Below are 72,089 nucleotides of genomic sequence, written 5' to 3' on the forward strand. Positions count from 1 at the left end.
ATTACTTGTACCAGAAGGACCTGTATAAGCCCTTGAAGGAAAATCCAGAAGTCAAGGACATGGACGGAGCAAGTCAAGGAATGACAGGCAGAGCTCCAGAATCCACAAGAATTCCAACAAATCAAAGTCTGTTGAATGTTGGAACTGTGGTCAGGTCGGGCACTACAGAACGCAGTGTAAAGTACCTTCAAAGGGAAACGAGAAAAAGACCGAAGCCAATGTTGTGGCTGAAGGAGAAGGACGTGAGACATATTCCAGAGTTGAGGAATAACTTGATCTCCGTCAAGCAATTGTCGAGAGAAGGATGTGATACACACCTCTCAGGTGATTATTGGAAAATCACTAGGAGCGCAATGATTCTTGCACGTGGCAAGGATACTGGCAGCCTATATACAGCGATGAATGCGTGTGTGACAATTGCAGTTGCTGATAGCAAGAAGAATGCAAATTTGTGGCACCAAAGACTTGGGCACATGAGCCAGAAAGGGCTCAAGTATATGCATTCGAAAGGGAAACTACCAGAAGAGGGTGAGTTTCAACACAAGTGGTAGAACTCTGAAGCAAGTAAAGCTTGAGTTAGTCCACACAGATGTTTGGGGCCCAGCAGCAGTTTCATCCATTGGCGGAAAGTCTTACCTTTGTGACTTTCATCGATGACCACTAGTGAAAGGTGTGGTTTACTTCTTGAGACAAAAGTCAGAGGTGTTTGAGGCGTTCAAGAAGTGGAAGGCCATGGTGGAGAATGAAACTGGCTTACGGATAAAGAGATCCGATAATGGCGGAGAATACGAAGATATGGCGTTCAAGAAATTTTGTTACCAGAATGGCATCAAGTTGGAAATGCCAGGGACCCCACAACAAAATAGAGTCGCAGAATGCATGAACCGGACGTTGACAGAAAGAGCTAGGAGCATGAGGATACATGCAGGACTGCCAACACAATTTTGGGCAGAAGCTGTCAACACAACGGCATATCTCGTTAACCATGGGACATCTGTACCATTGGAGTACAGAATACCGGAGGAAGTTTTGAGTGGCAAAGAAATTAAACTTTCTCACTTAAAAGTATTTGGCTGTGTCGCGTATGTACACATTAGTGATATTGCCAGGAGTAAGCTCGACTCCAAATCACTAAAATGTATTTTCATTGGATAATGGTGGAGATGAGTTCGGGTACCGTTTTTGAGATGACAAAAACAGGAAGGTCATCCGAAGCAGGGACGTAATATTCAATGAAAATGTGCTGTAAAAGGACAGGAATGCAGTGCAGTTCACCGACACAACAGACGGAGGAGCCCAACTCTGAGGCTGATCCACCACAGTCTCCAGTTCCAGCTCTAACTCCTATTCCTAAGAGGTCATCTCGACCTCAGGTTCCTTGTATCGAAAGTCTTCCTGATAGTGTGGTCAGGCAGCGAGTCCCGTTGAGTGGTAACGGCGGTGCAAGATATACGAAGGTGTACCCCCAGTGAACTCACGATTGAATCCGGTGGTTCCTTGTATCGAAAGTCTTCCTGATACTGTGGTCAGGCAGCGAGTCCCGTTGAGTGGTAACGGCGGTGCAAGATGTACGAATTGTCGTTCGAGGGAGGACATGATGTGGTCCTTGGTTTGAGGGGAGGATTTAGGAGAAGCAAAGCGAATTCTCGGGATGAGAATTTACAGAGACAAGCAAAAAGGTGTTTTGCAGTTGTCTCAGGCCAAATACGTTGATCGAATCTTGCAAAGATTCAATATGAGCAGTGCTAAGCCGGTTAGCTCAGCGTTAGCTAACCATTTCCGCCTATGCAAAGAGCACTTTCAAAAGACAAAGGAGGAAAGAGACTTCATGGCTAAATTCCTTACGCCTCAGCCGTTGGAAGTCTGATGTATGCCATGGTCTGTACTAGACCAGATATCGCTCATGCAGTGGGAGTTGTGAGCAGAATTATGGCAAATCCTGGAAAGCAGCATTGGGAAGCAGTAAAGTGGATATTGAGATATCTACGTGGATCTACTGATAGATGCTTGTGCTTTCGACGAGGTGATGTAGCACTACAAGGTTTTGTAGATGCAGATTTTGCCGGTGAGGTAGATCGCAGGAGAAGCACTACCGGTTATGTCTTTACTGTTGGCACGACTGCTGTTAGTTGGATCTCGCAGATACAAAAGATTGTTGCTTTATCCACTACAGAAGCAGAGTACGTGGCAATCACCGAGGCTAGCAAAGAAATGATCTGGTTACAAGGGTTGTTGGCAGAATTGGGTTTTGATCAGACGAAGAATGTCTTGCACAGCGATAGTCAGAGTGCGATACATCTGGCAAAGAATTCAGCATTTCATTCTAGAACGAAACATTTTGGACTTCGTTATCATTTCATCATATCTCTGTTGGAGGATGAGGTGTTAATACTTGAAAAGATCCAAGGAGTTCAAAATCCAGCCGACATGCTTACAAAGGCAGTAACCATTGATAAATTGAAGTTGTGCTCAGCTTCAATTGGTTTGCTAGAATAACAAAGACAGAAAGGCTGCTGCGTTGATCAAGGTGTGAAGACAGATTGAAATCAGTCTTCAAGTGGGAGATTGTTGGTCAAAAGTTCAAAAGTTGCGGCTGCAACATTCAATAATGGCAAGCAATGTTTTTCAACAAAATACTGCCACCTACCACCTCTCATCCCCTATAAAATCCTTCCTCGCAGCAGCATCACAACAACAGCTCTGATACCAGTTGTTGGGAATTATAGACGCCAATAATTCCGCCCGGGATCTAGTGTGACGCAATATTTTGGATATCGACCGATATGAAACGAGAAGAAAAATGACACCGATATTTTTAACGTGGTTCGGCCAAACTGCCTACGTCCACAGCATCACAACACCACCCCCAGAACAACACCAGAGAAGGGTGTGATATTAGAGAGAGAGAAATCTTGTGTGAGGATAGCTTCTGAGTGGAAGTTATACACGAGTGATAAAAGTGAGTTGAGAGATAGCCTCTGTGTAGGCAGATACAAAATACAGTGTGGTATTTTTGTTGTACTCCTCCTTTTGAGATTCTCTAATATATTGGTGTGGGTCCGTGGACGTAGGCAGTTTGGCCGAACCACGTTAAAAATATCGGTGTCATTTTTCTTCTCGTTTCATATCGGTCGATATCCAAAATATTGCGTCACACTAGATCCGGGGCGGAATTATTGGCGTCTATAATTCCCAACACTCGAGGCATACTCGAGTCTTCGAGTATGCTCGAAGGGGGGAAGGGATGGCGCGTGCAATGCACGCGCCCAATTAAAAAAAAAAGGAAAAATTTGAAAATTCGAATTTTGACTGCACCTCCTCGATTTGTGCACTTTTGACCGACCGTTTTTAATTTTAAATTTTATGTTTAATGGCGTATTTAACTATTATAAAAATATGCTATTTAAATTATGCAATAAAATTTAAATGAAAAACATAAAATCAAAACTAATATTATCAAGTAGGCTATCAAGGAACCCCAATGCAACACTACTTACTTAATAACACAACCACTATCAAGTAGGCTATCAAGGAACCCCATTACGGATGCTCTAAGATTGTATTAAATACCATACTACTTGTGTTGAAATCTAAGTTTGATATAATATGGTTGAATAGCTAGCACAAAATTTGTATTTGATTAATTCAAATGATACTTATATTCGAATTTATGTTTCATATCTGGAGGCATCGGATCTCCAACACTCTGACATAAGACTTGAAATAATAATTCAAAGAGAACCCAATAGCTGCTTATTGAGGTGTACTAAAAATAGGGTCTTCTATTTTTAGCTTAATTTGCCTTTTGCTTTTACTTTACTTTAGATTTTCTATTAATCTCTATACCCATGGCTCGCCACGAATCTAATGAATATTATGTTTTAAATTCAATTTTAAAAAAATCTAACTTGATATTTATCCAAGATAAAAATATCAGCAAAATATGTTTAAAACTTTTCCTGCATTTAGAAAGACTGACAACTGGTTGACATGCATGATTTCAAGTTGATCTGCACTCTTTTTGAGTTTTTTGCCAGATGTTAACACTCAACCATTACAACTAGCTAGGGTTTCTGAGCATCAACCTAAAACAGTTGGAAAGGCCACAATCCATTATTAAACATGCATGATTCGGTACACGTCATCACATATAGAATTAACATGGAATCAGGATTTTAAAAAGTATTATATTTATGTATTTATGATAATAGTAAAGAAAATTGTCTAGACGAATCGTTAGCGACGCTAGGTGCCTCCTTGCTTGGCATCAATCAACAATATAAATAAACACAAATTAAAATCAATGTGCGTAGTTCAGCTTTGGATATGGAATTTTTATTCTGAATTAGTGTTACATTTTAAAATTTCATGACAAAAGGATGCTAAACTTCTCATTTTACCCTATTTCCAGAACATATTTTTGTATTTTTCTTTTTGTTTCTCTTCACTCGGTGTAAGGGTGAAAAGAGTAAAATTGTACACTTTCTTGATATTCGAACTTTGACGATCGATAATATTTATCGAGAGATGCTATAAAAAGTGTATGACATACACAGATCAAGTGTAGCATTTACAAAACTCGATTTATTTTTATCTTTTTCCCGTAAAATCACTAACTCTATGGGTAATTTTGCCCTAAAAAACTGTAGGAGCAATTGAAGTGGACCAGATCCCATGATTAGGTCGAAGCACAGAATATTGGAACAATTATAGGCTACCTTTAGCAAGCAAGGCAAGAAATCCAATTGTTATTGATCAATATCATTTTCAAAATCTCACAAAATCTAATGATGCATATATATTCCATGGGACAAGAGATAGAGGGATAAAATGCCTTTTTCCTTTTAGATAATTGATTCAGTGAGGGCTGAAATTGTGAGGCCATTCATCTTCCAAGTGGATGGGGAATTCACCCACTTTTCGCAAACAGGTGATGTGCATCTATTCCATCACAAGATAAGACACCGCACTAATCATATGAATGTAGATATTTTGCTTTCTCTTTTTGTAGGTTTTTTAATCTTTTCTTTTTCCATGAAAAAAGAATCAACCCTTCTGGTTGATTCCACTGATCATGGAGACAATTGGCAGATAATCAAGTTCAAATAGTGACAAAGTTCATTAGTAGTATTTTTTTCCATTTTTTCAGTGTACTATTTTTTACGGTAGATGATGTCATTAGATTTTTCATCAAATCTTGATATATTTAGTTCCATCAAAAATATCTAGATGGCGATAAGAAGAAAAAAAATTACTCCCTCGGCCACGAAAAATATAATATTTTTACCATTTTGGGTGTCCATAAAAAGATATCATTCCACTACTTTTTCTTATCTTTTATCCTTACAATTTACAAAAATCCTTTATTTACAAAAAAAAAAAAAAATCTTTAATTCAATCTCAACCACTCATTTCAAATTTGATGAAATATTTCTCCATTACATAAAAATCACCATCAATTTTCTTAAAACCTGTGCCCACCAAAAATATCATATTTTTGGTGGACGATTAGCCACCTAAATATCATGATACACATCCCAAAAACTGGCGTCTGGATTTTGACAGATGGAATCTTCTAAAGTACTTCCTCCGTTCCAATTCAATGAGTCACAAGATTTGGACATGAATGTTAAGAAACGAATAATTTATAATAAAATAGAAGATATAAAATAATTTTGTTTGATGATATATATATATATATATATATATATATATATATATATATATAAAGTAGCAAAGAGAAATGAAGATATTATTTTTTAAATGAGAAATAAGATAATTATGTGTAGAACACAATGACATATGTTGTAAATAATGTGTTATATAAGGTTATTTGTTATGTATTGATTTTTCATTTTAAGAAATAACCTACGTCCAAATAAGAAAATGTGGCCTATTGAATAACTGGGACAGGGTGAATATATCAATTAAAAAAGGCGATTAAATTTTGTTAGAAGTGACCTAGAAGGCTAGAATGTGAGTTTTTTTTTTTTTTTTGTTAATAAATTGGGGTGTAATAAATTTTAAAAAATAAATTGTTAGAAGTCTTGAAATTACACCTAAATATGATGTGCATCAATAAAGTTAGCCATATAAAACAAAGAATAGATAACAAATATATGTTGATTTTAGGCTAAGCTATAGATTAGATCCTCTGTCCCATAATTTATTATGTATCTCCCATTTTTTATTTGTTATAAATTTTAATTATTTTTACTTCAATATTAATATATTATGTTTTAATATGATTTAAAGATAATTAACAAGGGTTCACTCATCCAATTAGGGTTTATAATTAATTTTTTATATTTATTTGAATTAATAAGGGCAAATTGCACGAAAATACCCCACTTTATACAAAATTCCGATTTTTTGACAAACCTTTTAATTGTAGCAAGAAATTGAACGACCTTTCAATTTATTGCAATTGGCATCTCCGGTGTTTTTTCGGCCAAGTGAATGCTAAGTTGGCAACCGGAATGCCAACGTGGCATCAGAAATGCCAAATCACCCCCTTCCCCTCCCACGTCACTCTCTCTCTCTCTCTCCCCTCTTCCCCTCCAAATACCCCCGCTTCCCTTCCCAAATGTTGTGCGCCAACCGCCGCCCTCTGCTTCGATTTACAGCGACGAAGCCGCCGCCTACAACCTCCCCCATCTCTTTCTCATTTACCGTCGCCGTCACCTAAAATTTTGGCTGCGAATCCAGACGAGGTGTTTGGTATAATTGGAGAAGACTTCCAGCCCTAGCGGCTCGATCTCTGCCGCGAATGCTCGAGGAAGAACTCGGCCGCTCAAAATTTCTTTCGACCGCTTAAATAATTACTCTGCCGTGGAGGAAACTCGGCGGCTGAAAGTTGATTTTGGCTGCTGGATCTTTACTTCGCCCGATCGAATGTAGACCTCGGCCGCTCAAAATGGAGCTCGACCACTCTAATTCGGCCGTTTGGAGTTGAGTTCGAGAATTTGAACTCGGCCGCTATAGTTGAAGAACTCGGCGTTGAAGACGTCGCCCGCTGAATTGAATTCTCGAACTCGGCCGATGGGCAATTTGCTCGGCCGCTTTAGTTGAATTCGGCCGCTGGAAAAGGTTCTCGGCCGCTGGAGAAGATGCTCGGCCGCTGGAGGTTTGTACTTGGTGCTGAATTGAAGATTTCGGCCGATTAGAAGAGAAATCGACGCTGGAAATTAAAACTCGACTGCTTGAGGAAGAACTCGGTGGCTGGAATATTATTCTCGGCTGCTGGATTGAAGACTTTGGCCGATTGAGATAACTCGGCTGCTCGGGGAGGACGAAGCTGATGGTGCTGTTGGCGGGGCTGGAGGACAGCCGACGGCCGTTCATCTGGCCGGTCAGGCGGTCGTTCATTTGGGAGGGGAAGAGAGAGAGAGAGAGAGAGAGAGAGAGAGAGAGAGAGAGAGAGAGAGAGAGAGAGAGAGAGGGTGACGTGGAAGGGGAATGGGGGTGATTTGGCATTTCTGATGCCACGTTGGCATTCCGGTTGCCAACTTAGCATTTACTTGGCCGAGAAAACACCGGAGATGTCAATTGCAATAAATTGAAAGGTCGTTCAATTTCTTGCTACAATTAAGAGGTTTGTCAAAAAATCGGAATTTGGTATAAAGTGGGGTATTTTCGTGCAATTTGCCCAATTAATAATGAATTATATGGGTTAATTAATTCAAAATTAAGATAAACTCCCTCTGTCCGTGATACTTTTTTTAGTAATCAATATTAGAGTTTATTACTACTATATAATAATTTTTGTTTTTACAACAAATAATTATAAAATAAAAAGATTTAAAGTGGGACACGATGATACACAGTAAATTGTGGGACAGAGGAGAGGATCTCGTCTGGCTAAGCTATGTGTTTTTACATTAGCATTATAGAGTCCACAAGATGAGCTTACTTTTTTTTAGCGTGCGTTTACTTTGATGGAAAATGAGAGAACAAATATATTTTCATTCATTTTTCACAACATGTTTATTATGATGAAAATTTTTCTTCGAATATGGTGGAATATTTTCTCGGTCGGATAGCTCATTTGTACTCATTTTTTTTCTCCAATATTGAATATATAATATCTTAGGGTAGGGGTGTGAAAAAAAAAATTCAACATTTTTTCATCTTTTCATCTCTATTAAACATATGATAAAAAAAGATATTATTTTCTCATTTTTTATTCATTATTTTTCAATAAAAAATTTACAACTACATTTGATAGTAATTTTTTTTATTATTTTCTCATTTTTTTTATTCATTATCTTATAGATAGTAATTTTTTTTGGATATATTTGATCAAAACTAGGAAAGAGAAATTATTTTTAAAATGAAAAATGAGATAATTATATATGGGCCACAATGATATTTGGTGTAAATAATGAATTATGTGAGGATATTTTTAGGGGTTATGGCAAAAAAATACACGAACTTTGAAAAAAGTTGCAATTTTCACGTGAACTTTTAATTAAGCCCCAAAATATATGAATTTATATTTTTGTTGCAATTTTCACCTAAGTTTGACTTTCAACGAAATTAGAGATTAATTGACAGTCGGAAATTCACTTGAAGTTGGTCTAACTTCTGATGATGATGAGTATTTAGAAGCTCGGGGGTCTACGAAAGCAAAAATCAATATATCTAACTTAATTTTGAATATCAATTAAGCTCTAATTTCGTTGAAAGTCAAACTTAGGTGAAAATTGCAACAAAAATATAAATTCATGTATTTTGAGGCTTAATTGAAAGTTCAGGTCAAAATTGCAACTTTTTTCAAAGTTCATGTATTTTTTGGCATTAACCCTTATTTGTTATATATTGATTTTTCATTTATGGAAATAACATGCTATTGAATTAATGGACATCCAAATAAAGAAACATGACTAATTTTCTTTTTTGAACATCATCACATTTTCTCTTTTTAATTATAATCATTCATTTTTACATGATATCCACACTCAATTCGAGCACAACCACTCATTACTACATGGTGGCACTCTCTATCTCTTCTATATATATACCAATCATTTTATTAAAATTCTTATAAAAGTCAAAATAGTTTACTTTTGATGGATGAAAAGGTAGTAGTACGTAATTAATTAACCTGCACCTCAAAGAAAAAAGAGAAAGAAAGAAAAAAAGAAAGAAAAAACCTATTTATAGCCCCTCTAACAAGGGTAAAAAAGAAAAAAGAAAGGGTAGCCAAAATACAGGCTATACAGGTGAGAAGGAAATAATCAAAGTTATTCAAATTAATCTTAATTCTCACCTAATAAAAGAATACTTGACTTCCCTAAACATCGAAGTGATTAATAATTAATGTATTGATTGTCAAAATATATTATTAATAAAATTCTCACCTAATAAAAGAATACTTGACTTCCCTAAACATCGAAGTGATTAATTAATGTATTGATTGTCAAAATATATATATTATTAATAAAATTCTAAGCTCCCCTCTTGATTAGGGATGTCAATCGGGCCAGCCCACCGAGTTTTCGGGCTAGCCCTATCGGGTTCCGGGTTAGTCGAGTGCGGGCTAATCGGGTTGAAGATTTTTTCGGGTTGTAAATCTTCAACCCTAACCCTAAACTTTCGGGTTTCGGGCTAGCCCATCGGGCTAATCATGTTAAAGGCGTAAAAATAAAATTATCATTTATATTCTATTATTCCTAATGATCTAATGTATAATATATAAAATATACATAGATATTAAAGATATAAATTATATAGCAAAGCATGAAATGCAAAAATATAAGATATTCAAGATTACATAAACAAAATTATATTAAAATGAGATAGTAAAATTTAACATGTATCAATGCACTAGAACAATCTAGATTATTACTGAATAATTAGTGGATTTGCCATGCACGTCTCATTGACAGAAAAAAAAAAATCGTATAACTTTAAAATGAGATACTAATAATTAATTTCTAACTAATGAGATACTAATAATCAATTTCTACAAAAATTCCGTAATTAATTTCACTTTTTTCAATGAGATTGCACACACACACACACACATATATTCTAACTAATTAATTTCACTTTTTTTAATGAGGCTACATATATATATTTAAGCAAATACCATAGATCTAAACATAGCAGAAGTTGTAACTGGATGCATCAGTCACAATTCCGTCAGCCCACCGGACCAGCCCATCGGATTTTCGGGCTAGCCCTATCGGGTTCCGGGTTAGTCGGGAGCGGGCTAATCGGGCTGGAGGTTTTTTCGGGTTGCGATTTTTCAACCCTAACCCTCTAATTTTGTCGGGTTATTCGGGTCGGCCCACGAGTTTCGGGTTGCATTGACATCCCTACTCTTGATTGTGACTGGATCTGCTGAGTTTCTTCGTTGACCTCCCAACAGAATTAATCAATGCAAACCGAACTATTTATTCCGAAAACGTACGTCAAAGTCCAAACACTTAGCTAGTAAAAAATAAATAAAATATATTTATATATATTTCGTAACTTATCGAGTTTAGATACATACATTTAACTTGAGCAGGTTTCATGAATTCTAAGAAATAAAAAAATCGCAATTACTGGACTGCACGTTTTGATGGAGATAACACCCCTCCAACGTGCAAACGATGCACATTTTCATTCCTATAAATAGTCCAGAAATGGCAAATCCAAATATCAACCACTCCTTCCAATAATACATAAAATAGTATAAATCTTTAATTTCTAATTTTAAAAATGTCAAGTTCGAGCTTAAGCTTGATGGTAACAACAGTCTTAGTCTTGGCCGCCTTGTGCGGCCAGAGCCAGGGCGCCGCCGCCCCTCTTCAAGTAGGGTTCTATAAAGGAAAATGCGGCTCCGCCGACGTCGAGGCCGTCGTATACGGCGTCGTTAGAGCGTGGTTCGCCACCAAGGATAACACCATCGCAGCTGCTCTTCTACGCATGCAGTTTCATGACTGCTTTGTCAATGTGAGCTAATATAATTAAACATCTTCATTTCTCTCTTACATTTTAATTTCATGTCGTTATATGTCATGTCTCATTTCAATATAATAATGTAATTGGACGTCACGAAATATAATTAACACCAAAGTATAAGATGAGATCGCATATTTATCACTTGGCAATATATATAGTAAAAAAGTGGAGTGATAAAATAGCTATATATTAGGTATTAATATAAAAAAAGATAAAAAAGTAAATTGCATTATAGTCTAATTTCATACAAATTTGTTGTTTGAAGGGGTGCGATGCATCAATTCTATTGGATGGGGGAAATAATACAGAGAAAGCAGCAATCCCCAATCTGAGCGTCCGAGGCTATGAACTCATCGATGCCGTAAAAGCTGTGGTGGAGGCCGCCTGCCCCGGCGTCGTCTCATGTGCTGACATCATCGTCATGGCAACACGAGATGCCGTCGCCCTAGTACGTTTTTTTCTTTTATTAATTATATATATTTTCAAGTTATGTTTCATAGATAAAAATAGTAAGACTCTTGTTTAATTACTTAAATGAATTGAAACTTTGGGATATATTAAAAAGGTGAGACTAAAATAACCATAGTATAAAAGATAAAAATACTCAATTATTAATCATGCAAAATAATGTATATTAGATGACATCATAAATACATATATATATACAGAGCGAAGGAGGACGATACATGGTGCAGACGGGGCGGAGGGACGGGACAATATCCCTAGCTAAGAATGTGGATCTCCCAATTCCTTCAGTTTCAGTCTCCGATTCCATCCAAGCATTTGCAAAGAAAGGACTCACTGCCACAGACATGATCTATCTTCTAGGTACTTAATTACATCTGACGAAGATCATTACGTAATTTGTGGAGGGATAATATTAGAAAAAATGATGAACTTTTCTTTTGTATAAAATGCGAGAAAAGAAAGGAGGTATTTAAAGACATAAATTTTTGTTTATCCCTCATTTTCACATGATAAATTTATCCATGCATCAAAGTAAACGCACCCTTAAGCTCTTAAAATGGCGACGATTGTAGGCGGCCACACTGTGGGGGTGACTCATTGCTCCCTCATCCAGAGCCGGCTCTACAACTTCGGAGGCACCGGGCAGGCGGATCCAAACATGGACGCGGCGCTGGTGGCGGCACTGAGAGCGCGATGCCCTCAGAATGCTACTAAGGTAGACAACACGGTGAACCTGGACCAGAACCCCTTGAGCTCAATGGTTGTTGACAACTCGTACTACAAGCAAATAGTTAAGAAGAGAGGGATTCTGCAGATCGATCAAGACTTGGCCCTTGATCCACTTTCAAGATCAACCGTTGCAGCCATTGCTAGTGGATTCGACTTCAACGCCAGATTTGGGGAAGCCATGATCAAATTGGGCGCCGTTCAAGTCCTCACCGGCAAACAGGGCCAGATCAGGCGCTCCTGCCGCGCAATCAACAAGCCCTAGCTACACCACGCTTCTTAATTCCTTTTCATCACTTTCACTTATGACATTTCGCTTCCATTAATTCTTACCTCATTCTTTGAGATTTCTACTTTGTGTGTTTCTTTTACTATGTATGATCATGATTGGCTTCTATATATACAAACTTGTTTTGATATTGAAGATGTACGGAATAATATCTATATACTAATATAAAAAGTGTCTTGAGCTTAATTATTACATTATTTAATTTTAAAAATAATTATGTAAATTGCATATTGTATATTTAAAAAAAATATTAATTTATATAAAAATATTGAACTTCACCTATGAATATCAGCATATGTGTATTTCTCGAAACAGAATATTAGACATAAAAAATACATGAGAGAGTAATATTTAGATTAAATAAATACATATATCTACTACTCCAATTAATTGTGGTTGATATAGATAACCTAATCATGATCAAGCTAAAGATGATTCAAAAATAGATTCATATTTTAATATGTTACTATAGTATTCATAATTGTAATTTTTTAATTTATAATATTAATGGTGCCTATATATTTAGAAAAGATCCTCTAAATAACTTATTTTATAATTTATTAAAATTGATGATTTTTTAAACTGACTCAAGTCCAATTGTAATTTTTTAATTTATAATATTAATGGTACGACCTATATATTTATAAAAGATCCTTTAAATAACTTATTTTATAATTTATTAAAATTGATGATTTTTTAAATTGACTCAAGTCCGACCAGAGAAATATATTAGTTTATAAAGTTTATTAATTTATTGAGTATTTGATGAGGACTGAAATATGCACCAGCGCTGTGCACTATATAATGGGAACATCTCTATTTATGCTTATGATTAGTGTTATTATTATTAAGCTAACTAGTGCAGGTTTAATTGAAGACTTGGGATAATAAATGGAATAATAGAGCTTCTGGCGTAGTCAAGCAAGCATAGGCGACTCAGACCAAGGTCAATGTATTAAAGGGGGCTTAAGCCCAATTATCTTAGTAAATGGGCTTGAGGCCCTAGAGCTTATTTACATGCTTATAAATATAGACTTAGTAGTGGGTTAGAGGGGGATTATGATCTCATTATTCATTCTTCTCTTGTAAACTGTAAAACACTCTCTCGATTATAGTGGAAAAACCCCAAAAACCCCGTGGACGTAGGTCTTCTCGACCGAACCACGTAAATCCGATGTCGTTTACTGCTTTCTAACCCCGTGGACGTAGGTCTTCTCGACCGAACCACGTAAATCCGATGTCGTTTACTGCTTTCTAGTTTAGGTGTTGGTTTCTCGTTTCACCAACTGGCGCCGTCTGTGGGAAAATCGAGCTAAGGCGTGAGATTCATTGTTTTTCCAGTCACTGTTCATCACTGTTCAGTCACTGTTCATCACTGTTCATTAAGAGGATTACTGTTCATAAAAAATTTTGGGAAATGGGAAATTTGGTTACTGTTCATCCGAAAAAATTGGAGCAAACTTTCTCACTTTTCTGGGCAAAAACTTTCCGGCGAAGAGATTCCCGATTTGGAGTTTCCAGTTTTCAGATCGGGATCCCTCTTTTTTGGATCACGCTCATCCTCAATGCCTTCGTTTCGTGCTTCAGCCGGAGACTCATAGCGGAAACCCTCCATCACCGCTGCACCGATCTCTCTCTAGAGCTGACATCCGCGACCCCTTCTTCACCGCCGCCGCACAGCTCGTTGGCGGTTTCGCTGCCGCGAGCCACCACGACGTCTTCAAGCTTTTGATCTAAAAACCTCTACCACTGCCGCATCGGAATCGCTCCGTCGTCTTATCCTCTTCAAATCGGCGATAGCCGTCGCGCCCGGACTCTGGAAAACTCCTGCCGCCGGTCAAAGACCGGATTCACTGGAAAGCGAGAATTATCGCCATTGCTGACTTCGAAGACTCAAAGGAATGAGCATGGCGAAGCTAAGTTTTTCATCTCCTTTGGCTTTGTTGATTTTTTGTGAATCAATCACGTTTATCTTGCAATTATCTTAACCGATGTTGATTTAAACACTTGGGGTTATGGAAGTTAGACTACAATTTGCACTCTACTTCTCTTATTGATGCGTGCTTAATTGCAGAGTATGCTTCATGCTTTGGGAAAAGAATAATGCGCCCAGATCTGAAAATCAATAGCCGATTTGCTATGGTGTTCGAAGCTCTCATATATATCACTGCCGTCTCAATCCTCCTTCAACGACGGCAACAATAGTTGCCATTATCAGGGCCACCGTTTGGTTCACGGCAAGGGTCGGCCAGTCTCACCGCCTCGTGGTCATAGCAGCCGACGCTGCTTCTTCCTTTACACTCAATTGTTATTTCCAATTTCTTAAATATGTTGGGGATTTTTATTTTTCCCTCTTTGGTTCGTTTTAGCTTGACTTTCCAAAGGGATGACGACAATATGGGTTCCAGTTCAGCAGCAGAGCATAGTCCTAGCGGCGTCGAAAGCCATCGACATGGCCATCGCCCCAAGTCCTTGATACAGGCTGCACCACCGGTGGCCGCGTCATCGGTTGGGTTGGATGGGATTTCTGGCAATTGGAGAACTCTATCTGCGTTCCACTGGAGAGATTAGCTATACTCGCTGCACCATCAAAACCTTCACGGGGACAGGAGTTCAACCTCCAAAGGGATGAAGAGTAAGAAAACCCGATTTGAATGGATAAAGCACAGAGTCTTGGTATGACATCAGAGCTTCTATTTGGGAACCGTGTCTTTATGATTGATCATTAATGTTGATTAAGGGCCTTGTTGAGTTACGAAAAAAGTAACCAGGGGGCTTAGCCCACTGGCCACCGGGTCCTCACTTAAGTGAAGTGACCCGGGTTCGATCCCTCTTGGGAACGAATTGGTGATTGGAGATATAAGGTGGAGTTTGGTGAAGGGAGAGATAAGGTGGTTCTTGGAGTGGATGGGGAACTAACTACTAACATCTAACATGACTTTGACCGATCAAAAAAAAAAAAAAAAAAAAAAAAAAAAAGAGTTACGATGGGTTCTAATGTCTTGACTAAATATTGAGGATATTGTGATTATTGGGTCTTGTTTGGTATTTTAACATTATTAATTAGACCCATTGATGTTTTGTATTCATGAAACTGAACAGTATAACTGTTGGGAGGAGATTGGGGAGATTAAATTATTCGAATAATAAATGATTGTTGGGCATTTAAATTAACATTTCTGGAGCTAGCAGCTGTAACCTTGCATGAAGATTGAGATTATTCCTTGAGCCTTGTTTTAGAATTTTGATGATTGAATTCGGCTGAAATTTGGTGGATGGGGTTGATTTTTGCGTATAATCTTTCATTATACCAGTTGGGATCTTTTCCATGTGACATCTGTATTATAAATCGACATAGAGTTGCTGCTTGGTGTTATCATTAGTTGATATTATCATTTAATTAGATTAATATGTGTACTGATCCCTGTTTTAAATAGTAGCACTTGAGATCCTTATGCCATTGATTACACAACACCTAATGTTAGTCGCATTGCATGAGAAACCTGTTTTGGTAGCATTTTCATAGAGGTCTCTTTGACCCTATAAGCACAAACATTTCTGGCTTATGGTGATGTAGTTTATATGTGCCCCGGCATTTGATCAAATGCATGAATATATCATACGTTCAAGGGTCCCTAATCCTTTACTAAGTTGATTTACCGCCCTATCTCTAAGGGCTCTCATATTTTACTAATATATATGTGCTTAAGAATTTTTGTAGCACAAGATAAATAAATTTGGGGAATGATTTGAACAATTATGGTAAATACCATAATGTAAAACAGAGAAACCCACTAGTAAGTGGTAATTCAGGTATTTCGCTGAACTCTATCAATGGGAGGAGCATGATTGGGATATGTGATATTTTATCACTTGGGCAAAATCATGATGTATATGATCTTTGATGGAATTTGAAAATTTGAATGAATTCAGCGGGATATAAATATGGGAATCAAGTTGTGGCAATGGATTATATAATCTAGTGTTCGAATTCTCTTTGCAGCCCTGTCTCAAGGGGCTCTCATATTTTACTAATATTCTCGTTCAAGAGTTCTTACAGCACATGATAAACAGCCTTGGGAAAAAACTTGAACATGGTAATCACCATAGCACGAAAAGCTAATCCACTTATAAGTGGTAATTCAGGTACTTCGCTGAATTTTATCTCGTGGAAGCATGTGAGCATGATGGGGGAGTATTATGCTTTATCACAAATTATGATCTTAGGGTATTTTATGGGAGCATGTAAGCATGATAGGGGTTTGGAAAATATTCTTTTTCTTTACTTGGGCAAAACCATGACTTATATGATCTGTGCTGGGATTTATACAACAATAATTATGTCTTGGAAGTTGCACACCTTCTGCATATGTGCTAGGGCTTGAAATGCAACTTGAATTATGTTACTTGGGAACTGTAGTTATGCTAACTCTCTCACAATCATCACAAGCATGAGCACCAAACACACACACACTTAACATGTTCATAACAGAGTATTGCACATGTCACCAGAGGGGGGAGTAGGGTGTATACCCGTAGTCCCCAATTTTCAAATTCAAAAATTGCTTCTCAGCAAATCAAAGGAAAAACAGAGGGATCATGCTCCAGCAGAGCAGGGGGATCATGCTCCACCAGAACAGAGGGAAGCGCTCGTAAGCCGCGAAAGTTGGTTGTGCCATCCGGGCCTTCCATGCTCCGCGCAGAGGGAGGGAAGCGCTCGTAAGCCGCGAAAGTTGGTTGCGCCACCCGGGCCCTCCATGCTCCGCGCAGAAATCATCGTGTAGTCGTAAGCCGCGAAAGTTGGTTGCGCCACTCGGGCCCTCCATGCTCCGCGCAGATATCACCGTTTAGTCGTAAGCCGCGAAAGTTGGTTGCGCCACCCGGGCCCTCCATGCTCCGCGCAGAAATCATCGTGTAGTCGTAAGCCGCGAAAGTTGGTTGCGCCACCCGGGCCCTCCATGCTCCGCGCAAATATCACCGTTTAGTCGTAAGCCGCGAAAGTTGGTTGCGCCACCCGGGCCCTCCATGCTCCGCGCAGATATCACCGTTTAGCCGTAAGCCACGAAAGTTGGTTGCGCCATCCGGGCCCTCCATGCTCCGTGCAGGGTGTTCTCTTTACCGTAAGCCACGAAAGTTGGTTGCGCCATCCGGGCCCTCCATGTTCCGTGCAGGGTGTTCTCTTTACCGTAAGCCACGAAAGATGGTTGCGCCATCCGGGCCCTCCATGCTCCTTGCAGGGTGTTCTCTTTACCGTAAGCCACGAAAGTTGGTTGCGCCATCCGGGCCCTCCATGCTCCGTGCAGGGTGTTCTCTTTACCGTAAGCCACGAAAGTTGGTTGCGCCATCCGGGCCCTCCATGCTCCGTGCAGGGTGTTCTCTTTACCGTAAGCCACGAAAGTTGGTTGCGCCATCCGGGCCCTCCATGCTCCGTGCAGGGTGTTCTCTTTACCGTAAGCCACGAAAGTTGGTTGCGCCATCCGGGCCCTCCATGCTCCGCGCAGATATCACCGTTTAGCCGTAAGCCACGAAAGTTGGTTGCGCCATCCGGGCCCTCCATGCTCCGTGCAGGGTGTTCTCTTTACCGTAAGCCACGAAAATTGGTTGCGCTATCCGGGCCCTCCATACTCCGTGCAGGGTGTTCTCTTTACCGTAAGCCACGAAAGTTGGTTGCGCCATCCGGGCCCTCCATGCTCCGTGCAGGGTGTTCTCTTTACCGTAAGCCATGAAAGTTGGTTGCGCCATCCGGGCCCTCCATGCTCCGTGCAGGGTGTTCTCTTTACCGTAAGCCACGAAAGTTGGTTGCGCCATCCGGGCCCTCCATGCTCCGTGCAGGGTGTTCTCTTTACCGTAAGCCACGAAAGTTGGTTGCGCCATCCGGGCCCTCCATGCTCCGTGCAGGTTGTTCTCTTTACCGTAAGCCACGAAAGTTGGTTGCGCCATCCGGGCCCTCCATGCTCCGTGCAGGGTGTTCTCTTTACCGTAAGCCACGAAAGTTGGTTGCGCCATCCGGGCCCTCCATGCTCCGTGCAGGGTGTTCTCTTTACCGTAAGCCACGAAAGTTGGTTGCGCCATCCGGGCCCTCCATGCTCCGTGCAGGGTGTTCTCTTTACCGTAAGCCACGAAAGTTGGTTGCACCCCCCCGGGTCTTCCATGCTCCGCGCAGAGTGCTCAAGCTTGGATGGGAAGCAGCAAAGGAATGCACACAAAGAAGGGAAGCAGCCGAGGAATGCTCCACCATGATTTCATTGCTCTGCCGTGATTTCACTGCTCTGCCATGATTTCACTGCCCTACCGTGATTTCACTGCTCTGCAGTGATCCCAATGCTCTGCCGCCGTCCGTGATCCCAATGCTCTGCCGCCGTCCGTGACCTCAATGCTCTGCCGCCGTCCGTGATCCCAATGCTCTGCCGCCGTCCGTGATCCCAATGCTCTGCCGCCGTCCGTGACCTCAATGCTCTGCCGCCGTCCGTGATTCCAATGCTCTGCCGGGATTTCAATCCTCTATCGGGATTTCAATGCCCTGCCGGGATTTCAATCATCCGTCGGGATTTCAATGCCCTGCCGAGATTTCAATCCTCTGTCGGGATTTCAATACTCTGCCGCATTTCTCTGCTCTGAAAGGGCATTTCTCTGCCCTGACCGGGCTGCTCTAAAAGGGCATTTCTCTGCTCTGACCGGGTTGCTCTGAGGGACATTTCTCTGCTCTGAAAGGGCATTTCTCTGCTCTGACCGGGCTGCTCTGAGGGACATTTCTCTGCTCTGAAAGGGCATTTCTCTGCTCTGACCGGGCTGCTCTGAGGGACATTTCTCTGCTCTGAAAGGGCATTTCTCTGCTCTGACCGGGCTGCTCTGAGGGACATTTCTCTGCTCTGAAAGGGCATTTCTCTGCTCTGATCGGGCTGCCCTGACGAGCATTTCTCTGATCTGATAGGAATTTCTCTGCTCTGACCGGATATTTCTCTGCTCTACTCTACGGGCTACACTGTTTTGCGCCTTTGCTTTATGGGCTGCTTTGATCTATTTTAATCGCTGCTCAGCGAGAAATAAGCCGCCTTTTGGCGTGCTATTGTCATCTATGGGTCTTCTCACGCGTTGGATTTCGTACGCGCTCAACAAGGTATATTGTTCAGACTCGACAAATATTTATGACGGGTTTTCTCACATGATCAGAGTATCATATTTCTCAACTTCGACATGGGTCTTCCTATGTTATTCGGGTATTCTTGCAGCGGTCTTCTGATTCATCCAACACAAAGCATTTATATTGCTTATCTATGCAAAGTATTCAATATGGGGTATTCTCAGCGCTGGTCTTCTTGTGCGCCCAAAGAAATGGAAATTATTTATCTGTGTCAACATTCAACAAACAAGAAGGAAATCTAACTTGGAACTACAATTCCAAAGTCAAGGGGAAAATGCTTATCTTTGCTTTCTTATAATATTAAAACTCTTATGTCTTCATGATTTGCAGGGATTAAGGAAAACAGCACAGCGCTGGCTTTAACAATACTTCGCTGGCTGAACACGAAGAATACCCGGTTCAACCAGACCAGGGGGGAGTAGCTGATGAGGACTGAAATATGCACCAGCGCTGTGCACTATATAATGGGAACATCTCTATTTATGCTTATGATTAGTGTTATTATTATTAAGCTAACTAGTGCAGGTTTAATTGAAGACTTGGGATAATAAATGGAATAATAGAGCTTCTGGCGTAGTCAAGCAAGCATAGGCGACTCAGACCAAGGTCAATGTATTAAAGGGGGCTTAAGCCCAATTATCTTAGTAAATGGGCTTGAGGCCCTAGAGCTTATTTACATGCTTATAAATATAGACTTAGTAGTGGGTTAGAGGGGGATTATGATCTCATTATTCATTCTTCTCTTGTAAACTGTAAAACACTCTCTCGATTATAGTGGAAAAACCCCCAAAACCCCGTGGACGTAGGTCTTCTCGACCGAACCACGTAAATCCGGTGTCGTTTACTGCTTTCTAGTTTAGGTGTTGGTTTCTCGTTTCACCAGTATTATTTTAAAATATTTTAATATAGCTGTAAAATTAAATAGACTAAATTGGTAATACAAATATTGAATATAATTAATATTATATTTATATTTTTTTTATCAAATAAAATAACATTAGTTAGATTTACAATGTACGCTTTTTTTTGCGGATCTCATTCCTTTTTGTGCTAGTTATCCTAAATATCTTGCTTGAAAATCTTTGGGACTACGTAATGATCTACGGGTTAAGTCATGTCAAAACAAACCGTTAGGACGACAACAACAAATCAAAAACTAACAAATTCAAGAATAATTTAAAAGCATATGCCAAAATTAATCTCTTAGAAACACAATAAATTAACCGGCCTTGAGGCAATGACATTCACATTGTAATAATCTCAAAACTAAGGTTTGTCACATTCATCTTCCCGGCGGATACCTCAAAGTTTCCACCCCTCAACCATTAGATGTATAAAATCTCGTGTTTCGTTTCACCAATACACATTAGAATCAAAAATCTCGAAAGGCAAAACAAATAAACAAACAAACAATGAAGAAACAGCTACTCCTCGTGGTAGCCGCCCTCGCCCTCGCCCTCGCCCTCATCCAGACCACCCGGGCCGGGGACCCGGACATCCTGACCGACTACGTCATCCCGGCCAACACCCCGGCCCCGGTGGATGGGGGGTTCTTCACCTTCACCGGGATGCGGGCCCTCGTCTCGTCCCCGTTCCCTTCAACATTCAAGGTGTTCAAGGCCGGCATGGAGCAGTTCCCCGCCCTGAACGGGCAGAGCGTCTCCTACGCCGTCCTGATGTACCCCTCGGGCACGGTGAACCCGGTCCACACGCACCCGCGGTCGGCCGAGCTCCTCTTCCTCGTGCAGGGGACCCTCGAGGTTGGGTTCGTCGACACCACCAACAAGCTCTTCACCCAGAGCCTCCAGCAAGGCGACGTTTTCGTGTTTCCCAAAGGGCTGGTGCACTTCCAGTACAACGCCGACGCCAAGAATCCGGCCGTCGCCATGTCCGCCTTCGGGAGCGCCAATGCGGGGACTGTTTCGTTGCCCAACACGCTGTTTAACTCCACCATTGATGACACTGTTTTGGCTCTGTCGTTCAAGACTGATGTTGGCACCATTCAGAAGCTCAAAGCTGGCTTGAAGGGATAGAGATAGTGTGTGTGTTGTGTGTGTGTTTCTTCATTTCTTTGTCGAATAATTGGATTGCAGATCTGTTGCATTATCTCTGTTGTATACATTTGATGATTTCTTATAAAAGCCCTATTGGTATACGGAGACCATATGAATGAAATAAGATACGAGATTTAATAATAGATGCGAGAAATTTTGCATTCATGGACAGAGGTAGAATATTCAAACGGATGGGTGAAATTATATTCTTATGATCTTTAAGAATAAATTTAAACGGACGAAATTATTTTACATATAACACTAAAATAATACAAAATACAATCCAAATATAGTAATTAAAAAGCGATCCCCGAGTCGTAACCGGGGCTTAGCTTTGACCCTGTTCGTATTCAACTCTCCTCTACTAGAATTCAGTAACTGTTGACAGCCCTTACTATATGGAATTAGTCATTTTGGCATAGAGGGATTCTGCAAATTGACCAAGAAATTCATTGCCTCTTGATCTTGTGCCATGTCTGGGCTTTTGTTTGACTTGTTTTGTTTGATATTGTGTAATTGGCTTTTGTTTAACCTATTAGAGCTAGAAGGTTAATGTTTAAGACCTGAGGTCCTGGGTTCAAGTCATTCGACGCACTATTTTTGAATTTTTTTATTTACTTATATAATTTATAAAAAGAATTATCATTTTTAACCTTAGCGTTGACATTTAGGACAAAAGTCCTAGGTTCTGATCATCACAAAACATTCTCAAGTCTCAACTGCTATATCCCTATCTGATTAATGTAGTCTCCTTCCAAATGAGGGAATTTGAGACAATAACCCACAATTCCTATTTTTATTTTTCACTTCTTGTTTGTTTCTCAAATCTTGAATACGTAATCTACATTCATATCTCTCTGTTATAAAGTTTGTATTCTTTTAAATTTTAATATACTTAGGGGCATTTACATCTCATAATTGATAAAATCCATGATTGAGTATCTTTATCCTCATTAATTATTAGAATATTTTTAATTTCATAATTTTAATGGGATATGAATTAAGCAAAAATTAGTTCAAATAATAGAAGTTATCAAAATTATCTAAGGTCTTGAAATTAATTATCAAAATTAATTCCAAAGTTCCAATTCATCTTAGTGAACAATGAATTAGTCTTATTATTTTTATAATCTAAGTCAATTCTTAAAAGTAAACGTAACTTATAGTATTATTACTCGTTTTAATTTCTAACTAAGAATAATTTAGTAACTCCATACTTAAATTGCATGCTCTTTTGAGAATGATACGAGTTTTAATAAAATAGTTGAGTGTGTTGTGAGTGGAATAAAAATTTCACCTTTTTTTTAGGTAAAAAATTCAACCTTTATTAGAGTGTTAAAGTGATTAAAATAGAGTAATAGAGTCCTACTCTTTTTTGAAGTTTGGGGTAATTTTTTTAAAAATGAAAAATGATATGAAATTGGGGAACACACTGAAATAGCAAAACAAGCATGAAATTCGAGGATGGAGGGAATATAAGATAAGAATTATTTTCTATTTTATAAAATGTTTCAAAATTGTGACCAAACTTGTAGTATATTTTTTTAGTGGTATTATATAGAACTATTCACCTTTCTGAAACTATCTAAGTATTATATACTCAATTTTTCAAAATCCTACGTTCTATATCCATTTGTATTTTTAAACAATATTCTTGAATAGAATCCATTTATATTTTTAAACAATATTCTTGAAAGTGCATAGAAGAGTGCATCGTCTGTACAAAGAAGTGTAATGTAAATTGCTTTTAACTAAATTTATTCATCCTCAATCTGATTTCTTGAAGTCATCAATTGAAAACATAATTAATATTGTATGTGTTATTGAGTTTTGTGCACCTAAGCCCCATCTTAATACCAGCGTAATCTTCAAACAAATTTAGTCTTGGAGAAGTGCATCTCTTTGCACATATTCCTCGAAATAAAGCGGGGTTGCTCGAGCACTCTCTGTCGAGTCATTGCGCGCTAGACGTCCCGTGTCCTGCGTCGTCATCTCTTCAATGGGTAGCTCATTCACCTTCGTTCTCCACAATCATGTTGTGGAGAACGATGCAACACATCATGATATCCTTGAGATGCTCGACGTACCAACTCCGCACCGGACTTCGAATAATTCCCCATCGAGCTTGAAGCACTCCAAAGGCACGTTCGACATCCTTCCGTGCCGATTCTTGCATCTTCTTGAACCTCGCCTTCTTTGGATTGGTCGCCATCGGTGGACTCTTGACGAAGCAACATTACTCCGGATATATGTCATTGCACAAGTAGTAGCCCATCTGATAGTATCAGCGGTTGGCCTCAAAGATCACCGGTGCCGACATTCCTTCCAAGACGTCGGAGAACAGAGGCGACTGGTTGAGAACGTCGTTGTTCGAACCGGTGACACGGAAGAAAGCATGCCAAATCCACAAATCGTGGGATGCAACGGCCTCCAAGATCAAGGTAGGCTCCCCTTGATCACCGCGTGTGTATGCGCCATGCCACGCATTTGGGCAATTCTTCCACGCCTAATGCATACAATCAAGACTCTCGAGCATCCCGGAAAATTCGTGTCGCACCTCATGCATCTGAAAAAGGCGTTGGACGTCCGCCACCGTAGGACGTCAAAGATACTCGGCACCGTATGCCCAAATGACAGCTTTGCAAAATTTCTTTAGGCATATACGCCCCGTCGTGTCGGCGATCTTGAGATACTCGTCGAAAGTATCCACATTGACGTCGGTGGCTAATTGGCGGATAGCCGCCGTGCATTTCTGCAAAGGCGTGAGAGAGTCCCGGCCCACAACATCATGGCTCATCCGGAAGTAACCATCTTCACCTTGCACAGCATCGACGATGCGCAAAAACAACTCCTTATGTATTCGAAAACGCCGTCGGAAAAATGTAGGCCCGTACGTCGGATTGTCGTTGAAGTAGTCTTGCATAAGACGTAAATGGGCAGCCTCACGATCACGGTAGACGTAAGACAGATGGTAAATAACACGTTCTGGCTCCGGTTGGGAGAACATCTAAGCAATCAATTGCTTCTGCTTATTGATCTCATCGATGATTTCTTGCGCAACCCCGTCGGACGAAGACGATGAAGTATCATTGAACCATTCGACCATTTTTGGAGGAAGATAATATAAAAATTTAGTAGAGAAAGAGAGAAAGATTGCAGGAGAAGATTTTTTGGATGTGTGAATGAATGAGAAATGTGAGGTATTTATAGAAAGGATTTTTTTTTTTTTGAAGAAAACGGCTAAGAGCCGTTGGAAACAAACAAAAAAAAAGTTAAACAAAATCGGCTATATAGCTGTTGAGTTTGAAATTTAAAATTTAATTTTTTTTAATGGGCGCGTGTGTGCACGCGTTGGGATTACATGAGATCAGGCCCTATCCGAAAAATCGGGCAGGCCTCGAGTAAGCAACGGCTACAGTGGGCTACTCGATCCCTAGCTTACTCGAGTGAGTGGGATAAGTATCCCACTATGCATACTCTAAAGCTCCCTATTTTTTAGGTATCCATATTATTTAAATTACATTAACATTTACATAAATTACAAGTACCATTTAACTAATAGAGCAAACGATTGTGACAACGTACTATACATTCAATCAGAAGTCTGCAAATCTTGTTTTGTAGCTCGTGAGATAGAAAGAACATACGAAATCAAACAAGACAAAGAATAGGAATAACATCAAATATGCCTAATTCTCTTACAAGCATAACTGGCCGAGGTGCATCATCTCCACAATCTACTCTCAAAATCAAGGTTGTCATTATTTATGTTCTCGAGAATATTGATGATCATTGAGATTATTTGACAATTTTTCGGGATATAAATCATGACAGAAATTTACAATCGTTTTAAATAAAAATGTCGATTATTATAAGTGTATATGATAAGAAAAATTACGGTCATAATGTATATATTAGATATAAGAGCATCTATATTGGTTGATTCAGTTATTGACTCATCCATGCTTCGGGATCACTTATGAATCAAGGTCTGATTTGACTCATTATGTTGGTTCATGTATTCATTTGTTTTGATTTTGATTTTTTTTATTTAATTTAAATGACATCAATTTAAACGAAAATTTTAAATAGCATAATTGTTAAACTTAAAATTTTATTAATTTAAAATACTGAAAATTAAAATTACATAAAATTAAAAATACCTAAATTAAAAGACATAATTTAAAATAACATAAACTTAAAACTAGCTTAAAATTACATAAGCTTAATTCTCATCGTCCAAATTATCCACCGAAAGGTCGGGATAGTAGTATGGACCGAAAAGATCACCGATCCAATTAGGCGAAAAATAGTCGAGATATTGGGGTCATTGGGATCCATTTGAAATTTAGAGAGAAATTGAGAGAGATAGGAGATAAGAAGAGTAGTGTACGTGGAATGAATTTGATTGAGGTTAGATGGGGTATTTATAGAAGAAGAAAATAAATAAAAAATAAACAAAGGAAAAAAGGCAATAATGCCCTTGGGTAAAGTTTTTTTTTTAAAAAAAAAGTTGACCGTTGTGAAGGAAAAAGGAAAAACAAAAATACAAAAAAAGTTTGAAATTCGGCAATAGCCGTTGCAATTCAAAATTCAATGTTTTTTTAAATTCGCGCGTGTAATATACACGCTATAAAAAATTGAAGATGAGCAAGGACTCAAACCTCCACCGTTTGCATCGGTCGACTCATCTCAAAATCTACTCGAGCTGAGCGATGAGCCAGACCAATGTGAATGCTCTAAATGTTACAAAATTACAAGGTGGATGTGCTTTAGTATCCTAGTTTGTAAGAATATATATTCAAAATTACAAGGGGGATTCCTCCGTGGAGAGCTCCTTCTGATGGAGACTTTTTTTTCCATAAGCTTTCAACTGAGAGGTCTCTTCTGATCTAGACTTTTTTCGATATGAGAAGTTTACAAGTGACTATTGTGCTTATTTATAATTAATAAAAGAGTGGTGCTAAACAATTACATATATGACTAACCACAAATTAGTTAAATTGAGAAAATTTTGATTTATTTAATTTAATTTTTCAAATAAAAAATTAGTTATTTTATTGTATTGTTCATATTGAAGTAATTTTTTATGATTTTTTTATTTTGAAAAGCCAAAACTAAAAAATTTTCAAAAAAAAGAAGTTACAATGTAGACAATATAACTAAATTCTAAATTATTTTTTTATTTTAAAAATAAATTAATATTTTTTATTTAATTAAGGGTTAAGGTACAAATGCCCCCTTAAACAAGACACCCCTAGAGCGTATCCCTCCACATTCTCGATGTTGGCTCAAATAAACCCCGAGAGTCAATAAAAGGGGTACATTTAAACCCAGCAAGTTAACGACCGTCTAATGCCGTTAAGTTGCTGGGTTTAAATGCACTTTTTTATGGACTCTGGGGGTGTATATGGGCCAAGGTCGAGAATGGGGGGTATACCCTTCACCCTCTCCGCAAAAACCTCCGGCACCGCCCTTCCCTTCTCTTCTCTGCGATGACCTCACTTATGCCAATGGACTTCCCTGCGGTGGATTTCAGCACAGGGAGCTGTGAAAGCGCCAAGAAAGAAGTGAGCCGCAGCTTATCCGCGCAGAGCATCGCGGCCAGGCAGAGGAGGTGGAAGATTACAGTGAAGACGCAGGAGCTCGGGAAGCTGGTTCCTGGCAGGCAGAGGATGAAATTGGAAATCTGATTTTGAAATTGGTTGTTGTTCTTGCTGGGTTGCGTTGAACCTTCTTCGTGGAGTTCGGCGTGGGAGGACAGATGATTCTCGTGTTTTTGGTGGTGGGCTTGGATGCCGAAGTGTCATTTGTCTCGTCCCACCGCACCGACGTTGGGAGACGGAGTGTCCGTGAACGGAAAACGACTGACGAGGAAGCGTGATGTCTGGAAACGTCACAATCATTCTCTGGCGTGGCACCGAACGCTGCGGCGACGGGAATCGGAAGAAGGCAGCGACTGCTGCTTAAAAGGTGGGCTCCACGAGAAAATTAAAAAAAAAATTAAGTTAACGGCGTTAGACGGTCGTTAACTTGCTAGGTTTAAGTGTACCCTTTTTATTGACTCTGGGGTTTTATTTGGGCCAACATCGAGAATGATGAGAAATACGTTCTAGGGGTGTCTTGTTTAGAGATGCATTTGTACCTTAACCCTTTAATTAATTTATGAATAGCACAATATGACTGCATAAATTGATTGTTAATAAAATATGAAAAAAAAAGAATATGTAGCATAATAATTTTAGAATGTGAATACTTTGAGTACCTTAATTTACAAAGCAAGTTAGTTTAACATAATTCCACAAATTACAATGTGACATTATTCATCAAACGAAAAGAAAAAGGAAAAACTTCACCAAATATAGCTCATAGAATTATTCATTTCCTTGACTTTACCCGGCCTGCCGGCCAATAAATACCGCCCGTACGGAACATTCTCGTGAGCTCTGACACACCAGATTCCTCCCTCACGGGAGCATAATTACACTTGCCTGCCCCCCACTCCCGCACAAATTACCCAATTCCCCAACCGCTGCAATGGAGCAAATTGGCGGCGCCGCGGCCGCCACACGTTTCCGCCGCCAGCACCACCACAAGCCCGCTGAGAGATTCCTCGGGGTGCTGCAGCCTCAATCCCCCTCCGCCGCACCGCCTATCGAGCTCTCCGAAGACGACATCTTCAGCACTCCGTCGGGCTGTTCCTCGCCTCCTCCGCCAACTCACCGGAATCTCAATTCCACCGCCTCCGCCGTCCGTAGCGACCACCGCAATCACTACGGCATCCTGGCGGCTCTGAACGGCAGCATCGGGAGCCGATCCGGATCCGAACACGGCATCCAGCCCGTGTTCAACCACAAGGCCTCAATCGCAGCGTCAATCTCCTCCTCCTCGTCGGCCTCGGCCTCTCCCGCCACGCCTCTCTCGTCGTCTCGGATGCTGATTCCGCGGCCGCCGCGGCCGCGAGCAGATAGGGTGCGGGTTTACCATCAATCGGCGCCGGTGAACATTCCGGTGATGCCGCGGGCGCTGCGGAGGAGGGCGATGGAGCAGGACGACGCCGTTTCTGAAGGAGAGCAGGAGGAGGATGATGGAGTGAGGTTGCCGCCGCACGAGGTGGTGGATTCTAGGCAGTCGCCGTTGCTTGCGTGCTCGGTGCTGGAGGGGGCTGGACGGACCTTGAAAGGGAGGGATCTCCGGCAGGTGCGCAACGCTATTTGGCGAAAGACTGGTTTCATTGATTGATTGGTTCATGCGTTTACATACAGATAGGTCTTTAGTTGAGACTGGATGACCACATAATGTGATTCCATTTTATATAATTAGGGCTTAATTGTACATAACCATCATAGAACTGATAGCCAATTAGTCGGCTATCCACATATCGTTTTAGGTTTATATATCCGTTCTTGTGGGGAAATGATGTTTTTGTTAATTTAATGCTTGCAGGGTGTTCTTGTTTTTCTTGTTCGAAACAGATAATGCTTAGGATGAAATCTGCAGTCAGCTATATGTTTACTTATTGAATCGCTGCATGTTTTGCTTGAAACAGAATTAATTCATTTGAAACTTCTTTATTTGATCAAGAGATAAGGTTGTTTCAATTGATTATTAGATTAAATTTTCCCAGTTCTGTTCTGCTGTTATGTGCCTATAGGAGAAGTTGATTTTGCCTGAGATTAGTAAGTGACTGGCCATGCATTACTCGGCCTTGCAAAGGTTCAAGGCGTTCTACAATCTTGATTATCTGTCAAACTAAAAGAGAAAAATTCTGATGGTGTCGGTATTTTTTAAGGGCACCCACCCTGTTCATGTGTCTAGTTTGGATGCCAAATGGCTGAACAATGTATTTATGTCAGAGCATGGGCTTTCTGTTGGACTGATTGTGCTTTGAAACAGTTTGTCATTCTTATCGAGCTGCAGGTGCAACTCTAGTCATGCTTGCTTGAGCAGAAACTCTGCAGAAGTGGTGTTTTGCCATCATGAACTCTTCTACCATATTTCATTATCTATTTGTTCTAATGCATGCCTTGGAACATGTTTTTTAACCATTTCTGGTAATAATTAATAACACCTTTCTTCTCTATACAATTAGGAGAAGAAGTGCAACAGATCTGGTTGTCTAATCTGTAAACACTGTAGTCTGTAGAGATAATGCCAATTCATTGATGATTTATTAGGTAGGCAACCAGAATAATAGACCTGTCTTAATTTGCGTTAAGAAGTTGGTGATATCAGTAGCCACTTTGTGGACTAGTTGCGGTTAGTTATATCCGGGTTATATATGCGTTTTTGTTTTGTTTTTTAATACAAGGCAACTTGTCCACTAGTACCCACAGGCGACAGCATCAAGGAAAGGATAAGATTTTTGCTACTGATGATGCCTATACTTTTGCCTTGAGCTTAAAAATACCAAATTGGCCTGATCAGCAATCTTTTTCTTTTTTTTTTCATTAAAAAGTAAGAAACCATACCTGACATGCTGCTGTCTTGGCTTTTATTGGATATCAATGAGACAGATTTATCAGATCTCTCAACAGTCTTAAAAGGATAATCTGTATAAAGTTAGCAGAACAACACTGACTTCTTAGAACTTGCTGATTGTTATCAGATACTCCCTCCGTCCGCCAAGATTATGTAAAAATTACTATATTTGGCGTCCGCCAAGATTATGTCACTTTCCTTTTATGGCAATGGTCCCACCATCTTCTTTAATATTTTATCCTTACTAACACTCTTTATTTACAAAAAACCCACTCAAAACTCAATCTCAACCACACATCTCATAAAGTGGTGGGACCCTTTCTCCACTACATCAAAATCATCACCAATTTTATTAAATCCCGTGCCCAAGCAATTTTACATAATTTTGGCGGACGGAGGGAGTATCTCATATCTTGGAAGACTAGTTCCTGTTGGTATATTATCAATCCAATAACTAAGTGTGCCAATAACTAAGTGTGCGTGTGTTGACCAAACGGTAAGGGGTTAATGCCTAAGGTCAAAGGTCTTGGGTTCGAGTCCCCTTTGGCACGACCTTTTAATTTTAAAAAAAAAAATCAATCCAATAACTAAAACTTGAGATATATTGGTTAAGTGGTAAGTCTTTTGCTTGACAAATGTTCTTGAATGGTACAATATGACAGATCTTTGACTCTTCGTACTTAACTGACAAGTCTTTCTCATTGTTAGGCTGGGAATTGTATCTTTGCTTGCTACTCCCTGTACGATTTACCTGTTAACATCTAGTATTAAAGGAGCCATAATCTTTGGTTTGAGTTTAAATCGCAATAAATGTATTGCAAGATCTTGTCCAAATCAGGGTTTTCAATGTGGCTTGGTATGTTTGATTTGATCACTGTTAAGATCTTATCCAAATCAGGGTTTTCAATGTGGCTTGGTATGTTTGATTTGAATCACTGTCTTAGCAGGAGGCGGCCCTAATCTTGATTTTTACTGCTCACTTACAAATTACAATCATGATTTCTTTCTTTTCTTTTCTTTTTCGATAAATTAACATAATTAAATAAAAAAATGTCTTAGCAGGAGGCGGCCCTAATCTTGATATACTGCTCACTTACAAATTACAATCATGATTTCTTTCTTTTCTTTTCTTTTTCGATAAATTAACATAATTAAATAAAAAAATTTAAAGGCCGCGCCACAGAGAACTCGAACTTAAGACCTTTAGCCTTAGGCATTACCCCTTTACCGCTTGGCCAACACACGCACACCCTATCATGCTTTCTTTCATAATAAGTAGAGGTAGTGTTGGTTTGTTTAAAAATGGTCATCTACAACTCTTACCTGATTGAAGCTGAAAATTTGACTGGTGCTGGAACTTCACTATTTCAGGTTGCCCCTTCACTCAACAGAGCACAATAGGTCTATTTTTAACACACTAGACTTTTTTTTTTTTTTTTTTTTTAACTGAACGTAAAATTAACTTTCATTCTGTTGATCCCATTTACTTTAAAGATGTAGTATTAGAAAAAGCTAATTTTGGTGAGTTTGGAAGCACCAATTATCAAGATAGAAGTTTCAGCTATAAAAACTGGCCCTTAAATTTAGTTTGCAAGCTTGAAGTTGAAGGCAACATATATCAAAGATTATTGGCATTTAAATTGCTCCAGTATGAACTAGAGACATCCTTTCTGGACGTGACGTGACGTGACGCTTTCCCTCCGTCAGAAAATGCAGGTAAGTATTGAACTTTGTATCAATATCACTTTTCTCCTCATTGCTGATCAGGTTCGTGTCGTTTGAAAATGGACCGTGTGGAATGCACCCCACACTAAGTTTCCGAGACAGTGAGTGTATTGTACAATAGGAGGTTTAATACATAGAATTATTATGAGACAAATAATGACACCCTTCCTGTTTTGAGATGATGCAAGTACTATGTTGCAAACATTCATGTGTAGGAAATGACATTCATTTCTCACACGGATTTAATTTCTATATCGAATTATGTTGTACTGTTACTTGCCCTTTTTTTCCCCCTTCTCGTGGCTAAGACAATAAGATGAAATGAATGTTGTATTTGAAGATAAAATAGGTTGGCCAACTACCACAAAATTTAATGCCATACTGGATTTTGAAGGATCTCTGATGAAACATTTACTCTTGAACCATCTAGGTTGTTGGAAATCTCATGGTCCATATTTTTTACACATTATATGTTTTACCAGATACTCTCTTTAATGCCATCAAGTGGATTCGAAGAGATAAATTTCTAAAATTAAGACTTTTGATCTCAATATTAATCACTTTTATCATTAGACTAACACACGTACACACTATTAAACGAGTCTTCTGCAAGGTAGTTACGTGAACGAATCGAATCTAATATGCCAAGGTTGATCGCGAGAATTATTATCGAGTTAAAAAAGTATTTATTCTAGTTTGTAGTGAGTAATTTGATGCTGATCTATATTAATATTTTGAAATTGAAGAAGCTTATATTGTTAGGGGACGTTTAATTTGAAGGATTAACTTTGATAGATAAAAAATAATAAGGCTAATTCATTGTTTAATTAGATGAATTGAAATTTGGATATCTCAAGACTTTTGATTATTTATATCATTTAAGCTAGTTTTGCTTGATTCATATTTAATTGAAATGATGAGATTGAAGAAATTCTAATATTGAGGATAAAAATACTCAATCGTGAATTTTATCAATCATGTAAAGTAATCGCATCTTATAGATAAAGGCATCCACATTGGTTGAGTAAGTTACCGACTCATTCATGCCATTGGATCACTTATGAGTCAAGGGTCTGACTCATATGAATTAGTTTTAATTTTAGACATTTTATTTAATTTAAATGGCACAAATTGAAATAACACAATTACTTGAATTTAAATTGCATTAATTTAAATTATTAAAATTAAAGTAATTAAGAAAATTGAAAATTAAATGAATTATTTTAAAGTTTAGCAAAAACCCAAACTAATTTTTAAAAGCCTAAATTGATTTTTTTTGAATTTGCCTATATTGAAAATTAAATCAATAAAAGCCCATTAGTTTCTCTTTCTTCAAAGTCCTAATTTATCTCTCTTCAAAAGCCGTTCCACCATCTTCTCCATCTTTTAGGTATGTATTTTCCTTTAAAACAATAAAAATTAAAAAAAATTAGCGTGTGTGTTACACGGACACGCCTTAAACACGCGATGGGCCGTGAGCCGAGTCCCCCAGTTTGCACCGGGTGGCTCATCACCCAAATCGATTCGAGTCGGCGATAAGTCACCACCGATGTGAATACTTTAAAGGCCAAATTAAAAAGTGTGCCGCAGGGGCTTTGGAGTTTTTTTTTTTTTTTTAATTCTAATAAAATCATTAGTATTTTGTGTTACGTGTTGTGAAAGCTCCATTACCAAATTGAAATGTAAGGAAATTGTCTTATCAAAATCTCAAATTTGATATTTTAAAAATGTTGATCCAATCAAGAATTTTTTTTGCATCTAGCTTCGAATAATCTATACCTATTATAAAAGAGTCTTTTTTTTTATAAAAATTGATTTGCCTATTATCTCCCTCATATGTACTTAATTTAAGGTCAATTGTGTAATTCAATACATATAATAAATCTAAAAATAGTATAATTTATGCTTTATATTTTAATATTTATTTAAGTAGTAGTATCTATTAGGACTCTTCATCCACATAAGTTATTATTCTTTTTTTATGTAAATTTAATAATTTAGAATTAAAAAAAAGGATTACTAAACATTTTTATTAATTTTTTATACTAAATTTAGATCATTTTTTTTTTCAATTTTATGAGTTTTATAACATTACACTTTAAAAAAATTATCAAATAACTAATTAAAAAAATATTAAAATGATAGATGTTACTCATCAAATGAACCATAATTTTATACTTATCAAAAATTATTTATTAAAATAAATTTTTTTTACGTGCGAATACAAGCCCTTTGTACTAGTTAAAAAAAAGGTTACGAAGACAAAGGCAAAAAAAAAAGGCGCCAAATTGTAGAAAAACTAATAATGTGGCGTAATGGATAGGGTGTGGGCGTTGGGTTTATTAGGTTGACTTTAATTTTCATCGATTGATGCTACTTTCTTCTTACTTTTGATAATTTGAAATTGTAGAAATCAATGAGGTACGGAATTTAGGTGACGGTCTAAAACTTGGAATAGTGCATTACTCGTTCCGTTCTATGAATCTTGACATATTTGGTTTTGACACAAGAATTAAGGAGTTGTTGATTAGTGTTTTAAATGTGTAATTAATAAAGTATAAAAGTGATAAAATAGGAGAGAGAAGGTAACAAAAGTGATAAAGTAGGAGATAGATGGTATAATTATTACTTTATTTTGACATGTGTCAAAATTCGTGGGACGATCCAAAAAAAATACATATCAAGATTCGTGGGACGGAGGGAGTACTATGTTTTGGTGTCTCTCATCCACTTTTAGATCAATAATCACTAAATTAAATAATTTTTAATCCCGACTCTTACCGTTCGAGGTATTATGTTTCAATTTTAGTTTGTAATTTAATTTTTGCTCTCGACTCTTACTTTTCGATGTAATATGTGTCAATTTCAATTTCAATCGATCGCTCACCTTCTTTTGACTTGTGTTGAAGCACTATTGGTATGGACGAAGATATGTAACTGGCTTGATTGTCAATTAATTTATGCAGTAGATTTAAATATTTTGAAGAAATCTTGAATTGTTACCACAATTAAAGAAAAAAGAAAATCTATGGTCTCATTTGTCAATGTACACTATAGAGGATTTGGCAGCGAGAGACGACATAATCTTCAGGAATATAAAATCAGTTATCAAAAGGATTATATATGAAAAGTATCAAGTATTGCCCATAAAAATAAATGAAATGATATTATTCGTTTTCTTTTTATGTTTCTCTTTTCACAATTAGAACTTTAATTCCTGCAAATCTTTAATTTCTTTCTATTTTGTTATTTTTTAAGCTTGAAAATTCATCTAAACTGTATTGTCACTTATTTTTAAATACCACCGACACTTTTTGTAATCGATCATCGATCAATGGGAACCTCGAAGCTGTCTGGGGCAGGAGGAGGAGAACCCGAACCCCTGCATCTCTCTAGAAGACACCGTGGTAGAAGGAAGAACGATTCAAGAAATGAGAATTTCATTTTACTTAAAAAAAAAAAGTTTTGGATCATCATATTAATTGATCAATTTAACCAAATAGACTACAATTCTTACGCGAAAATTTTATATCCTTTTTCTTGTTTTTGGTTGCTATATTGAGTTACTGCTAATTTCGGCACATTAAGTACGCCTAATAAAATAGGTAACTATGTTGCATTTTATATGTTTAATTTAGTGAAGCATCGAAAATGACTGAAGACGAATCAGATTTGAATTTAATATGGAAAAGATTTGGTTTTTGCTTGATATATTGTGATTTGTCGACTTGTGTGGGTCCATGTGTGGTTTCACTTTTCAGTTTTCACCATCCGCTAGAGGCTCTGTCCCACTATTTTGTGTATATCATCGTGTACCATTATTAATTTATTTATTTTATAATTATTTTTTATAAAAATAAAATATATTATTATATTATAAATTCTAATTAATATTTATCACTAAAAATTGAATTTTTTATAAAATTATATACCCTAACTTTGAATTAATGAACCCAAATAATTAATTATTAATTCAAATAAATGTAAAAAATAGGGTTATTAGCCTGTAAATACACGAACTTTTTATATTTTCTCAAATTTAACATGACTTTTATTTTTAGTCTACAAATACACGAACTTAGCATTTTTTCTGATTTTTGACATCGACAAGAAAAAATTCTAATTTACTATTAACGTGAAGGCTGATATACCATGTAATTCACTCTCTAATCAAAATAATGAATCAAATTACTCTATTCAAGTGCATATTTGGTAGTTCACGTCATGTATTTCGGCCTCCACCTCAACAATAAATAGAATTTTTTCATGTCGACGTCAAAAATCAGAAAAAATTCTAAGTTCGTATATTTGTAGGCTAAAAACAAAGGTCATGTTAAATTTCAAAATGGACCCCTATTATTGGTTTGATATTTTTCATGTCGACGTCACCCGTGGATGCAAATAGTTGAGATTCGCGGAGAACACGCAACACCCCGAATTATTTAAATGGACCCCTATTATTGGTTTGATATTTTTCCTGAGAAGGAACGACCGCTACTTCATCTTCTTGAATGTCGTTTAAGTTGATATCTCAAGATCCGCCGCGTTGAAGGAGTTGGATTCTTGAGAGAATGACGAAATGCCCATCAGAGAAAAAATTGGGATTCTCGACGAATTTGGTTGGTTGTTCCATCAATTTACAAATCACTATCCATTTTTTCAACAGGTAAATGAAATAAAGAAGTTGCAGAATAATGAAAAAGAAGAAGAAATGAAGGGAATGTATATTGTAATATAATTTTTTTTAAAAAAAGAAACTAATGGAAAAAACAGTATAATAGCAGTTGTAGCATTAAAATCCAAATTTTCTATTTTTTTTAAAGGGTTAATTGCATCAAAATACCTGACCTTTTTCCAAAATTTAGTTTTTTGACAAACTTTTTAATTGTAGCAAAAATTTTAGCTACGTTTCAATTTATTGTAATGTCCGTCCCGCGTATATTTTCGGCCAAATCCATGCTGAGGTAGATCTCCGTAAAGCTTAGGTGGCATGTCGTGCCGGGTAATGAAACATTGTCGTCTCAAATCCATTGCAATAAATTGAAACGTAGCTAAAATAAATTGGCCGGAAATGAATGGATTTGGCCGGAAATATTCGCGGGACGAACATTGCAATAAATTGAAACGTAGCTAAATTTTTTGCTACGATTAAAAAGTTTGTCAAAAAACCAAATTTTGGAAAAAGGTCAGGTATTTTGATGCAATTAACTCTTTTTTAAAATATAGGACGCGCCATGTATAAAAACTTAACACGAAGGAAAGAATTGGGCCTCAAGCCCTTGCCCTTGGGTCCGGCAACGGCAGCCAGCTCGCTGGAAGCCAAGCGAACCGTGTGCGCTGCGCATGCACTTACAACTACAAGTAGTTACGGTTGGTAATAAATACAAATAGGACAATACTGCAAAATAAATTTTTTGTTGTTCAAACAGTACTGCAAATAATAAAAATTGAGATAAATATTCATTAAAACCCAATAAAAGTGAGTAATCAAATAACGTTTTCTTGTTCCATGGCTTTATAACCTGTTGGATTCAAATAACGTCATGTTGGAATAGTGCAATATGAATTAAAACTCATCAAAAACCAGCCAATATTAGATAAGATCACATAATAATGTCATATATGTACACATTACCAGCTCACATATGTTAAATAAACTTTACAATACGAAACATTGAAGGCTTACGATCCGATTCCGCCAAATGTTAAATCAAGCTGTTTAGAACATGCGTATAAATATCGACGAAAATACACATATTTTTTCGAACAAGTAACCTCATAAAATATACATATGAAATTATTAATAATGATTGATTGGAGGCAAGCAATTTTAATTTTTTAAAGATCAAACCGGCTGGCTTCAATCATATTAAGATTCAATTCGAGATTAGAGATAAAATTCGAATTTCACCTTGTATGAGTATGAAAAAATAAGTGTAATTGAAGACAAATTGAAGGCGTTGGTTGTGAGAAAGAAAAGGCAACAGCAACACATGATATGCACAGGAAACTTGAAAATTGTGATGCTACAATAAATTGGAGAAAAGGGTATGACTCATTGTATTGTACACATCTTTATTGATACCAACAACCTACTCATGCACTTGGGCCCTTCATTTACTGTGCTTTCAATAATCTCTTGCAATATTTATATCAACCCATTTGCTCTCATGTTTTCTCATTATACAAAACTTGTTCACTTATTCAAATGGCGATCATAACTCAAGTTTTTCTACTGGCATCCGTCCTCGTTTTGGCTCTCGTGAACGCTGAACATGAGCTCTACTCGAGCCAAGTCCTCGAGGGATCGGTCAATTGCCTCGACTGCCCTCGAGGCTCTGATCTCTCAGGTTTATTTTAATATTTTTTCTATTTTACTTAGTTTATATGCTTGACTTGTGAATGGATTGCCTTTTTTTTTTTTTTTTTTCTTTTTTTTTAGAGAAGTGGTAAAGTTGAGAGTGGTTGAAAATTCATTATAAGCATAAGTCTCGATCATGAGGCATATTAGTCGTAATTCCTATCATTATCCAAAAAAGTGCATATACAAAGACGGCCTTTAAAACGTTAACATATATCATAAACACACACACACACACACACCAAATTGTGTTAACTAACGTTGTTAATTTCCCTTTTCTTAATTAGGACTTCAAGTTTTGGTGAAATGTGACAAAGTGAAGAAGCTGGCCATGGCCTACACCGAAGAAGACGGCAGCTTCACGACGGCGCTTCCATCAGACGGCGACGCGGCGGCGGCGGCGGCTCCCTCCAACTGCATGGCGAAGATCATGGGCGGGCCCCAGCAGTTATACATCTCGGGAAAGGATTCCGTCGTCAAAATTGCTAATGCCAAGGAAAAGGGTGCAGGCCATTTCACTACCTCCACACCTCTCACCTTCTACAAATCATGCCCTGCAAAGGGGAGGTGTGGTGGCAAAGACATGGGATTTGCTTCTTCCAAGACTGTCGATGTGCCTTTGCCAAGAGAGTGGGGCCTAGCACCATCTAGCTATTACGTCCCATTTATCCCCATAATCGGGATTCCTTAATTAATTATATTACTGTTTGTGATAATTAACAGGATAAACAAAGAAAAACATGTTTGTTTGTTGTTTTTATATGTTTGATTAAGTGTTTGAGTCGGAGAAAGAAGAGTAAGACGAGTGTGTGTGTGTGTGTGTGTGTGTCATAGATATGAATAAGTTTGTTTCTTTGTATGTACGATGTTTGTAGCTACTTTTGTAAAGTGGTTTGCCCTAGTCTTCAATTTGTCTTCTCGAATTCTTTGTTGTGCAATCTTTCATGTTGTTTCTCGATATTGTTTTGTGACAACCTTAGTTGTAAAATGTGGCTGAATCACAAGTTTTTTAGAAATTAGTAAAATAAAATTTATATAGAAAAGAAATCATAAAATGTGAGTGCTATTTAAAATTTATTTAGTTAAAAGCATGCACACTGGGGTTCGACTGGCCGGCGTGAGGCCCCATGCACTGTCGCGTGAGGGGGGAGCTCGAAATAAATAAAATTAAAAGTGGGACACAAAGTGGGACATAAAGTGTGGTACACTGAATCTCATTCCGGGTGCGGAGACTGAGAGGAGAGAGAAGGTGCGTTGGCCCCATGCGTGCACCAATTAAAAAAAAATCTAAAATTCAATTAACAATTCTTAATTTGATGCTTTTTTCCATTTTTTTAATTTAATATAATTTGATATATAAGAGTCGTTAGCTCATCAAACGGTCATCTTGAACATTTATTTTTTAATTTTCTTTATTTTCAATTTTTCTATATACACCTTATTCATTATACACTATAATTCTATTATTTCTCTCTTCATCTTCTATTATTCTTTATATTTTTATACCATTCTTCATATTTTTTACATCTAAAACAATGGACCGTAAATGGAAACCAACCAAATCAAGCGCTGTCGCCGGGGATCTCAAATTATTCTCCTGGTGCATTTTCGCCATTTCTCAAGAATCCAACGCTTTAGGATATCAATTTGAACAAAAATCAATTTGTTCAAGATGATGAAGTGGCCGAAATACCTGCCCTTCCAAAGACGATCAAGCAATGCAGCAGCTACATGCCAGCGGAGACCGAGCTCATTTTCCAACTGTGGGCCGAGGCGACTCTCAACGCCATCAATGGAGCTTATCAAAAGGCCCTCGTGTATTGGGGATAAATCACGAAGAAATACAATGATGAACGACCTCCCAACACTATTCCACGTGACAACAAGCAAATCAAATCGCACTTCCAGTGTGTCCAAAAGAACGTTGAGGTTTGGGAGGCCATCTACGAAAAATGCCAATGAAATTAGGGGAGCGGCATGACTGATGACCAAATCACTCAAGCGGCTGAAGAAATTTACCAAACCGAACTGGGGGGGCCAATTCAGATATCCCGAGGCTTGGCGTATTCTCAACGAATTTCAAAGATTCGCATCTACCGACGACGAAGTCCAATTTTTGAAGCATTTGAAGGAGTCCGATGGGGTACACGATGACATCCACTGACCCGAGCAGCACGACGACGCATATAGGCCAAAAGGCAGCCAAGCAAGATAAGGGGAAGGGGAAACAAGTCGAGTCGTCGGTGAAAGGGAAAATGAAAAATACGTCAAGGCCATGGATAGAGTAAATTTCATGAAAAAGTTTCTACCAAGCACAACGCGACCTTGTTGACTCCCAAATGATGAGTTAGGTCGAGAATGTACTCGTCTACATTAACTTTTCACAACAATTTGGTTCCAAAAATTTAAAAAAGGCGATGGAATTTATAATTTTCTATTTACTGTAATTTTATTTTATTTTAATTAATATAATTTTTTAAATTAATGTAAGGTTGTAATTTAATTTTAATGAAATTTTTATTGTTAAATTCAATTTTTAATTTAATCTACAATGCATTTAAATTAAAAAAAAAAGAAAATAGAAATGAGAATTAGAGAATCTGATTTAAGAGCTCCCAATGTGGAGTAGAGACTCTCTAGAAGTGGGGACCACTTAAGACAGTCCCTTAAGGAGCTTTGGGTTTTACATGCTCTAATACATTCATCCCAAGTTTAGGTTTAAAATAAAATAAAAATCAGATAGTACTAAATTCGTATTTTTTACTACCCAATTCAAAATAGATGTGGTTGTCATTAGGGATGGTAATGAACCAAATCTTGCTATGCCAAAATTTAGGGTGGTCTATCCAATTAAGATTTTAATTTTTTTTTTTTTCAAAAGTCCATAGTTATCCAATTCACATTTTAAAAAAGGGTTAAGGTGCAAATCCACCCCTGAAGTGGAGGCTCCTAGAGCGTATACCTCCCCATTCTTGACCTTGGTCCAAATACAATCCCATAGTCCATACAAAAGGTGCATTTAAACCCAGCGAGAAAACGACTGTTTCTCGCCGTTTACTTAATTTTTTTTATTATTCCCGAGTGGGACCCACCACCTACCATTTACACAGAATTCTTGATCTTATCGTCGTAACACTCGGCCCGCGATTTTCGGCCGACATACACACACCACGATTCTTTTCTTCCTGGCTCCGAAGCTAGCTATTGAGAGATGGCTTACATACAGATTAATTTGTTGAACACCCAAAGAAATCGAGAGTCCACAGCCTGATCTATCGCCGCTTGTATATCAGACGAGACGCCGCCGCCTCCGCCCCAGAGGGCCTTTCTAGACGGCCAGCCTAGTACGCAGGGCCACCCCTCTCGTAGTCCCAGGGGCGTAGCCGAAGAAGGAAGCGTCGTCTACGAATTTTCCGGTGGCAATGGAGGAGACGTGGCTGTCGTGACCATCATCGTCCCTTGCAGTGTTGGGCAATGGAGTAGTGGAGTCCCCTACTCTCTGGCCTTCATTGAAGTATCTAGCTCCGATGATTTTCCTGTTGCATAACGATGAATTTAATTCTTCACCGTCGATGCAACTTCCCTTTTACCTTGCGGGAACCAGAGTTATACCGTGGTCCTTGAAGCTCGGGCTCTCCTGCTAGATTTCGATGTCGATCATTTTGATGATGACATCCTTACCATACTTAGACGCAGACATAGCCTAGAAGCTGTGTTGAGGGACAGGAAGTCGGGAGTGTAGGTAGTGTCCGCGTAAACCGACACGAATCCTGGGACTTCTTTAGTGATTTCACTTTATCTTTGGACAAGGACACACTGAATCCATTGAAAGTGTGGTCGTAAACGTAGAGAAGCTTTGGATCGGACTTGATGCTAACTCGCGCAAATGGTAGGTGGTGGGTCCCACTCAGTACTAAAAAAAATACAAGTAAACGGCGAGAAACGGCCGTTTTCTCGCTGGGTTTAAATCCACCCTTTTTATTGACTCTGGGGGTGTATTTGGGCCAAGGTCGAGAATTGGGGGATGAGAGGTATACGCTCTAGGGGTGGATCTGTACCTTAACCCTTTAAAAAATCTTTAAAAATCTGTTGATATTCAATTATGACTCTTAAATATCCATCGAAATATGGTGATATTGAAAATTTGTAGAATTCTAATATATCATGGACTTTATAGGATTCTTAATGCCATAATATAAATACAAAGCCCCTCCGGAAATCTCACCTCTACGTAAGAGATTTTGATATATTCTGTCTTTCTCTCTCCATCGGACGTGAACAAGAAATAGATACCAGGTATGTGAAAATTTTTAACTATTTTCCATTTTTTTTTCTCTTGATTTTTTTTATTTCTTCTCTTGGATGTATTATGATCGCGTATAATATATAGAAGGGTTCAGGAGCAAATGCACCCCTGAAGTAGAGGTCCCTAGAGCTTATACCCCCCATTCTCGATCTTAGATCAAATACATCCCCATAGTCCAAAAAAAAGATGCATTTAAACTCAGGCCTCTAACGGACGCTAAGCGGCCGTTAGAGGCATGGGTTTAATTGTACCCTTTTTTTGGACTATGGGGATGTATTTGATCCAAGGTCGAGAATGGGGGAGGGGGGTATACACTCTAGGGACCTCTACTTCAGGGGTGCCTCTGCACCTTAACCTTTTTTTTTTTTTAATTCTGGAATGGAGCCCAGCTATATGTCGTTATCATTAGCTTTTCCACCGGAATTCAACGACTCGATCGTCTGAGGAATCACGCTGGAAAATTTGTTGTGGTACAAGTAAACCACACTTAAATTCTTGAGCAAGAACAATCCGCGTGGGATTTCTCCTCTCATTTCAATCACAGACAAATTCAAATGCTGAAGGCTCGACAGATTCGCGAAGCTCTGCGCGCCGATCACATTCGCCTCGTCATCCAGAGATACTCCAGCTTCGTCAAATTCCCGATTTCAGCAGTATTTTCACCGGCGAGAAGTAGTCATTGTAAGCTAGCCGTAGACTCACGAGATTCGATAATTTGGAAATCTCCTTACGGTAACTACCGTTGAATAAATTCATGATGTGAAGATTCAGAGTGATCAGCTCGTCCAATTCACTGATGGCGGGAAGGATATCTCCGGCGAAGTTGTTACCGCTGAGGTCGAGGTATCGAAATTGTTTCAGCTAAATTTTCCCTTCGAACAGATTCCGCGACAGGACTAGATACCAAAGATTTGAGCAATTCAGTTTTTTTTTTTTGGAAAATCTTCTAATAAATCCAACCCAGAGTGTTGGTACTGGAAATTGTATTTTCAGTCTAAGGTTTGCTGTGCACCCGTAAGCACAAGCCCAGAGTGATTGTCAGTGTGTTTAACTGACCGTGGATGTAGGAACTTGTTCCGAACCACGTAAAAATCCTTTGTTGTTTTTCTCTTTTAGTTTTACTTTGTTATCTGTGCACAAACTTCTTTTTAACTGAAACTGATTAATTGCAAAGTGAAGCCAAACTCCTGACAACGTGCTAATCACAAAGGCTATTTCTTAAGTTTACGTTTTTCTGCTGCCAGTGTTATTAGTCTAACTGATAAATCTTTGGATAATCAGTAAAATTCATAACACTCCTCTGTTTCAAAACCTGACTGAAGTCCCTTTTTGGATATAAGTCAAAGTTCTGTTGTTTAACTGAAATTGTTTAACTGCTCTTCTTTGTCAAACTCTTTCAGTATCAGTTGATATTATTTCAGTTAACATCAAAAGATTTTCAAAAAATAGCCTACAAGTGTATTTCCCCCCTTCCCCATACACCTGTTCAGCGACCCTCCGGGACCCAACAGTGTTGGGCCAACACCCCCTCCCTCCCCTAGATTCAATTTTTTTTAGTTGGATGCGGTCTAGATTCACTAGATCTAAAAAAATGAGATCCAGGTCCAGACCCATAAGATTCAAAGGGTTAACGGATTCAAACCTAGAACCATATGTTTTTCTCCTATAATAAATTCTAAATGAATTAAATATGACAATTATGCCATAATAATTATCTATAGCTTCTACAATAATTCAAAAATAAGTTCTGTTGGTCTCATCAAGTATATTCTGATGTATGGGGGATACATCAGTTAACAACTTTTCGTACTTGAAGTTTGAGACATAACTTATGAGTTGTTGGGAGAATTCAATGTGTTTGATGGAATGTCAAAGCCCAATGATGGAACGCTGTTTATGACCAAAACATAGATTAAGAATATCACAAGTATTCTAAGTTGTTGTAATTTACTGAAGAAGTCCAAGGCTGCTGCTAGACACCAACTAAGGATCAAGTTGAGACAAGATCCCAGTAGAAGATCCAGCTGGAGTCCCAGGCTAAAGGAAAAATTCCAGCCAGAAGGGTCAACAATGCAGTTGAGCTAATCGTAGTTCGTGCCCAGCCACAAAGCACGAAGACTTTGCTGCTCTCAACACTAAGCTGATGTAAGCATCAATTTAATCTAAGCAACTGATTGAAGGACAACAACTGAATCGTGCTCAGACTCACACACGCCACGTCAGCACTAAGGTCAACAAGCTCGAAGAAAAGTCAGCCCCTAAAGCATATAAATCTTCCGAACATTTAAATGCCTATGGACATGAATTAAATGTGAACCCCGCTTTTCAATAGAAAGCGAATTTTTTTCGGTTCATATAAAATTTTTTAGTTTGCACCGCATTGCACTTTCGATTACATAGAATTTTTGATTGAAGATTCATATCTATCGAGTTGTTGTTGTGACATAGGAACTGATAGGGTTGTGAATTATCTAATTCATGCTACATATACTTTGTTTTTTTTTATGTTCGATTTTACCTTCTTCATAATGGGTCAAATTTATATTTCTTTTGAAGTTTCAAAACAAATATTCTATAATATTGAACGGATTACACTGCTCGTAAGGAGTTCTCAAAAACCATTCCAAAAAATAAGAAGTTCCCAAACACATATTCCACAAGTTATGCAATCAATCCAACAAATCACATGAATGCCGCAGTCAACTTTTACAAAAAGAAAAAAAAAACTTATAGATTTCACGCATTCAACATATAATACTCGAGAATTAAAATGGAGAACATTACTGCATTTGCGGCGTGGGGTTTTGGACATCAATATTCATTGGTCACAAATAACATACAACAACACATAATGATTTCTAATCGGCGAAACGAGTTTCATTGTCAGGAAAGCCATAAGAATCAATCACCAACCCAAGCATAATCTACGACAGTTTCTGGAATTTAAAAGATAACCCACCTTGAGTCGCAGAACTCATGATCCAACACTCTCAATTCTTCGCAAATATGCTCATTCACCAGCAAAGACGATCTGAACTATGAAGCCCTAGTTTTTGGTGCAAGAATGAATCGCTGATATAAACAATTTTCTCATATATGCGTGGGTTAAGCAAGAGGGTACGCTGGTCCAAATCAATTAATAAAGGGGCAAATGTGTTATTTTATCTACTTATCTGATGTTTATTATTGCCTACCAAACCAGAATTTTATGTGACTAACTAATGTATCAAACACAAAAAATGGGTAGTAATCTATTTTAATCCACGAAACGTAGCCAGACGTAATATATCTAGCCATATCTATTCTGATATACCAAACATGGCCTTAGAAACAAGCAACTATCATGAATATGAACTAGAGTTTCTTTGTAAATTTCAAGTTCATAACTTGTGAATACATTTGTAGTTCCTAAATTAGGTGTTTTCAATGTAAACACCCAAAGCCTAGAATTGAACACGCTAATCCTTACAAACTGTTCTTCATTGTAATAGTGTGTGCACTTAGTTGGAAACCCCATTTTCCCTTTGTAACCTCTCACAATGTTGTAAAGACGAAGTGAAGAAGTATAGAGAAGTTGACGAGTAAGTTTCAAGTGAGAAGTTTGAAAGTAGGCAAAGCAATAAGATTGCAATAGCGTAAGTTACCAAGTATGGTATTGCAAGCGCGTAAATTGCCAAAGAGATCACAACCGCAAAAATTGCCAAGTACGAGACTGCAACCGTGAAAATTGCTAACGAGAATGCAACTACGAAAATTGCTAAGTCAAGGTTAAGGGATTACCCTGGGTGTCAGGATCGTGGATGTTGGAGAAGTTTCTTCGAACCACGTTAAAATGTTTGTGTATTGTACCTTATGTTTTTTTTCGTGCTTTGTTGTTTATGAACTTACCTTGCTTTACTCACTGTGTTCAAACCAAAGCAAAAGAAAACTGATTGTGTTTTTATAATCTGTACTAGGCTCAGTCTTGTTATATTTGTTAAATCTTTCAGCAAGCTGACCTCATGCATCACAAACTGTTTTTCAAAACCATATTAGTTGGACTCAGGTCAATGCTATGAAGTTTACACAAAATATTTTCACTTTAGCGAATCTCGTTGTCCACTGAATTCTGCATGTTTGATTGAACATGAATCTTGGCCTTTGTCTGACAGCTGACAACTCACTTACTTGATGCATCAGTAAGGTACCTATCAGTCAGTTGGAATATCTTTCACTTGCTAACTCATAATCAGAAAGTTGTTCAATACTCTGATTAAACGAGAATTCGAGCAAAAGTTGTTTATTGGTGTACTCTCCCCTCGCTCATACACTAGTTCATACTCACTTCGGGACCAACAATTGATATCAGAGCAGGTTGTTATACAGACCTATGCTACTGAAAACCTGGTCTTTTGTTTTCTTGTTGAACTATTATCAGAAAATCACTTTAGATTTCTGATAGCAATTTGGATATCAATGTAGAGATTCTCAAAAAGTTTATGTTGATGTATATTAGGTTTACTTGAACCGAGTTCAGAAAATCTTTTCTGTGTTTATGGACTTAGGTTGTGCCTTGTGCTTTAAAATTTTGAGTTCAAAATCTTCGTCAAAAATAGTTTTTAAAAGTGCATAAAATTGTTATTGTAAACTCACCCTTACCTTGCAGGAAATAAAGTCGATCTCCTTCATTTGAAAGATAGATACACTGATTAATTCTTTCAATTTTCAAATCGATTGCTGAAGAAGAAAACTTGGAGGATTTCCGACAGTTTTGCTAAATCGAAGCATCATGGACAAGCTGTCGTCCAAGGAACCTGCTGATACACCGACTGAGATTTACTATATCATGGTCAAATGACTTGAAATGATGGAAGCAAAGCTCAAGATCTATAAAAATCATCCCACAGATGATGAAGGCAACCTCCTTCTTACCACAAGAGCCAATCATGAACGAAATAACAATCAAGACATGAGCTTCACTGATCTTGATCACATGCTATATAAACCAGAGGTAACCTGCAGTAATCAAATTTTCGAATTATCTAAAACTATTACTCCCTCCGTCCCACTAGACTTGGCACTTTTGAGTTGGGCACGGAGATTAAGAATAAAGGGTTAAGAGTGTAAAGTAGGTAGGGTCCACTTATTTTATGTGAGTAGAGAAAGTAGGGACCACATACTATTTTAGGAAAGTGTCAATTCTAGTGGGAAAAACAAAAAAGGCAAGTGTGCCAAGTCTAGTGGGACGGAGGGAGTATTATTTATTAATAGAATGCTGATTCAGGGGTAACATCCCCTGAAAAGGGATAATCGAGCAAATCAGTGATGCAAAAGACAAGATGCTCGATATTCTTTAAAAAGTCCAGCATGAGATAAGTTGTCTAACGAATAGGCTTCATCAAGCTAAAAGCTTGCCATGCTGAGAAAATTAAAGAGCTCAAGGAAGATAACTCCGAACTGAAGTACAATATCGAACTTGGCGATAAAATCAACATAAATAAGAAAAAGAGTTTGAAGAAGTTGGTTGATAAGTACTGCAAATTAAGTCTATCACAAAGCTAAAACAGCTCAAGCATTACTCGAAGATGCTCTCACCATAGAAAAGGCTCATGAATGACACAATTCCTTTCACAATGTGAATACTGAAGTAAGGAACATGACAAATTCGTGAATCAATCTCAACCAATCAAGATCCTCGATCCCGCGACACAAAAGATACACTGGTTGCTGAACGCCCTTGAGAACTTTTCTTAAACGTTAAATGTTATCCTTTCAATTATAACCCTCACAATACATAAACTATTTACCTAGAAATCATTATTTCAGTTAGGATTAATTACCTATAAATACACGAACTATAACCAAATTTTGGTTTTTAACCAAATTTATTTTTTTGGTCAAAAAATACATGAACTTTTAATTTTTTGGAATTTAGCCTGAGCGCAAAGTTCGTTGGTTAATAACTTGATTGTTTGAAGTTCGATGGACAATCCGGATGTACCGTTAGAATGCCCTTGACATTGTCTTTCTAATAATACTTATATTTTTGGGTTTTGATCATTGTAAGTGATCGAAAATTGACATGAACATGATGTTATGAAACTCTGCATTTTTTCTATTTTTCGACTATTCTGGTGACCAAAAACTCAATAATATAGGTATCATTATAAAGCTATCATTGAGATGTTTCCAACAGTACCTTTGAATTGCACATCAAAAATCAGATAATCAGGTTATTGGCCAACGAACTTTTGAAGTCAGGTCAAATTTCAAAAACTTAAAAGTTTATGTATTTTTTGACCAAAAAAATAGATTTGGTTAAAAACAAAATTTTAGGTATAGTTTGTGTATTGATAGGCAATTAACCCTTTCAGTTAACTTCTCGAAACACTATATTTCTTATGTCCTACTAAATATGACTCACTCCTTTTCGACACAAAGATTAAGGAGAAAGTATAATTAAATTGAATAAAAGTTATAAGGCCTACAACTTTTTAAGAGTTAAATATTACTCCCTCCGTCCACCAAAAGTGACACTTTTGGTGGGCACAAGTTTTAAGAAAATTGGTGGTGATTTTTATGTAGTGGAGAAATGGTCCCACCCAAATTTGAAATGAGTGGTTGAGATTGAATTAATGATGATTTTTTTTGTAAATAAAGGGTGTTTGTAAAGATAAAAGATAAGAAAGAGTAGTGGAATCATGTCTTAAAATGGAAAGTGTTGTACTTTTCGTAGACACCCAAAATGGCAAAAGTGTCATACTTTTCGTGAATGGAGGGAGTACATTTTATAGAAATGAGTCATCTTTAATGGGACGATCTAAAATATAAAGTAAGTTATACTCCCTCCGTCCCTGAAATAAGTTTCATTTTTTTCTTTTTTGGGACGTCCCCCAAATAAGTTCATCTTTCTTTCTTTCTATTTTTGGACAAATACTTCACCACTAATAATACTTTATTTATTCTTACTTTTCACTTTTCCACCACTCTCAATACTAATTATAACACCTTTTCATCTTTTCACCACTCCCAATACTAATTATAACATATTTTTCTCCACTGTCAATACACTTTACCATTTTTTCTTAAAACCTGTGCCGTCTCCAAAGAGAAACTTATTTTGGGGACGGAGAGAGTATTTAGTGGGACAATGAGAGTATTATTTTTACTTTTTATGTCTAAGGTTTGAATGAGAATTAAGATACATAGGTGCACGGGTTAGGCACATATGACACTATTAGTGCCATATGTGGCAACCGAAAAAAAAAAAACTAAGTATATGACACTCATGGCACTAATATAGTCATAAGTATCATTCGTGCAACACTACATAAGAGAGTATATGGCACTAATGGCACTAATATGGCCATAAGTAGCATTCGTGCAACACACTAAATGGAGAATCTAAACCATGAATGGATAATCTACACCCTAAATGGGGAATCTAAACCTTAAATGATAATATAAACCCGAAATGGATAATCAAAACCCTACGAGAAAGTGTTCAAAATGGTTATATAACTGTACCCATCTAAATAATATCAGCACACAGATATATATGGAACTAATGGCACTAACATAACCATAAGTACCATTTGTATGACGCTAATGACACCAATATAACCATAAGTGCCTTTCGTGCAGCACTGACTATATGACACTAATGACACTAATAGTGCCATATGTGCCTAACCCACGCGCAAACCCAAATCAGACCGAAATCTGGTCCGCCCTAATTAAGGGCAAAATAATTCTAAAACGTAAAAAATTATCAGATTTCGTGTTTTTTCAATTAGTGGTCAAATATTGTATTTCCTTCTTCAAAATGGCCATGCAAATATATTATTTTAAATTTTAATTTGAAATATGATGGTTGATTCAGATTTAAAAGTTATAATCTCATCACTTTACTAATTAAGATACTCGTGGCCAAATATTATGTTTGCTTGTCCAAAATGGTCAATGCGAGTATATTATTTTATATTTTAATTTAAAATATGATGGTTGATTCAGATTTAAAAGTTATAATCTCATAGTTGTAATTTCATCACTTTACTAATTAAGATACTCGTTATAAGAATTATTCTCAATCTGTTTTCTTGTCGCAATATATTAGCGCTAGATCAATAATATATTAGCGCTAGATCAATATATTGGGTTGACGTACATTACATATATGATAATTAATTATGTGATTGCGTCATTGCTTACTTCACTGAATTCAACCATAATGGTTGACCACCGATTTGCAAACTAGTGGATTTGGAACTAAATTTATCCTACAATGGCGAATTAACAGCTTAACACCGTTTAATAACCAACTAGCGTTAAACCCGTCGAAATTTTCGACGGGAATTATTTTATATCATCATTTATAATTATTTTATGTTATTTTTATTACTATAGCATAAGAAATACTCCCTTCGTCTCTGAAATAAGTTCATTTTTTCCTTTTTAGGACGTCCCCCAAATAAGTTCTTTTTTCTTTCTTTCCATTTTTGGACAACTACCCCACCACTAATAATACTTTATTTATTCTTACTTTCACTTTTCACCACTCCCAATATTAATTATAACATTTTTTTCACCTTTTCATCACTCCCAATACTAATTATAACACATTATTCTTCACTATCAATACATTTTACTACACTTTTTCTTAAAACTCGTGTCGTCCCCAAAGAGGAACTTATTTCAGGGGCAGAGGGAGTAGTTTATATATAAATTATTTCTTTAATTAATTTGATATGATCAATTTAAATTAGTAATACAATATTTGAAATAATATTAATCTTAATCACTTTCGCCAATTAAATATAGGTTGTGATAATAGAAATACATTTTTATATAAATATTCATTTGATGAAGTTTATAAAAAGTTGATGTGGGATTGAAGATTTTAGAAGAAAAAAAATATGTAAAGTTAAAGTATGATATGGTGTACGATTGATGTGTCGCATCTGCTGTTAATCGTATATCGATAATATTTACTCTCTTCGTCCCTCAAATATTTTCCTTTTTTTCTATTTTGGTTCGTCCCCAAAACATCTTCCTAACATATTTTTGGAAACAATTTCACTAATTATTATTCTTACATTTTCACTTTTTGTGGGACTCGTTCTTTACTTTCACTAACTATCACTCTTATAATTTCACTTTTTGTGGGACTCATTCTCAACTTATCAAATACATAACTAACTTTTATTAAAACCCGTGTCATCCTCTCTTAGGAAGATGTTTGGGGGACGGAGGAAGTATTAAGTTTGTTCAAATTCTTTAAATTTGACGGATAAGAAATAATTTAACTAAACATATGTCATCTGAGTATCATCTCATATGGACCTAATAAGACCAGATAATCATATGAAGCTCTAAAGACGTCAAAATTTTGAAAATTATATTCTTTGGAGTTTGAAATATCACATCTAAATTTTGAGCATCATCTTGTATGGAGGTTGAAGATTATAACTTACTTGTGAGTATCATTTTATCTATAATTTGTGAAACTATAATTAAGTTATGAGAATAATCTTGTCTCAAACTTTAAACAACATCGTCAAATTTGAAATCATATTCAATCATATATATATATATATATATATATATATATATATATATATATATAGTTAATTATTTAAGTAAATACATCTATATATAAACATATTACTCCCTCCGTCCCAAATGAAATATCCTGTTTTCCTTTTTGGGCTGTCCCAAACGAAATGTCCTGTTTCCTTTTTTGGCAATACACTCTCTCTCTATACTTAATATTTAAATAATTTCCATCAACCCACTTTATTTACTTTATACACATTTCTTAATCTCCGTGCCGAAAAGAAATAGGCTATTTCGTTTGGGACGGAGGGAGTATTAAACTGCGATTTTATATAAAAAAGAAAAGAAAAAACCTAAAAAAACCCTTGAAAGTACAAGAAAAGCAGACTAAAGGCCGAGCCTCATTATAACCTTTTTACGGAAAATTCAAAGAGAAAACCCGTAAAAAGGAAAAAGAGTACTCATCTACAAGACGAAAAAAGAACAGAGGAAAGAGTGGAAGAGAAAGTTTCCGAAACTTCGGCCTAACCATCGTCCCCAAACAATCTCGGCTCTAACCTCACGAAAACCAAAACCCAAACAGATCGGAAGGCAAAAGGCCGGTGAGACGCCGTCGCCAAGGCCAACCTCAAACGAACCCAAACCAAAAGAAGGGAAGGTACACGGCCGGTTATACGCCATCACCGTAAGCACCCCCATAACCAACAACCCAAGCAAACCCAACGAAAAAATAGAAAGGGTAGCGACCCGGCCGGTTATACGCCGTCGCCATAAGCACCCCACTGCCGTGAACCCAAGCCAAAAGAAGACTGCTCCACCCAACTAAAAACTACGGAGGAAAAAAGTTTTGGCCAGTGAGACTCCGTCGCCAAAAACTAACCATCCTCAAACGCACAAACCAAAGAGACGTAAACCACCGGTAAGCAGCAAGGATAGCTACACGGCCGGTTATATGTCGTCACCGCAAACACCCCCCTGCCTACCAAAAGCTCTGATATCTGCAATGACCTCTGAGCTCTGATCTGATCTTTGAGCTGCAAGCTCTGGCCTCTTCTCAGGCCTTGGGATTGCTATATCAATGCTCTGGCATTTGAGCAGCTCTGCTCTGAACTCTTCCCTTAACTCTGTGTTTTCAGCTCTAGCATCTGCTCTGACCGTGGAGCTGCGCTGCTCTGATCTCTGCTCTGACATCTGAGCTACTCTGCACTGTCCTCTGTGCTGCTCTGCCGTAGTCTCTGCTCTGACCTCTTGGTCTGGTCTCTGCTCTGACGTAGATTCGGTCTCTGCTCTGACCTTTTGAGCTGCTCTGCCATGGTCTCTGCTCTTACCTTTTGAGCTGCTCTACTCCAATCTCTGCTTTGCCCTCTGATTTGCTCTGCTCTGCCGCTCTAATCTGTTCTGCCTTAGGCGCTGCTCTGACCTCAGAGTTGTTATGCTCTGGTCTCTGCCATGCCATTTGAAATGAGCTGCTCTGCTCTGGTCTCTGCCCTGCCATTTGAAATGAGTTGCTTTGCTCTGGTCTCTGCAGTGGTCTCTGCTCTAACCTTTGAAGTGATCAGCTCTGGAATCAGAGTTGCTCTGCTCTGGTATGCAGAGGCTTCTGAGCTGAAAACATCGACCATCCTCATCAATGTTTAATGCGAACCGCACTATGAGTCGCCATATCAATAATAACCGCCGACTTAATTTTCTCAAGCGCATAGGGCCACCATCCATCAACTTGATCCTGATTAGCCATAATATCCACAGCTCGATTACCCTCAAGGAAAATGTGCGACACCTGCAAGCAAAAATCCGACAGTTTGGCTAGCATTTGTTTCCAGAGAGCGACAAAACGCCAAGGAACATCCACGCTTCTCGATTGAAGAAGCCGAACCACATACTCCGAATCTGCTTCAACCCACAGATAAAGCCAACCTCGATTATGAGCAATTGAGATTGCATGAATAAAAGCCAACAACTCAGCTTCAAAGGCAAACCCACGACCACCCTTAAAGTGAAAACAACCGCGCACCCAACCCCAGTTGTCTCGGAAAACCCCTCCAGCCGCAATATTACCTGGCGACCCATGAGCCGACCCATCCATATATACATATTAATTTGTGAGTATGATGTGATAAATTTAAACTAATATTATATAATAAAATAAAATACAAATATAAATATTTTTAGATATGGAAATTGATTAAAAATTTAGAAAAAAAAATAAGAATGAATGAAAATTGAAGAAAATTAAAATAGAGTGATTATACGGCGTGACAAACATGGTTTTTGTACCTCAATTCTACATGATTTGTTGTCATTTCCCTTCATATTTTGCTTGCCAATGCGTGTTTGTACCCTAATGTTGAGTTTTGTTGAGATTTGATGCTTGGTATAGTTTTTGGAGTGTTTTTAGGAAAAATCAAAGACTAATTGGAGGATTTTGAAGACATGAGATTAAAGTACATCTCGAGAGGAATCCATGAGCGCAAACGGCGACCAAATCCGAGTCCGGACGAGGGAGAACGGAGCAAAATGAGCAGACTACGCAAAGAGCCTAGTAGCCCGCGGCTGCGGGCTGGGACCGCGGCAAACTCGCCCTCGACGCCAGAGGACCCCCGCGGTCACCACCCGCGGCCGTGGGGTGAGACCGCGGGTTCCCTGCCATTTTCCCACGTTTCCTAGCTGCGGTCACGGGCTGTGACCGCGGGAAAAAGGCGGGGCTCCCCCCAAGTGGACCCTAGATGCGAATTTGAGCTCTAAAACTCATTTTCCCCCCCATTCTTCATATCCATCATCTTCCCCAACACTCCAATTCCAAAACCCTAGCCTCCATTCTCTACCATTTTTATCTCTTCCACACACAAGAACAACACCAAAATCAAATAAAGAAGGGGAAGACTTGGAAAGGAGTTCATCAAGACCACATGATTGAAGATCAAGATTATAGGATTTGTCTATGAATCTCTACCTCTCTATATCTTTATTTATGTTTTCTTATGACTTGGGATTTATTTTTATTATGAATAGCTTGGCTAAAATCCCTTATCTTAGGGATTAGATTAGATGGATTTGTAATGGATTGATTTCTTTGTTTAATATATATATCTTGATTGTGCTTATTGTTATATTTTCAAGCCCTAGATTTATCTCTTGTATGATTGGTTGGCCACCTTTTGTGCATTTCTAATTTGTGATTTGAATCGGAAGAGGATAATTACAATAGATTAGGAGTTTGATACATATCATCTCAATAAACCGGGAGGTTGAGAGTTGGGTGAGGGCTTGTTGATCTTTTGTGCTCTTGGGAGTTATAGGTTAGAAATTGACCGGGGACGGCAATTATGACCCGTAATCTACTGTTTTAGTCGTCCGAGAGGTGGCTAAAACTAGTGGGGAGATCGCCCTAGATAAATAGGCCATATCAAGATTAATATTGATTTAGATTAAAATTCATTACAATCCATCGAAATCTAGTCCCTAGGATAACTTTCCTTCAAGTCATTCCCCAATTTATTAACTAAAATTATTTTGTTGGTTATTTACTTTACTTGCTTTATTTAGCTTTGTTTTAGTTGTCAACACTTCTTGATTTTTGATTGTCTTAATAGATTGAAAACAACTTATTAATAGTATTTAGAAGTTTGAATTCATCAATCCTTGTGGGATACGACCTTGCTTCCCTATATTGCAACTACACCGTATACTTGCAGCGTGGTGAAAATAATTAGCGAACAAGTTTTTGGCGCCGTTGCCGGGGATTGGATGAGTTTTTACTTTTGATATTGTGAAAAGTTGTTTTGTCTAATTTAGATTTATATATATATATATATATATATATATATATATATATATATATATTAGTTTATTTATATGTTTATTTACTTTTGTTAGAGAAAATTGCTGCACAACCGAAGAAGCGGCACCAAAAAAATTAAATGGATGATGGAAGGAATGAGTTGGTTGAGCAACTCCAACTACAATTGGCGTTGACGCAATTTAAGTTGCGTGTTTTAGAAGCCAAAAGAAATTATGGGCAACCATCTCTCCAAGGAGTGTTCCAACCAACTCCTTCATATGGTGACTTTTATGACATGGGGTGCAATGCCATGGAGTGGCAATCACCATTGGAGTATGAGGACCATTTCAATAGTGGGAATTATGAAAATTCTTATTCAACTCAAGAAGGCTTCCAAAGGGGAAATCGATACTATCAAGAGGAGAAATCGAATTCGAAAGACGATCTCCTACAATGCTTCATAGCTACGCAAGCTTGGATAGAAAAAAGTCTAGTAAAATCGGAGGTTATGCTAGATGAGCAAAGGAGGTCTTTGGCCACCACTATGAAAAATCAAAAACGAATTGACGATTTATGCATGGTGATTAGCCTACGGAATGGAACCTTGTATGAGGAACCAATGCCGATGCTAAGTGAAGAGCCTCAAGAAGTTGAAGAAGAGTATGAAGAAGATGAGGATCAATTCTCCAAACCCCTTGAAGTCGAGAGCCCAACTTTTCCAACGCAACCTCTACAATTCTAAAAAGATGAAGATTTCACAAGCTTTAAAGAATGCAAAGTCAAAAATTTTGTCGATCCTTACCTCGACATGAGCGATTCTATGAAGGCTTGCTTCTTTCACTTTTATTTATCTTCATCTTTTGATTTTCACTTTGATTTGTCTAATAAGAAATTGTTTGAGTGTGGTGGTAATCTAGATGGTGAACGAGATTACCATGACGTCCGGGATGTCTCAAGAATTGCAAAGCCACCATATTTTTGGGTCGCGGTAGATGGAGCATGCAAATTTGATGAGAAATGGCCACCGCCTAAGCCTCCACCTCGTTTGTGAGTACGAGACAAGTAACCATTTTCTCCTTCATCCAAACTTATTTCTCCTTTGTGTGAAATAAGTTTGGGGGGAGGGGAAAGATGGATTAGTTGTCTCATCTATCTTTTGCTTTACTTGTTTTTGTTTGTTTTAGTTTTATTGTCTTGTTTTTGTTATTGTTGAATAAATGAAAGCTTGAGAGTTAGTTGAGTTGATATTTTTGTTTTTGTTTTGCTTGGGATAATTGTAGCAAATATTGTGATGATGAATTGATTGGTTTTTGGGCTTATGATTGTTGTTTTTGAAAAAAGTTGTTGTGTATCACTTGTGGATTATGCATGAAAAGTTTGAACTTGTGACAAGTGAGTTAAATGTTTTGCCTCCAAGAACTTTGAAATGAGTTTGTAAGATTTGAGTCATTGATTGTCATATTATCACAATCTCATTTCATTCTTGAGTGTAAATCAATTGAACACGTTCGTTAATCTCTAGAACGTGCCATAAGTCCTCTCTCAAAAAATGAAAGTAGATGTGTTATGAATGTTGAGATGATTGAAGGCCATCTTTGCTAACCACTTAACCCAAATCTTGTCTAAATTCTCATATGATCCTAGTTTACCCACTTTTGTGCCTTATAACTTTTCCTTGAATTAACCAATGATGGGTAGCACTTAGATTGTTAGTGGTTGCTTTGATGAAAAGGTTTGGGAAATGATTGAAATTGCTTATCAAGCTTTGATTGAGTGAAAATCACTAATCCCCTATGAGCTTCAAAAGGAAAAGAAAGAAAAATAAATGAAAATGAATGTGAATAAAAGAGCATAAAGGGGAGTGATTTGCCTTTTGAATCATATCATGATAAGTATCACTAAGGGTGAAAAGAAGAAATGTAGGGATATTGGTTTTTGATTGATTAGAAAAGAGAAATGGTGAATTTGACTTGTTCATTGTTATTGTTAGATTGTGGGATATGAGTCATTTGCCTAAAAACACCTCACCTCACCAAAGAGCCCTCATTACAACCTTATGAAAGCCCTTGTTGATCATTATTTATAACACATTGAAGTATAAAGAGTTAGGACAAATGGCAAGCCTATGGTAGATTGCGTACATGATTCAATTTGAGTGCAAACACGTCCAATCTAAACACTTGAGAGTTGAGTGCATCATTGAAACATCCACATTTGTGAGGATTCAAGCTTGGAGGCTATAATGTTGAACTCATTATCACTTGTGACTTCTTGGAATGCATTTCTACTTGTGATACACTTTTGAAAGATTTTTGAAAAATTTGAAGCCCTTAAAATGACACCAATCATTCTCACATGTTTGTTATCTTTTATTTCTCATCTCTTTGTTGTTTGGGGACAAACAACGCTTTAAGTTTGGGGGGTTGACAAACATGGTTTTCGTACCTCAATTCCACATGATTTGTTGTCATTTCCCTTCATATTTTTGTTTGCCAATGCGTGTTTGTACCCTAATGTTGAGTTTTGTTGAGATTTGATGCTTGGTATAGTTTTTGGAGTGTTTTCAGGAAATATCAAGGACTAATTGGAGGATTTTGAAGACATGAGACTAAAGTACGTCTCGATAGGAATCCGTGAGCGCAAACGGTGACCAAATCCGAGTCCGGACGAGGGAGAACAGAGCAAAACGAGCAGACTGTGCAAAGAGCCCAGTAGACCGCGGTCACCACCCGCGGCCGCGAGGTGAGACCGCGGGTTCCCTGCCATTTTCCCACGTTTCCTAGCCGCGGTCACGGGCTGTGACCGCAGGAAAAAGGCGGGGCTCTCTGAAAAGGTAATCACCAAAGAGGAATGACCTCTGCAGAGAAAGGACAATCTTGATATCTCTGCATTTAATGTAGCAGTACTTCTGGAGTGTGTGGCTTCCTTTGAACGTTGGAGGTTCAGTCCGAGGAAGAATGTTTAACTGATACTTGATGATTTATGCTTAATTGTTCTAATTTTAGGGGTTTGCATGTGCATATTTTAAGTTTAATCTTCTGGAAATTGGTACGTTTTATGGTGTATTTTATGCCTTGCAGGAGATTTAGGTTTTCAAGATGAAGAGTGCAAATGTTGGAGAGTTTGGGCTAAGAATCGTGTTTTTATGCATACTCTGGCATGTAAGAGAAGCAAAGCCCCGCTTGCCAGAGCAATGAAATGGGAAGTCAGAGAAATGCCCCAGAGGAATCGAAGCGAGCGAGGAAGCGCCAGAGGAATCGAAGTGAGCGAGGAAGCGCCAGAGGAATCGAAGCGAGCGAGGAAGCGTCAGAGGAATCAAAGCGAGCGCGGAAGCGTCAGAGGAATCGAAGAGAGCGCGGAAGCGCCAGAGAAATCACTTCGCTGCTGGAATCATAAGTGCAGAGGAATCAAACGCCAGAGAAATCACCATTTCTCTGGAGTCAGAGAAATCATCATTTCTCTGGAGTCAGCGAAATCAAGAAGCCAGTGTAACCAAGTAATCACCAGAGGAGTCAAGAGTCAGAGCAGAGGGGATAGAAGTCCATTACAGCGGAATCAATAGCCAGAGAAATCACCATTCCGCTGGCGATAGCCAGAGCGGAAGCCATTCCGCTGGCGACCCATTCCGCTGGCGAAAGCCGCGATTTCCGCTAGGGTGGAGATGACTTGTAGAGCGTGTCACAGCTGGACTTACCTTCTTTTGCACGATTCTATTGCCTTTAGAGTTCTACTTTGCATGGCAATTTTCATGGTGATCCAGAAGGATTTGAAGTCTATAAATAGGGCCATACTTTTCATTGTAAATAATCAATCCCTTGCCCTAGTTTTAGACGCCATTTTAGAGATTTGTTGGCATCCGAAGCTTAGGAATTTAATTGCTTTCATAGTTTCGAGTTTTTATTGTTCTAAGTTAGATTTCAATTTAGTTTTTAGTTTAGTTTCTTGGATTGTGATTGAGTGACACAATTACACGTTCAAGACATTTACGGTATTTCGTATTTCAATTCAATTTATTTTGTTTAATCATGTTTACGTTTTTCATTCATGTTCATGCTTTCTTTTTAATTATGCAATTTAAATTATGCACTTTAGTTTCATGCCTAGATTAGAAGTCTTTACTTTTACAAGTATTTAATTTCATAAATAGGTTTAATTTAAGTTCTTTAAAATCTTGCCTAGGGTTTAATAGTTCAATTCGCCTAGTTTAATTTTAAGTTCGTTTTTTAATTAAGTTTTTAATTCCAAGTTTTAGTTTAATAATCGATCTTTTTACTGCTTTCTTTGCTATTTTTCCTGCGATACAATTAGAAGCCCTTTAAGACTTTTCTTGAGAGATGATACTGGGTCAGCTTACCATCACTAGAATGTCCTTGTCCTATTGCAAGTCAAACTAGAGGTGTTCTAGGTTGAGTCACTTGACATTAGTATCAGTCCGCAGATTCCATGTGGCTCGCATTAAGTAATCAGTCAAAACTGATTCTTCGACTGATACTTCAGTCGGCAACTTCAGTCTTCAGTCTTCAGAATAGCAACTAAACAAGAAAAAGATCTCTAACACTTGAGTTCAAGCAGTTCTAGTCTATTACACAAGAAACCTATTGATTTTAGTATCATCAAAACATGGATTAGGATATTTCACTAAGTTCCCAACAAGCTGTGAATTCAAACTTTGACATTTGAATTCACAACTAGGAATAGACTTGGCTGTGAATTCGACCTTTAAAACTTTAAATTCAATCGAATCGAATTTAAAAAAATACCAAATTTGGATCCGAATTTAGGTGTTGAACCTCTTACTCCAAATTTGGATCCGAAAATTTTAAAACTACTTCAAATTCAATCCAAATACATCAAGTTCAATTTTACAAAATCTAAATTAGAAAAAAAAATATATGAATCCACAAATTTAGATCGAGTCCAAAATTCACTGTCTTCCCTAACTACATCAAACAAAGGTATTAATTATCCAGGAAAAAAAAAGTAAAATCCAAATTCATCTACACTACATGACTATACATTCGCCCGCTTATTCCTTTTATTTTATTTTTTTGAAAACGGAGAAAAACTTTTATATTAAGAATTATCAGAATCAACAATGTCCCTCAACCAATTAGAGAAATCGCAAGACCAAACCATTGACTCAATACCTCGCCCAGAAAAACAAGCAAGAGCATGTGCCGCCTCATTTGCCTCTCTATACACATGCTTAACTCCGATAAGTAAATTCTCTTGCGCCATAACAAAAATATCTCTAATATCATCGGGTAAACACCAGTTCTCTTCTTCTTCATCCACCATAGCTCGTGCCGCAAGGATTGAATCTGTATAAATTTCAACCGTAGCAATATCATGTTCCACACATAAAATAATGCCAAGACCGCCATAATCTCTGCCATCAACACACTAGTCGTCGGCGACGTCTTCTTAGCTACAGCTGCAACCAGCCGCCCCAAACACTCCTTTGCCCACACCGTATCTTGCATCCACATTCACCCGGAATCGCCCCTTGTCGGCTTCCCCCATTTTTTCTGTCCAAGCTTCACCCCCAACCAATGGTCCACAGTGAAGGTCGGTTTAGCAGCGATGTAAGTCTCTAGGAAAGACCGACAATCCACCTCCTTCGGCATCTCACATGCCTCCACCTTATTATGTCGCAAGCTGCAAATAAAACCCCATACTCTCCACGTCATAATACACCAAAGATCATAATGCCCATCATCTAACACCCTTCGCATGTGGCTAGCAATCTCCATCAAATTATGATATCTCGCTTCTTTTAACAGCTCCCAGAATATCGTCCCTTTTCAAACACCTCTAATCCTTGGCCAAAAGGCTAGCATATGTTCGATAGTCCCCCATCTGTCACTGCACATCTCACACATTCCATCAGTCAGCACGTGGTGGTTTTTCAAATTAACCATCGTCGGGATAATATCAGACAACGCACGCCACATAAACACTTTGACCTTAGGCAGAATAGTCGTATTCCAAACCAAACGCCCTCGTCATTTGCGATCATCTGTGCTGCTGTGCATCGGCTTCTCATAGTACCCAATCCCCAACAGATAGGCCGACTTAACTGAAAACTACCCATTGGGATTGTAAGTTCAGTACCTCTTATCCTCCATTCCTCTTTCCCCAATCGGTGTGCTCATAATTCGCTCAACCTCATGGGGCCAAAAAACTCTCGAAATCTTTCCCACATCCTAGCCTCCATTCTCCGTGATCAAATCTGCCACCAATAAGCTATCATCCGCCTTACCACGCCCACATGACATCTCCACCTACCCCATCATCCATTTGTTATTCACAGCCCATATACTTCTCTCGTTTCCCACACTCCAAGCTGAACCCGCTTGTATAAGCTCCCTACTCTCGCTAAAGACCGCCAAACAAAAGAACATTTTGCTGGTATCATTGCACTTAAAATATCACCTTCTTTGAAACACTCTAGCCACAAGTGAGTCCGGCCTCTGCATAATTCTCCAAACTTGCATTGCTAATAAGGCTTTGTTAAAAACCTTGAAATCACGAAACCCCATTCCACCACGATCTTTAGGAATACACATCTTGCCCTAACGATGCCAGTGCAAACGTCTCTGCTCCTCACTATCTCCATACCAAAACCCAACGCATATCATATGCATGTTATCACATATAGACTCAGGCAAACGAAAGCACTGCATGGCATAAATCGGCACCGCCTGCACCACCGATTGAATAAGAACCTCCTTCCTACCTGTCGAAAAATCCCTCTGACTCCAACTCTTTACTTTCTTCTCCATCCTATCAACAAGATATCCAAACTGAAGGCATTTTTGTCGGAGTGAAAAAGCCGGCAGCCCCAAATATCGTTGAATGTCGTCTCCTGACTTAACTCCCAGCATATGATAAATCGTCCCCTCCTTATCTCGTGTTGTATTTGGGCTGAAAGTGATCGAAGATTTCTCCATATTTATAAGTTGCCCCGATGCACGCTGATAAGTATGAACAATAGTTTCCACTCTTTCCTCTTTCTTCTCCTTCGCCCGAAAGAAAATGAGACTATCATCCGCGAAGAAAAGATGCGTAATATTGAGAGATTTCGATATCATTGGTACACCATTGATTAGCCCCCTGCATTCATGATATTTAAACAATGGAGAGAACCCTTGTGCGCAAATGACAAACAAGAACGGGGACAAAGGATCACCCTGACGTAGCCCCCTAGTAGGCGTTATTTCTCCATAAACCGCTCTATTGAAAAGAAAAGAGAAAGACACCGACCGAACACACTTCATCAGCAAAGAACATAACGCACTCGGGAACTCCATCTTTCTAAACACAGCCTCCAGATAGTCCCACTAAACCCTATCATAAGCCTTACTCATGTCCAATTTTAACGCTGCATAGCCTTTCTTTCTGTTCCGAAGCAAATGCTGGCATTCAAAACTAATAAGAATATTATCCGTGATTTGCCGATCCTTAAGAAAAGCACTTTGCGCTTGGTCAATCACCTTAGTCACGATTTTATATAAAGTATTGCACAAACTCAAAGGCCTAAATTTCTCCACGACACTAGGCTTTTCTACCTTCAGAATAAGAGTAATAAGAGTTGAATTCCACTCCGTCGGATCAGATTTGCCGTTAAAAACATCCAGCGCCTCCCTAGTCACAAAACTGCACACCGCTAGCTAAAAACATTGAAAAAACCTCGCATTATACCCATCTGGCCCCGGTGCTTTGTTGGGTGCATCTCAAACAATGCCCTCCTGACTTTTTCTGCTTCATAAGGCCTAGTAAGCATCCAATTGTCCTCTCCCGAAATTTGCTCCTTAATATGTATCGTTACCGCCTCGATATCGTCCTTAGAGGGATTATTAGAAGTAAACAACATCTAGAAATATTCCTTAACGACTCCTGCCTTATTCTCCTCCTCCTCCATCCACTCTCCATCCTTATTCTTCAACCCTTTTATACTGTTCTTCTTCCGTCGCTTTGAAGATTGCTTATGAAAAGCTCCAGTATTCTGATCTCCATTGGCTAGCCAATTAACTCGCGCCCTTTATTTCCAATGACAAGCCTCAGCTTCCACAGCTCTCTCAATCCGGTTACTGAGTTCGATCACCTCCTGACCGTTATGCATGCCCCCCAATCTCTTCATCTTTCTCACTCGCTCTTTCCTCATCTCGGCTATTCTCTTGCCCAATTTGTTAAACTATTTTCGTACCCAATTCTCTAAAAAGACTATACATTCATCCATCCTTCTTCTCGCCTCCACAACATAATGTAATGATGCCCATTTGCACAAAAAATTAGGAACAAAGTCCTTCTCGAGGAACCACTTATCCTCGAAGTGAAACCGACCCTTACCGTATCTCACCAGCTTACTCTCCTCCGGTGCAAAACTGCATAGAACGAGTCTATGATCAGACCCGTAGAAGTCCAGCGCCTTCATGCTGCAATTCGGGAATTCTAAATTCCACAGCCCATTCCCTAAAAACGGTTCAGCCGCTCAAAAATCATATCGTCCATTATTTTGTTCATCCACGTAAAATTTCTGTTCGGTTGGGCTATCTCTTGTAATCTACTATAACAAAGCACTTCTCGGAAGCTATTCATCTGACTAGGCTGCTTCCCTTTACCTACTATATTTTCCGAATCATAAAGAATCTCATTAAAATCCCTCCCCACAAGCCATGCATGGCATATCCTCAGACGGCACTTGATCACTAAGGCGTCGTAAAAGCTCCCAAGAAAATCTGCGTTGATCCACATCGGGGTTCCCGTAAAATCTCGTAAATCTCCACTTTCTATTCTCAAATGTAATATAGAAATCAATATGACCCTGTGAGTAGGACAGGGTCGTGACCTGCACCGTGTCTTTCCACATCAACATAAGACCACATTTTCTCCCACTCGCATCCACAACCAACATCCATTCAAAACCAATAAAAGATCTCCACCATGTGCATTGACTCGTTACGAGCTTCGTCTCACACACAAAGACTATACTCGGGGAACACCCGACAATTAACTGCCGAAACACATGGAATGCACGCGGATTTCCCAGACCACGTGCATTCCAAACTAAACAACTTATTGATGTCGGCGGGGCGGCGATATGGCAGCCGCCGCCGTTGTCATAACTTCATTCGTCGTCTCCTATGTAGTCTCCTTAGCCCTCTTTCTTTTAACTCCACTCTCCTTGCCATTTCCATCATCTCTCCCTTATTTTCTCTTGCCCAGCAATCCTTCAAGTTCCTGTCCCTTAGCATGAGTATTGGATTTACTGCCTGCTGATTTGTACGAGCCAACCGTTTCCATCCCTTACTCATCACCTTCGCCTTGCTCTTACTCAGGGATAATTTAAGAGGTTTTATAGGAGAATTACCTCCCAGCCTTCTCCCCAGCTTACCTTTATTTGTGTCTCTTTCCAAATCCAATAGCCAGTTGTCCCCTTTTTCCACGTTCACTCCCTCCTCCTAAGCCTCCAGAACACCCTTCCTCACTCGAACCGACCTTATCCCCTCCCCCACTCCCTCATTCTCCACTCTCACACTCTTTCTCCATCCCCCTCCCCTTTTTATGCGTCTCTCCATCCCCTCCATCTCCCATACCCTCTCCCTTTTCCCCCCACCCATGTGGCATTATCCCTCATCACACTTCCCTCCGTAACCAACTCTTCAACCACCAAATCTCCCGTCCCTCACATGATATCTATCTCCATCTCTCCCCCCGAACCACATGTTCTCTCTCTTTACTTACCACCACTAGCACTTTCCATGTCTCCTTCCCATTAGAAGCTTCCGCTGCCTTCTTTCTCCCATCATCCACATTAGTAGAGGCCCTTGGTGGCGGTCTAGGGCCCCTAGGGTTCTCCCGTGCTGCCCAAGGCCTGAGCACTGTGAGTTACCCGACGGTAGTCAATCCCCCTTCTTGCCTTTGTTCGCTATTTTATTTACACGCCGCAAGTGTACGGGTGCAATTGTAGTATAGCAGTGACAAGGTCGAATCCACAGGGACTAATTGTTATCAATGCCTATTCTTAATTACTTTACTCTATCTGGAAAACCGAATTGTAAAGGTTTGATTTTTGGAAAACAATTTCAAAATTAAAATAAAGAAACACTGAAAAGAAATCAAGCTGTGAAAATGCGAAGTAACAGAAGAAAGAGAATTTCCCAAGGCAAAGGTTTCAACAGATTCTCCTAACTAACATGATTGATTCAATTAATGAGATAATTCCTAAGGCAATCTCAAAGTTAATTCATACCCACTCCCGTGGCATACAAATCGTTGATTACATGCAAGGTTACCATCCCTGGATCACACTTCTAACATGTAACTCCCAAAAGTTCCTAGGATTAAAGCCTTCACAATTATTAATTCCCTTTAGAATTAGAATAAATGTGTTCTATGTTCTTAGTTCAGGTATTAATTATCATCTCCCGATCTCAAATTAAAACCTATGATAATGCTAAATTGGTGATCAAGCAATAAAGCAAACAGTTATAACAAGAACATAGAAAGGAATATAAATCTCAATTAATTAAATCAACAGTCAGAAATTTGAATCATGTTTACTCCCTAAACCCTGGGAAAAAGGGATTTAGCCACACATAGACATATGACTAACAATCACAATCTCAATAAAACTAATGAACATTAAACAATGAAAAACCGTAGAGAAGTCGAGATTCTTCAGTCTTGCTCTTGCTCCGTGTCTCACAGCTCTCAGGAAAAGTCAGAATATGATAAAAGATGATAAAAGGTGCAGAGAATAAGTTCTTGGGGAGTATTTATATGCCCTAGGTCTTGTAGCTCTCAAAAATACCCAAAATCACTAAAAAACCGAATTTTGGGCGGAAAAACGGCGTCTCGCGCGGCCGGGTCGCGCGCCCGCGCGCGCTGTCCAGCAGGTCTGTCTTCGTCGCGCGGCTGGGTCGCGCGGCCGCGCGCCTGGACCGCGCGACCTCGCGCGGCCTTGCGCAGTGATTTTGTTTTGGCTCGTTCTCCCTCGTCCGAACTCCGATTTACGAACCGTTTGCGCTCACGAACTCCTATCAAGACGAACTACAACTTCTATTTCAGCCAAATCTTCCAAATTCTGCTTCTTTATTTCTGAAAATACGTTCAAACACAAGCGAGTGACAAGTTCTTGACCAAAAACCAATATAAGCTCAAAATAAACCATCAAACACACAAAAACCTCATAACTAACCATCAAATATGACACACTAAGAGGTAAAAATGCATGTTTATCAACCCCCCAAACTTGAACTATTGTCCGTCCTCGGACAAAACAAAGATGAACCAAGAATGAATCAACAAGAGCGCCGAGAAAAGTGGATAACATTATGGCTTCAGATTTGTCAACAAAATACCAACATGCATTTGTATCTCCTATCATCACAATATCACAATCATGACAAACTCAAATTATGGTCTCAATGAATTGCAATCCTCACCAAAAAGATAAAGAATATAAGAACTCTCAACTCTCAAGTGTATCAATTCAAAAAGGACGTGTATACGCTCAGTTCAAGTTAAACAAGTACTCATCCATAAGCTTGTCAATCGTCTCACCTCTCCACCACTAAATGTGTGCTCCTTTAACCAAGATCAAAAAGGTCTTTATTGAGGGTTGTAATGTAGGCTCTTTGGTAAGGTAGGATATATTTAGCTAAGTGACTAAAAGATGCGAATCAAAGTAACATCATCACCAACCTTATAACATTCTTACTCAATTCTATCCTCCACCTTCCACAAAACCAAATTTTTCAAAATATACTCCACCACAACACAACAATTATTTCTCATGATATTATGTCTTTCTAATGTATCCTATGTACCCATTTTTTCCACTTCTTTTGCTCTCTCTTTTCTTTTCTTTTTTTCTTTTCTCCACGATTCTTTTTTTTTTTCAACAACTTGTAGGGTACTAGGATTTTTAATTTGAAACCACAAAACATAACTCATGATCATTCATCTCCACAAACCAACTATTCCATATTAACAATTTCCAAGCTCTCACCCATAGCTAAATCAAAGAATATGGAAAAATAAGGCTCAAAGGGGTTGAACTAGGATCATATAAAGATATAGGACAAATATGGGATAAATAGGCTAGCAAAGATGGCCTTCTATCATCTCAAAGTTATTAAGCACACTATGTGACCTCGAGGGAGAAACCAAGACAAGTTCTAGTGAGACACAAGCATACTCAAACAATCACTCAAGAATAAGAAATAAGACTGTAAAAATAATGACAGTCAAGGCTCAAAACTCACAGCTTATTTCATTGATTGCTCCCACATAGAGACCATGCTTATCATTCATCATTCATGCTCAATCACAACAATATCAACACAAACGCATGCAATTTCACAAGTTTTAAACAAAAATCATCATGAACCAGTTATCCACAAAACTCTACACTACTCACATCATCATCAAGGTAACATCACGAAGAAACCACCAAAGCAAGACTAAGAAAACTCAACGACGACACAAACAAAGACAACCAAAAAGAAAAGTGCACCCACAAAGACACATCCCCCCAAACTTATTCACCACCAAGGAGAATAAGTTTGAAAAGGATTTGTGGGGCACGAAAACAAACAAACAAACAAACGAAAAGGAACAAACTAACCAGAAATTGGGTTGCCTCCCAATAAGCGCTATTTTTAACGTCGTTAGCTCGACCGAACAGCAAACTCATCAAGGAGGCTGGTACAAGCAGTGCTGCGAACAGCTTCTCCCTGCTTCATGCTTCTCAACCAACACTCCTCCTTTAAACTTCCGATCACCTGGGTCCTGCCAAGAAAAATGATCCGCATCAAATGTATTAAAAACATCAACACTTACCTTGCCCGGATCTTTTGCTTTCTTTGGCGCTTCATCTTTGTGGATGTGGCATGGTTTATAGACATGGAAAGTTTGGCTCTCATCATGAACTCGCAGTGTGAGCTCTCCTTTCTCCACATCAATCAAAGCTCTTCCCGTTGCCAGGAACGGGCGCCCCAAAATCAGCGGAATTTTGTTCTCATCCTCAATGTCTAGAACCACAAAATCTGCAGGGAAAATAAAATCCCCCACCTTCACGAGTACGTTCTCCACAATTCCACGAGAGTAGGTGACCGACCTGTCCGCCATCTGCAGCCTCATTGATGTCTGCTTCAACTCTCCAATTTCCAGCTGCTGAAAAACAGATAGAGGCATAAGATTTATGCTCGCCCCCAGGTCGCAGAGTGACCTTCCGAAATGCTGGCCTCCAATAATGCAGGAAAGTGTCAAGCTGCCCGGATCTTTGACCTTTGCCGGCAGCTTCCTCTGCAAGATTGCGCTGCATTCTTCATTGAGATTCACCGTCTCAAACTCTTCCAGCCTCCTCTTCCTCGAGATAATCTCCTTCAGGAATCTAACATACTGCGGCATCTCCTGCAGTGCTTCCACCAATGGAATATTAATGTGCACTTTCCTGAAGATCTCTAAGAACTTGGAGAACTGCTCCTTCACCCTCTCTTTCTTATGGTGCTTAGAGAGAGGAATGGCCACAGTTGCTGGCGAAGTAACTTTTTGCTTTTCATCCTTCTTTCTGCCAGAAACCTCAACAGTGACCTCCTCAGCTTTTTCCTCAATCAGCCGTGCGCTCTCCTCTTTTGCCGTCATGGCCCCTTCCTGTGTAGTCCCGCTCGGCAGATCAACCATCTTAAAGTGACGCTGGGGAAACGGCAACCACCCAGGAGGACGCAGATGAGGTGGAAGTCGTCGGCCTTCCTCCCAGACTTTCCACGAGAGCTCTTCTTTCTCCATCTCATGAGATCCATGGTTGCCTTCTGAGGGGGCTTCATTCTTCAATCCAATGGCCATGCATTGCTCCTTTGGGTTCACCTTGGCATTGTTTAAGAGGTTACCCGACTGTTGGAGTTTGTTGACGGCGATGACTACTTGACCCAATTGGGTCTCGAACATCTTCATTTGAGTCCCCACAGCAACGGCATTGGACTCTAGCTTTTCCATCCTCTCATCTGCCTTGGAGATGAACTTCATCATCAGCTCCTCTATATTTGGCTTCTTCTCTTCATTAATGATTCCATTCGTAACAGAGAAGCCTGGTGGAGGTTGGATTGCATTGTTGGGATTCCCATAAGCCAAATTGGGATGTGGACGCCCTCCATGATGAAACTGCTGTCCACTATTGTATCCACCCTGTTGCCCATGCTGAAAGTTCCCATAGCTTTTGCCATTGATGTAGTTGACGTCTTCTACGCCTGTCGGGATCTCTACAGTTGGCTTAGAATTGCCAACAGTCATAGCATTGATTTTTGAGTTCATCTCTGCCAGCTGAGTCAAAATCAATGCCACGGGATCTGAACTGGAGGTAGCAGCAACTTTCTTCAAGTGAACTCTCTCGGATGGCCATTGATAGCTCGTGGTGGCCATGCTTTCAATGATCTCCATGGCTTCAGAACTCCCCTTCTTGAGCAATGAGCCCCCTGCAGCTGTATCCATGAACATCCTGGTGCGCTCTCTACAAGCGTTATAGAACATGACCACCAGAGTCCCCTCATCGAAGCCATGGGACGGGCACTTCCTCAACTTCTCCTGGTATCTCTCCCATGTCTCTGCTAGTGTCTCTCCATCGAACTGTTGGAATTGGAGAATCTCCATCTTTAACTTCAATGTGAGCCCGGGAGGATGGAACTTCCGCAGGAAAAGATCAGCCAAATCCCCCCATACAGGATTAGCTCCCAGCTGCAAAGTATGATACCATGACTTTGCCTTATCCCGGAGTGAGAATGGGAAAAGGCGGAGTCATATGATGTCATCTGGGACTCCGTTCATCTTGACAGTGCTGCACAACTCCAAGAATTGCGCCAGATGCGCATTTGGGTCCTCCACGGCTTTACCTCCATATTGGTTTTGCTGCACCATGGTAATCAGCCCAGTCCTTAGCTCGAAGTTATTCGCGTTGACTTTGGGCGGCTCTTGGTACTGGTACAGTGGAGTAAATGCCTCATCAATAGGCGGCTGTTTCTGCTCAGCAGCATTTTTCTGAGCATCCAACATCGCCTGCAACTGCTCTCTCAACGCACGGACTTCTTCCGCAGTGGCCATAGAATCCAAATTATCTTGCTTTGCTTGGTTGTTCTTGCGGCGGAGCGTAGCTTCAATCTCAGGATCAAAATCTTCAAGAGGAAGCTTCTGAGATCGCGTGTTCATGCACTACCTAGAAAACTCCAACGCAAGAATCAGAACCGCAGGAAAAATAAAGAACAGAAAAATAAATAACAGAAATAAAAAAAATCCAGAGTAGTATCAAACAATTAACAGAATAGTACTGATAAAAATCAGTCCCCGGCAACGGCGCCAAAAACTTGTTCGCTATTTTATTTACACGCCGCAAGTGTACGGGTGCAATTGTAGTATAGCAGTGACAAGGTCGAATCCACAGGGACTAATTGTTATCAATGCCTATTCTTAATTACTTTACTCTATCTGGAAAACCGAATTGTAAAGGTTTGATTTTTGGAAAACAATTTCAAAATTAAAATAAAGAAACACTGAAAAGAAATCAAGCTGTGAAAATGCGAAGTAACAGAAGAAAGAGAATTTCCCAAGGCAAAGGTTTCAACAGATTCTCCTAACTAACATGATTGATTCAATTAATGAGATAATTCCTAAGGCAATCTCAAAGTTAATTCATACCCACTCCCGTGGCATACAAATCGTTGATTACATGCAAGGTTACCATCCCTGGATCACACTTCTAACATGTAACTCCCAAAAGTTCCTAGGATTAAAGCCTTCACAATTATTAATTCCCTTTAGAATTAGAATAAATGTGTTCTATGTTCTTAGTTCAGGTATTAATTATCATCTCCCGATCTCAAATTAAAACCTATGATAATGCTAAATTGGTGATCAAGCAATAAAGCAAACAGTTATAACAAGAACATAGAAAGGAATATAAATCTCAATTAATTAAATCAACAGTCAGAAATTTGAATCATGTTTACTCCCTAAACCCTGGGAAAAAGGGATTTAGCCACACATAGACATATGACTAACAATCACAATCTCAATAAAACTAATGAACATTAAACAATGAAAAACCGTAGAGAAGTCGAGATTCTTCAATCTTGCTCTTGCTCCGTGTCTCACAGCTCTCAGGAAAAGTCAGAATATGATAAAAGATGATAAAAGGTGCAGAGAATAAGTTCTTGGGGAGTATTTATATGCCCTAGGTCTTGTAGCTCTCAAAAATACCCAAAATCACTAAAAA

At 38.6% G+C, this 72,089-nt stretch overlaps 5 protein-coding genes across 8 annotated transcripts; 4 read left to right on the forward strand and 1 right to left on the reverse strand.

The window, feature by feature from the left end:
- Positions 1–10,646: 10,646 nt before the first annotated feature.
- Positions 10,647–12,566, forward strand: LOC131021342 (peroxidase 60-like). The gene is made up of 4 exons (XM_057950508.1): positions 10,647–10,944; positions 11,219–11,401; positions 11,622–11,781; positions 11,994–12,566. The coding sequence occupies exons 1-4, from the start codon at positions 10,711–10,713 to the stop codon at positions 12,410–12,412; spliced, it is 996 nt and encodes a 331-aa protein (XP_057806491.1). The 5' UTR covers positions 10,647–10,710; the 3' UTR covers positions 12,413–12,566.
- An 8,380-nt stretch (positions 12,567–20,946) lies between these two features.
- Positions 20,947–21,732, forward strand: LOC131021352 (germin-like protein 9-3). Its single transcript, XM_057950515.1, has one exon. The coding sequence runs from the start codon at positions 20,990–20,992 to the stop codon at positions 21,608–21,610; it is 621 nt and encodes a 206-aa protein (XP_057806498.1). The 5' UTR covers positions 20,947–20,989; the 3' UTR covers positions 21,611–21,732.
- A 2,501-nt stretch (positions 21,733–24,233) lies between these two features.
- Positions 24,234–24,638, reverse strand: LOC131006742 (uncharacterized). Its single transcript, XM_057933871.1, has one exon. It carries the CDS (start codon positions 24,636–24,638, stop codon positions 24,234–24,236), a length of 405 nt encoding a protein of 134 aa, XP_057789854.1.
- Positions 24,639–28,026: 3,388 nt separating this feature from the next.
- On the forward strand, positions 28,027–29,647 carry LOC131021361 (protein S40-7-like). Of its 4 annotated transcripts, none has more exons than XM_057950534.1 (2): positions 28,027–28,831; positions 29,286–29,647. In XM_057950534.1, exons 1-2 carry the CDS (start codon positions 28,169–28,171, stop codon positions 29,316–29,318), a joined length of 696 nt encoding a protein of 231 aa, XP_057806517.1. In that variant the 5' UTR covers positions 28,027–28,168; the 3' UTR covers positions 29,319–29,647. The 4 variants fall into 4 exon arrangements, with proteins under 4 accessions (XP_057806517.1, XP_057806511.1, XP_057806531.1 ...); XM_057950528.1 differs by having other exon boundaries at positions 28,078–28,831; positions 29,528–29,647; XM_057950548.1 differs by having other exon boundaries at positions 28,079–28,831; positions 29,552–29,647.
- Positions 29,648–37,936: 8,289 nt separating this feature from the next.
- Positions 37,937–39,156, forward strand: LOC131021384 (uncharacterized). The gene is made up of 2 exons (XM_057950556.1): positions 37,937–38,187; positions 38,486–39,156. Exons 1-2 carry the CDS (start codon positions 38,046–38,048, stop codon positions 38,887–38,889), a joined length of 546 nt encoding a protein of 181 aa, XP_057806539.1. The 5' UTR covers positions 37,937–38,045; the 3' UTR covers positions 38,890–39,156.
- The last annotated feature ends 32,933 nt before the right edge of the window (positions 39,157–72,089 follow it).

This window comes from Salvia miltiorrhiza, chromosome 1, assembly GCF_028751815.1.
Source record: "Salvia miltiorrhiza cultivar Shanhuang (shh) chromosome 1, IMPLAD_Smil_shh, whole genome shotgun sequence".
NCBI classification, from domain to species: domain Eukaryota; kingdom Viridiplantae; phylum Streptophyta; class Magnoliopsida; order Lamiales; family Lamiaceae; genus Salvia; species Salvia miltiorrhiza.

Bases quoted from the DNA above. Each gene is read 5' to 3' on its own strand.
- LOC131021361 (XM_057950528.1), top strand. From the start codon at position 28,169: ATGGAGCAAATTGGCGGCGCCGCGGCCGCCACACGTTTCCGCCGCCAG. The intron at 28,832-29,527 runs GTGCGCAACGCT...GCTTTGAAACAG, and splicing joins AAGGGAGGGATCTCCGGCAG to TTTGTCATTCTTATCGAGCT.
- LOC131021384 (XM_057950556.1), top strand. From the start codon at position 38,046: ATGGCGATCATAACTCAAGTTTTTCTACTGGCATCCGTCCTCGTTTTG. The intron at 38,188-38,485 runs GTTTATTTTAAT...TTTCTTAATTAG, and splicing joins TCGAGGCTCTGATCTCTCAG to GACTTCAAGTTTTGGTGAAA.
- LOC131006742 (XM_057933871.1), bottom strand. From the start codon at position 24,638: ATGTTCTCCCAACCGGAGCCAGAACGTGTTATTTACCATCTGTCTTAC.
- LOC131021342 (XM_057950508.1), top strand. From the start codon at position 10,711: ATGTCAAGTTCGAGCTTAAGCTTGATGGTAACAACAGTCTTAGTCTTG. The intron at 11,402-11,621 runs GTACGTTTTTTT...ATATATATACAG, and splicing joins CACGAGATGCCGTCGCCCTA to AGCGAAGGAGGACGATACAT. The intron at 11,782-11,993 runs GTACTTAATTAC...CGACGATTGTAG, and splicing joins AGACATGATCTATCTTCTAG to GCGGCCACACTGTGGGGGTG.
- LOC131021352 (XM_057950515.1), top strand. From the start codon at position 20,990: ATGAAGAAACAGCTACTCCTCGTGGTAGCCGCCCTCGCCCTCGCCCTC.